We start from the raw sequence: 72,089 nt of genomic DNA on the forward strand, positions 1-72,089 counted from the left end.
GAAGAGATAAGAAAGCCTTCTTCAGCGATCAATGCAAAGAAATAGAGGAAAAGAACAGAATGGGAAAGACTAGAGATCTCTTCAAGAAAATTAGAGATTCCAAGGGAAAATTTCATGCAAAGATGGGCTTGATAAAGGTCAGAAATGGTATGGACCTAACAGAAGCAGAAGATATTAAGAAGAGATGGCAAGAATAGATAGAAGAACTGTACAAAAAAAATCTTCATGACCCAGATAATCATGAAGGTGTGATCACTCACCTACGGCCAGACATCCTGGAATGTGAAGTCAAGTGGGCCTTAGAAAGCATCACTACGAAGAAAGCTAGTGGAGGTCATGGAATTCCAGTTGAGCTGTTTCAAATCCTGAAAGATGATACTGTGAAAGTGCTACACTCAATATGCCAGCAAATTTGGAAAACTCAGCAGTGGCCACAGGACCGGAAAAGGTCAGTTTTCATTTCAATCCCAAAGAAAGGCAATGGCAAAGAATGCTCAAACTGCCACACAATGGCAGTTATCTCATATGCTAGTAAAGTAATGCTCAAAATTCTCCAAGCCAGGCTTCAGCAATACGTGAACCGTGAACTTCCTGATGTTCAAGCTGGTTTTAGAAAAGGCAGAGGAACCAGAGATCAAATTGCCAACATCCGCTGGATCATGGAAAAAGCAAGAGAGTTCCAGAAAAACATCTATTTCTGCTTTATTGACTATGCCAAAGCCCTTGGCTGTGTGTATCACAATAAACTGTGGAAAATTCTGAAAGAGATGGGAATACCAGACCACCTGACCTGCCTCTTGAGAAATCTGTTTGCAGGTCAGGAAGCAACAGTTAGAACTGGACATGGAACAACAGACTGGTTTCAAATAGGAAAAGGAGTGTGTCAAGGCTGTATACTGTCACCCTGCTTATTAACTTCTATGCAGAGTACATCATGAGAAACGCTGGGCTGGAAGGAGCACAAGCTGGAATCAAGCTTGCCGGGAGAAATATCAATAACCTCAGATATGCAGATGACACCACCCTTATGGCAGAAAGTGAAGAGGACCTGAAAAGCCTCTTGATGAAAGTGAAAGAGGCAAGTGAAAAAGTTGGCTTAAAGCTCAACATGCAGAAAATATCATGGCACCCGGTCCCATCACTTCATGGGAAATAGATGGGATAACAGTGGAAACAGTGTCAGACTTTATTTTTTGGAGCTCCAAAATCTCTGCAGATAGTGATTGCAGCCATGAAATTAAAAGATGCTTACTCCTTGGAAGGAAAGTTATGACCAACCTAGATAGCATATTCAAAAGCAGAGACATTACTTTGCCGACTAAGGTCCATCTTGTCAAGGCTATGGTTTTTCCAGTTGTCATGTATGGATGTGAGGGATGGACTGAAGAAAGCTGAGCACCCAAGAATTGATGCTTTTGAACTGTAGTGTTGGAGAAGACTCTTGAGAGTCCCTTGGACTGCAAGGAGATCCAACCAGTCCATTCTAAAGGAGATCAGCCCTGGGATTTCTTTGGAAGGAATGATGCTAAAGCTGAAACTCTAGTACTTTGGCCACCTCATACAAAGAGTTGACTCATTGGAAAAGACCCTGACGCTGGGAGGGATTGGGGGCAGGAGGAGAAGGGAACAACCGAGGATGAGATGGCTGGATGGCATCACTGACTTGATGGACGTGAGTCTGAGTGAACTCTACGAGTTGGTGATGGACAGGGAGACCTGGCGTGTTGCAGTTCATGGGGTTGCAAAGAGTTGGACATGACTGAGCAACTGAACTGAACTGATAGCTATATCTATCATTTATCTATCATGATACAGCCCCATATACTTAGAAACTATGGCTAAATAATTCATGGAGTAATGTTTAGAAATGAGGAATTATACAATCTATGTATCACCGTTTGGGGATGTTGGTAAAGAAGTACTTACAGTTAAATTTCTATCTCATAAAGCAAGATCTGATGTTGAATCTTCTCCACGTTTGGCTAACTTGTCTGTGCTATTGTCACCATTCTTTAACACTTTTCCTGTATTTTACCAGTTCTGTATCATTCTTTGATTTTTGAAGCAACTGTCATTCTGTTGAAAACCTCCACTGGGGACTTCCCTGGTGACCCAATAGCTGAGACTTGACGTTCCCAATGCAGGGGGTCCAGGTTCAATCCTCTGTCAATGAACTAGATCTCTCATGCCGCAAGTAAGAGTTTGCATGCCCCAACTAATCATGTGCCACAACAAAGGCTGAAAGTCCCCAACTGCCAAAACTACTACCTGGTGCAGGCAAATAAATTAAAAAAAAAAAAAAGATACTATTAGCGTTGGAAACAATAGTTTCATCCTCTATGTCTGCCTCTGGCACTGACTTTATGCTGGTTTCTGTACCCTAACATTTGTAACCCCCGCCTTGCCTTTTTTCACCATTTCCATGTTTGCAACTGTGTATTAGACATAGCATACATTTTTCAGAATATCAAATTTGACTAAATTCATCATCTTGCTCCTCACCCTCTAGAATTTGCTGTTTTAATCCTCTCTCTGACCCTGTCACTTTCCCAAACAGCCATCCTTGAAAACTCAGACACCTTCCAAGCAGACACTGCGTCTCTTTCACAGTAATATCTTTTGTTCCAAGCAAAGAGCCTGACGTGGAATGAGTATGCAGTCAATATATTTTGAATCATCAGAAGACTCCACCCTCTTTCTAATTCCATATCCCTGCTTTGTATATCTTGGTAATGCCCTCTCATAATTATTCTCTTTATGTTTTCTATTTTCATTGTGACTAGTTTTCTTGCCCACTCACCTGGAGAGAGGCACAAGATAGGCTGAAATTCTGAGAGTTAAATTATAGCTCACCTGAAACCCTGAGAGTGAAATTATAGCTCATCTCATAATAGTGTTCAACAAAAGCCATGTTAAAAGCAAAATGCTTCTAAGTCAGTTAGGGTAAGACCTGACTGGGGGTTCTAAATGCTGATAACATATTGGAGAAAGAATGTGTTGATCCAGTGGAGAGTTGAGCCCCCAGCAGAGTCCCTTCAAATTCTTTCAGGGTATTTCCCTGTCCCAGGACTCAGCTCCCCCCAGGAATGCATGTAGCCCAGTTGGTTCGAGTTTTTGGCATAGCTGGATTTAGCTTCTCTCGAAGCACATCTAACCACCCCCTACATTTCTGGCAGTCCCAAAGCTATTCCTTCAATTGACCAGGCTCAGAATGTAAAAATTATTTCTGGCTCTTAGCCCCGTTTAGTCCTCACATCGGCCTGATTGATCTTTTTTCATTCTTAGTCTTTCTTTCTCTTATTTCACTCCTTCCTTCACTCTGCCACCCATAATTTATAAGGCACTAATTAAAATAAACCTGTAATAGTCCTTCAGTTAGATCTCTATGCCTCTTTCCACCCATCCTAAGAGTCCTGCCCTTGGCACCAGATTTCTCATCCTCTTTTTTTTTTTTTCTTCTTTAAAAAACTATTTATTTTTATTTATTTGGCTGAGCTGGATCTTAATTGTGGCATGCAGGATCTTTGATCTTTATTGCACCATGCAGAATCTTTCATCGCAACATGTGAACTCTTAGTTGCAGCATGTGGGATCTAGTTCCCTGATCAGGGATTGAACCTGGGACCCCAGCATTGGAAACACAGAGTCTTAGTCTTTGGACACCAGGGAAGTCCTGATTTCTCATCTTTTTGATGCTTTTCACTGTGTAATGCTGTAAGACTGAGGAATGTATGAACATTCCCAGCAGACTTTCCATGTTGGCATTTAAATTAGGCACTGCCTTCCTCAGCAAACACAGTGGTTCCCCTCTGGCCAGTGTCACTGTGGGTTTCAGGCAGGTGGTATTTTCTGTCCTTCCCTGAACAGACAGTGTTCACACTCCCCGCACTGCCTTTTTCACTCGGTGCCCAATCACAGTTCAGTTCAGTTCAGTTGCTCAGTCGTATCCAACTCTTTGCGACCCCATGAATTGCAGCACGCCAGGCCTCCCTATCCATCACCGACTCCCAGAGTTCACCCAAACTCATGTCCATCGAGTCCGTGATGCCATCCAGCCATCTCATCCTTGGTTGTCCCCTTTTCCTCCTGCCCCCAATCCCTCCCAGCATCAAAGTCTTTTCCAGTGAGTCAACTCTTCACATGAGGTGGCCAAAGTATTGGAGTTTCAGCTTTAGCATCATTCCTTCCAAAAAACACCCAGGACTGATCTCCTTTAGAATGAACTGGTTGGATCTCCTTGCAGTCCAAGGGACTCTCAAGAATCTTCTCCAACCCCACAGTTCAAAAACATCAATCACAGCCACATTTCAAAGTCCCAGCTTCTCCTAAAAATCTCTGCTGATATTCCTTGCTGACACTGATTCATTCCTTGTCTGGCCTTCTTCAGGTGCAAGGACATTTAGATGAGATGGATTTGCCATGAAGCTAATGGGGCTTCCAGGCTTCCCAGGTGGCGCTAGTGGTAAAGAACCTGCCTGCCATACAGGAGATGTAAGAGATGCAGGTTCAGCCCCTGGGTCAGGAAGATCCCCTGGAGGAGGGCATGGCAACCCACTCCAGTGTTCTTGTCTGGAGAATTCCATGAGCAGAGGAGCCTGACATGCTACAGTCCATAGAGTAGCAAAGAGTTGGACATGACTGATGGGCCTAAGCACACACACACACACACACACACACACACAAAATGAGGCTTCCATTTGAAGGCTCCCTTCTTGGGACAGTTCCCTCCAAAAACTATAGGCCTAACATTTATTTATACTTTACTATTTTTTCTGAAAGAAGATCTTTCAAGTTGTAAAAGCCTGAGGTCCTACATAGTGTGGATCTGTCCCTGAATTTGGGCAGTTAATTATATTCTTTCCTTTTCCTGAAGTATTTTCTAATTGACTAGTGTTAAACAAATTTGTTTTCCAAATTTAGTGTGAGCTTCTTGCTACATAATATTGTCTAATGTATAGTGTAGTAATTAAAAGGGTCATCACTAGAGTCCCTCAGAGCTATATCCAAAATTATCTCTACCATTTCTTGCTCTGTCACATGTTTTATTTCTCCACTTGATTGAGCCTCGGTTTCTTTATTTGTTAAGTGGGAATGATTATAGCAAGGGCTACATTATGACTTTCTGAGGCCCAAAGGCATTTTGCCCTCATGGATGCTTACTCCATAAAAAATATTATAAATTACCTTCTATGGTTGTGAGAAAAACTAATATCCAGGGACTATTATATCTCTTTATTTTCCCTTCTGATTCTAAAAGAAACTTAAACATTTTCATGGACCTCTAAAAGCATTGTGGGTCCTAGGCATTGTACCTAATAAGCATAATGGATAGGTTGGTCCTGATTAGTCTCCACAGAAGGTAAGTCTGGTAAATAATAAATGAAACAGTGCATGTAGAGCATTTAATAAAGCACATGACACGTATTAAGTACTCAGTAGATGGTAGATATTATTACTGGGTTGGCCAAAAATTTCATTTGGGTTCTTTGGGTTTTTCCACAAGATGGTGTGGAAAAACCCGAACGAACTTTTTGGCTAACCCAACGTTTTTGTTTGTCATTATTTCATTCCTCTTTTATATCCTTCACGATGAATAACAGAAGATAAAAGCTTCCTTGGGCTTCCCTGGTGGCTCCGGGGTAAGGAATCCCTCTGCCAATGCAGAAAAGGTGGTTTCCATCCCTAGGTGGAAAAGATCCCCTGGAGAAGGAAACAGCAACCCACTCCAGTATTGTTGCCTGGGACATCCCATGGACAGAGGAGTCTGGCAGCTACAGTTCATGGGGTCCCAAACAGTTGGACATGACTTAGGAACTAAACAATAACAACAAAATCAGTTTGACTACAGCATATTTTACACTAAGCTATCTGTAGTCTTATATGATAAACTGAGGCATACTAAAATTTTTAAAAGTTTGAGCAAAAATTGACTGGAACTTGGCCACATCAAACCAGAAATGGTTAGGAGCCACTTCATAGACAGAAGTTAAGGGAAAGACTTTTATAGGGAAAAGGAGTAGCCATCATGGTCAACAAAAGAGTCCAAAATGCAGTACTTGGGTGCAATCTCAAAAACGACAGAATGATCTCTGTTCAATTCCAAGGCAAACCATTCAGTATCATGGTAACCCAAGTCTATGCCCCAACCAGTAACGCTGAACAAGCTGAAGTTGAACGGTTCTATGAAGACCTACAAGACCTTTTAGAACTAACACTCAAACCTGGAGTAACAGGCAGATGTGGCCTTGGAATGCGGAATGAAGCAGGGCAAAGGCTAAGAGTTTTGCCAAGAAAATGCACTGGTCTTAGCAAACACCCTCTTCCAATAACACAAGAGAAGACTCTACACATGGACATCACCAGATGGTCAACACCGAAATCAGATTGATTATATTCTTTGCAGCCAAAGATGGAGAAGCTCTATACAGTCAACAAAAACAAGACTGGGAGCTGACTGTGGGTCAGATCATGAAATCCTTATTGCCAAATTCAGACTTAAATTGAAGAAAGTAGGGAAAACTGCTAGACCATTCAAGTATGACCTAAATCAAATCCCTTATGATTATACAGTGGAAGTGAGAAATAGATTTAAGGGACTAGATCTGATAGATAGAGTGCCTGATGAACTATGGATGGAGGTTCATGACATTGTACAGGAGACAGTGATCAAGACCATCCCTATGGAAAAGAAATGCAAAAAAGCAAAATGGCTGTCTGGGGAGGCCTTACAAATAGCTGTGAAAAGAAAAGAAGCAAAAAGCAAAGGAGAAAAGGAAAGATATAAGCATCTGAATGCAGAGTTCCAAAGAATAGCAAGAAGAGATAAGAAAGCCTTCTTCAGCGATCAATGCAAAGAAATAGAGGAAAAGAACAGAATGGGAAAGACTAGAGATCTCTTCAAGAAAATTAGAGATACTAAGGGAACATTTCATGCAAAGATGGGCTCGATAAAGGACAGAAATGGTATGGACCTAACAGAAGCAGAAGATATTAAGAAGAGGTGGCAAGAATACACAGAAGAACTGTACAAAAAGGATCTTCATGACCCGGATAATCACGATGGTGTGATCACTCATCTAGAGCCAGACGTCCTGGAATGTGAAGTCAAGTGGGCCTTAGAAAGCATCACTATGAACAAAGCTAGTAGAAGTGATGGAATTCCAGCTGAGCTGTTTCAAATCCTGAAAGATGATGCTGTGAAAGTGCTACACTCAATATGCCAGCAAATTTGGAAAACTCAGCAGTGGCCACAGGACCGGAAAAGGTCAGTTTTCATTCCAATCCCAAAGAAAGGCAATGCCAAAGAATTCTCAAACTGCCGCACAATTGCACTCATCTCACATGCTAGTATAGTAATGCTTAAAATTCTCCAAGCCAGGCTTCAGCAATACCTGAACCTTGAACTTCCTGATGTTCAAGCTGGTTTTAGAAAAGGCAGAGGAACCAGAGATCAAATTGCCAACATCCTCTGGATCATGGAAAAAGCAAGAGAGTTCCAGAAAAACATCTATTTCTGCTTTATTGATAATGCCAAAGCCTTTGACTGTGTGGATCACAATAAACTGTGGAAAATTCTGAAAGAGATGGGGATACCAGACCACCTGACCTGCCTCTTGAGAAATCTGTATGCAGGTCAGGAAGCAACAGTTAGTACTGGACACGGAACAACAGACTGATTTCAAATAGGAAAAGGAGTGCATCAAGGCTGTATACTGTCACCCTGCTTATTTAACTTATATGCAGAGTACATCATGAGAAACGCTGGACTGGAAGAAACACAAGCTGGAAACAAGCTTGCCGGGAGAAATATCAATAACCTCAGAGATGCAGATGACACCACCCTTATGGCAGAAAGTGAAGAGGAACTGGAAAGCCTCTTGATGATAGTGAAAGAGGCGAGTGAAAAAGTTGGCTTAAAGCTCCACATTCAGAAAACGAAGATCATGGCCTCCGGTCCCATCACTTCATGGGAAATAGATGGGGGAACAGTGGAAACAGTGTCAGACTTTATTTTTTGGAGCTCCAAAATCACTGCTGATGGTGATGAAATTAAAAGACACTTACTCCTTGGAAGAAAAGTTAACGACCAACCTAGATGGCATATTCAAAAGCAGAGACATTACTTTACCGACTAAGGTCCATCTAGTCAAGGCTATGGTTTTTCCTGTGGTCATGTATGGATGTGAGAGTTGGACTGTGAAGAAGGCTGAGCGCCGAAGAATTGATGCTTTTGAACTGTAGTGTTGAAGAAGACTCTTGAGAGTCCCTTGGACTGCAAGGAGATCCAACCAGTCCATTCTGAAGGAGATCAACCCTGGGATTTCTTTGGAAGGAATGATGCTAAAGCTGAAACTCTAGTACTTTGGCCACCTCACGCAAAGAGTTGACTCATTGGAAAAGACTTTGATGCTGGGAGGGATTGGGGGCAGGAGGAAAAGGGGATGACAGAGGACGAGATGGCTGGATGGCATCACTGACTCGATGGACATGAATCTGAGCAAACTCCGGGAGTTGGTGATGGACAGAGAGGCCTTGTGTGCTGCAATTCATGGGGTCACAAAGAGTCAGACACGACTGAGCGACTAAACTGAAGTGTACTGAAGCAAGGAGATGATTTGATTGGTTAGAGTGTTAGGTGGTTGCCATATACAGGGAAGCCTAGTTGGCTGTTTGTGATAGATTGTCCTTAGGTTTTGATTTTTTCAGCTCGATGCATTTCAGCCTTAGGTTTTGGTTTGCTTACATAGGCTACTAGGGTGTGATATGAAAGCCGCCTCAGTCTGATGGTCTTCTTATTTAATTAATCTAACTGTAGCGATAGATTTTGGGAAACAGAATTATCACTTAATTTTATGCAGTAATATACAGTAGCAATTAAAGCATTTATTATGTGTTTGCTTATGTTTCCAGATTGGATGCACACCCTGTATTTACAAGAAGTTACTACTTGCCAAGAAGGTGTAAGATACCTTCAGCTTGAATTTCCCAGCAGAGACTCTTAAACACTAGAATCTCGGACCCTACCCGAGAGATTCTAGCTCAGTGGCTCTGGAGTAGGACCTGAAAATACGTATTTTTTAAAAACCTGAGTCTCATGGTAATTTTGATTTGTTGGAAATCACCATCATAGGCAAGGACAGTGGTGGCTTAAAGGATGGTATGTGGGGCTATAGCTAACCTCTTCCCAACTCTGTAATACCCACCCTCCCAATCACTGCAAATAAAAATAGTGTGTCTGCTATGCAAATTCAAGTTCCAGTTAAGTCCCCTAGGCACTCTCTTCCTGACCAGATTGAATCTTTAAGCCTCCTTAGTAAAGTAATTTTGGAGTCACCAGCAGAAGATATATAATCTTGATGACAAGTTGAAGAAAACTGAGTGCTAAAGAATTGATGCTTTTGAACTGTGGTGTTGGAGAAGATTCTTGAGAGTCCCTTAGACTCCAAGGAGATCCAACCAGTCCATCCTAAAGGAGATCAGTCCTGGGTGTTCATTGGAAGGACTGATGTTGAAGCTGAAACTCCAATACTTTGGCCACCTGATGCGAAGAGCTGACTCATTGGAAAAGACCCTGATGCTGGGAAAGATTGAGGGCAGGAAGAGAAGGGGATGACAGAGGATGAGATGGTTGGAGGACATCATCAATTAAATGGACATGGGTTTGGGTGGACTCTGGGAGTTGGTGATGGACAGGGAGGCCTAGCGTGCTGCAGTTCATGGGGTTGCAAAGAGTTGGACACAACTGAGCAACTGAACTGAACTGATGACAAATTGAAATTATAATGGATTAACCACACTTGCAGACATACGAAAATGGAGTCAGGTGGCCATTGAGGATATGATCTCAGACACATCTCTACACCATGAGAACTGGAGCTCTATTTGAACTGTACCAGACCCAAAGACACTACCAGTTGTATTCAAAACAACACTTGCCAGCTGCAACCTTGTGGTCTCAAGGTCTCCCTTTGTAACTAGACAACCTTTTTAGACTCCAGCCAATTCTTACTTAATAAGCACCCTTACTTCTTGCCAGCTCCAATTATAATTCTTGAAAAACAATTCAAGTAACTCATAGTAATCTTCAGTTTTCTTCCCTTATAAGCCATTTTGTGGTCTGGCAGAACACAAATTCAACTGCTTCTTGAATCTGTGTATCCTGCAGTCCTGCTGCTGCTGCTGCTAAGTCACTTCAGTCGTGTCCGACTTTGTGTGACCCCATAGATGGCAGCCCACCAGGCTCCCCCGTCCGTTGGATTCTCCAGGCAAGAACACTGGAGTGGGTTGCCATTTCCTTCTCCAATGTGTGAAAGTGAAGTTGCTCATTGTGTCTGACTCTTAGTGACCCCATGGACTGCAGCCTACAAGGCTCCTCCATCCATGGGATTTTTCAGGCAAGAGTACTGGAGTGGGGTGCCATTGCCTTCTCCACCTGCAGTCCTAACAAACCCCAAGTTAGCACTTTTTAATTTCAATCAGTTCTTTGTTTCTAAAACTTGATAACAACCCCTATTCTAGGAACTTCCCTGTTGGTTCAGTGGTTAAGAATCCACCTTTCAATGCAGGGAACATCAGTTTGATCCCTGGTCTCAGAAGATCCCACATACCATGGAGTCACTAATTCCGAAAGCCACAGCTACTGAACCCACGCACCGCAACTACTGAGCCACACACCCTAGGGCCTGTGCTCCAAGGGAAGCCACCCCAGTGAGAAGGCTGAGCACCACAACTAGAGAATAGCCCCACTTGCCACAACTAGAGAAAGCCTGCATGCAGTGATGAAGACCCACCATAGCCAAAAAAAACAAAACCCTATTCTAGCTTTTAAGGAACTTCCAGGATAGATGCATATACAGCACTAGAAGAGAACATTTTCAGGACTGAATAAGTACTGCTGGCGTTGAGCATTCAGAGGAGGAAGCAGTCACTATAGGCTGAGGTTTTGGGAGAGGCCTCACAGTGATGAGTGACAGCTGATTCATGAAAGAAGGTAGACCTAGGATGTGTCATGGCCAGGGAAAAAGAACACAGGACTAGGTCTAGGAATAAAACTGGTTTTGCCATTAACTAGCTTGGTTTCTTTGAAAATGAAGATACAGAAAAAAAAATCTGTCAACATCTACTCTAAACAAAACAAATTTGGTATAAGAATATTAATATTTGCAAAAATATAATTTAATGCAAAAAGAGGGATATGATACTAAGATAAGCAATTGTCTACCAGGAGGATAGAATCATCATGTACTTGTATGTATTGCCCCCTTAACCCCCCAAAAAACAACCTTGAAATATGTTAATCCCCAAACTGGGAGAATTTAAGACATCTCTCAGATAATGATGGATCAAGCATTTAAAACATTAATAAGGATAATGAATAATTGATTTGAACAACAAGAAGGGGAAACTGAAGCACAGAGCTTCAGTGAAATAGCTTGTCCAATATACTAGTGACAGCAGAGATTCAAACCCAGGAAATCTTTTGTTGCCAGCCTGTGGCTAAAGTGGAATTATGAAAATGTATTTACATAAAAGTATTAAAAACAAGTCAACTAAGCATTCAATATTCAACTCAACAAGTTTGAAAATAGATAAACCCCCCAAAGAGGAAGCAAACAAAAACTCTAAACACCCAAAGCTGATTCTTTGAAAAGCCTATAAAAATAGGTTTCTTTAAATATTGACACAGAAACTCACAGAGAATGAAAATATGAGAGAAAGAGATGTGAGTAAAGAAAGGGACATAACTAGAGAAATATCAGAGACTTTTAAAATTAGGGATGAATAGTATAAAGAATTTTTTACCAATAAACTGAAAAGTTAAAGTGTATTTTTTTCTAGAACACGAAAGTTAACAAAGTTAAAAAAAAAAAAAAAAAAGATGAACCAATACCCAATAAAGAAATGGAAAGTACTCAGGACTCTTCCAACACTCCTTTTTTCACTTACAAAAAGAGAAGGTACAGAAAATTTTATGGTGCATTTAAAAAAACCTTTAAAGAAATGATAATCCAAAGTTTTAAGAGATTTACAATTACAAGCAGAAAAAGGAAGGGAAGGAAAGCCATGAACTTTATTTTATGAAGGTATAACTACCTTTACACCAAAATGGGACAAGAGCAATACAAGAAAAGGAAAGATGAAATTTTTCGAGGTAAAATTAACAAAGTGGTCTTTAGTCTAAGATCCAGTGAAATGTGTTTGCTATGTGGAAGTAGAAGGCAGAGAGAATCTTAACTCAATGAAACTGCTGGGTTCTCCTCACTGACTAGTTTCCCAGATTATGAAGAATGAGGCATCATCATCCTGCATCATCATCCAATGCAAAGGTAATTTTTTAAATTGGATCCTTCTATGACCCAAAGAAATGAGTTTTTATTTCCCAGTGCCATTACTATCGACACTTTGCTGTTCTTCTTGACCTTAGGTAGAGTGGAACATGCCTGAGCACCATTATAACCTCACTGGGATACCACACAGTCAGTACTCTACAGGTAATCTAGTATTAGAAACTGTAAGAGTTTTGTGGGACCCAGTGCCTCCAAGCTCTTTCTACAGCAAAGCTTCAGCTAGATCAGCTATTGCACAACAGGACTGCTTTTGATTTCAGCTGCTTTTGTTCCTCCTCTTTGGTCACATGCCTTATTTTTTCTATTTTTATAGTCAACAGTTTGCTAAGTAGCAAGTTCACAAAAGGTACTTGCAGGGTGTCATTTGTCAAAAGCTCTTTTAGTTTTAATTAATTAGTTAATTTAGTCTCCTTTATGCTGTGGATAAAAAGGCTCTTTGTATCAGAGAGATGGTACTTAATATGTTTTAGCTTTTCCTGCTTTTCAACAATAATCCAACTGATAAGAGTTTTAAGAGCCATTTCATTTTATAGCATATGTATATAATTATATAATTTTCTATTTGCCTATGGAAGACAGCATTGAATATTCATTAGGAATAAAGGCTTTGGAGTCAGAAAAGATGGGATTTAAGTCTTGGCTCTAATAGAAAATGGTGTGGAAATAAACACACCCAGTTGTTAATAGAGGTTACCTCTGGAGGCTGACAGGCACTCCACTTTTACTTTACCCCTTCTGGATTTAATGAGCATATGAACTTTTTTAACTTGAAAAGAAGAGAAGGGAAGGAAAGGAATAGGAAGAGAGCTAATTTTGTGACTAGAGGCACACAATTCTGCCTCTCTGTACTGCAGGTTACTCACGCATTATATAGAGAATACTGAAGGAGTATTATGAGGAATACAGGAGGTAAATGCATATAAAACATTTTGCGCTTCACTTGGCACAAATTCAGCATCCAATAACTGTTCACTGTTCAGTTCAGTTCAGTCGCTCAGTCATGTCCGACTCTGCAACGGCATGAATCGCAGCACGCCAGGCCTCCCTGTCCATCACCAACTCCCGGAGTTCACTCAGACTCATCCATCGAGTCAGTGATGCCATCCAGCCATCTCATCCTCTGTCGTCCCCTTCTCCTCCTGCCCCCAATCCCTCCCAGCATCAAAGTCTTTTCCAATGAGTCAACTCTTCGCATGAGGTGGCCAAAGTACTGGAGTTTCAGCTTTAGCATCATTCCTTCCAAAGAAATCCCAGGGCTGATCTTCAGAATGGACTGGTTGGATCTCCTTGCAGTCCAAGGGACTCTCAAGAGTCTTCTCCAACACTACAGTTCAAAAGCATCAATTCTTTGGCGCTCAGCCTTCTTCACAGTCCAACTCTCACATCCATACATGATCACAGGAAAAACCATAGCCTTGACTAGATGGACCTTAGTCGGCAAAGTAATGTCTCTGCTTTTGAATATGCTATCTAAGTTGGTCATAACTTTTCTTCCAAGGAGTAAGCGTCTAAAATTTCATGGCTTCAATCACCATCTGCAGTGATTTTGGGGCCCTAAAAAATAAAGCCTGACACTGTTTCCACTGTTTCCCCATCTATTTCCCATGAAGTGATGGGACCAGGTGCCATGATCTTCGTTTTCTGAATGTTGAGCTTTCACTTTCATCAAGAGGATTTTTAGTTCCACTTCGCTTTCTGCCATAAGGGTGGTGTCATCTGCATATCTGAGGTTATTGATATTTCTCCCAGCAATTTTGATTCCAGCTTGTGTTTGTTTCTTCCAGTCCAGCGTTTCTCATGATGTACTCTGCATGTAAGTTAAATCAGCAGGGTGACAATATACAGCCTTGACGCACTCCTTTTCCTATCTGAAACCAGTCTGTTGTTCCGTGTCCAGTTCTAACTGTTGCTTCCTGACCTACATACAGATTTCTCAAGAGGCTGGTCAGCTGGTCTGGTATTCCCATCTCTTTCAAAATTTTCCACAGTTTATTGTGATCCACACAGTCAAAGGCTTGGCATAGTCAATAAAGCAGAAATAGATGTTTTTCTGGAACTCTCTTGCTTGTTCCATGATCCAGAGGATGTTGGCAATTTGATCTCTGGTTCTTCTGCCTTTTCTAAAACCAGCTTGAACATCAGGAAGTTCATGGTTCACGTATTGCTGAAACCTGGCTTGGAGAATTTTGAGCATTACTTTACTAGCATGTGAGATGAGTGCAATTGTGCGGCAGTTTGAGAATTCTTTGGCATTGCCTTTCTTTGGGATTGGAATGAAAACTGACCTTTTCCGGTCCTGTGGCCACTGCTGAGTTTTCCAAATTTGCTGGCATGTTGAGTGCAGCACTTTCACAGCATCATCTTTCAGGATTTGAAACAGCTCAGCTGGAATTCCATCACCTCCACTAGCTTTCTTTGTAGTGATGCTTTCTAAGGCCCACTTGACTTCACATTCCAGGATGTCTGGCTCTAGATGCGTGATCACACCATCATGATTATCTGGGTCATGAAGATCTTTTTTGTACAGTTCTTCTGTGTGTTCTTGCCATCTCTTCTTAATATCTTCTGCTTCTGTTAGGTCCATACCGTTTCTGACCTTTATCGAGCCCATCTTTGCATGAAATGTTCCCTTGGTATCTCTAATTTTCTTGAAGAGATCTCTAGTCTTTCCCATTCTGTTGTTTTCCTCTATTTCTTTGCATTGATCGCTGAAGAAGGCTTTCTTATCTCTTCTTGGTATTCTTTGGAACTCTGCATTCAGATGCTTATATCTTTCCTTTTCTCCTTTGTTTTTCGCCTCTCTTGTTTTCACTGTTACCCCTAGGCAAAATACTTAACTCAATATTTGCCATATAATAAGTGCTCAAAAAATGGTAAGTAGTCAAGCAAACAAAATATGATAAGCATTCCTTCTTTTTTTCCCAGTTTTATTGAGATATAACTGTATAAGTTTAAGGCATACAGTATAATGATTTGACTTACAGTCATCATGAAATTACGACCACAGTAAGTTTAGTGAACACGCATCATCTCATATAGATAGAAAATTTAAAAAATCGAAAAAAAATTTATTTGTGATGAGAACTCTTAGGATTTACTCTCTTATAAGTTTGTATATGTAACTTACCAGAGTTAGTTTTACGTTATATCACAGTGTTAATTGTACATTATAAGATAAGTACTTACTTATCGTATAACTGGACGTTTGTACCTTTTAAGTAACTTTCATCCAATTCCTCCTTTCTCTTCCCTCCTCTGGTAACCACAATCTGATCTCTTTTTCTATGAGTTTGTTTTTGAAATAAACTGGAGCTACAACATTGTTAGTACATGACACAGTAATTCAGTATCTCTATATATTTCAAAATTGTCACTACAATAAGTAATTACCATCTGTCACAATACAAGATATTACATAGTTATTGACTATTTCCATACACTATACATTTCATACCCATGATTCATTTATTTTGTAACTGGAAGTTTGTTCCTCTTAATTTTCCTCACTTATTTCTCTCCTCTTATCCCCACCCCCGCAAAGGATAGGTATTCTTACTAAGTACGTTTTAAATTTTATTTTTCTTGTTCTTGTCTATATCTGGAAAGTTTTCCTTGTATTTTGCTTTGTTATTTGCAGTTGGTTCTTTGTTTTTAAAAAAATAAAGTCCCAAATTGAAGGACAGTTTTTGAATTGGCTTAAACTCTTCAAAAGTGTTAATGTCATAAAAATAAAGATTGAGAAGCTATTGATGCTAATTTTCTGATACCTATCATTGAATATTCATTAATATCTGAAGTCATGTTAAAATAATTAGTTACTAAATAAATGTAGAAACCCTGTGATCCATTGTTAATATAATATAAACTGATGTGACTGTCCTGAAGGATAATTTGGCCAAATCTTTCAAAACAGAAATGAATATATCCCTTGACTCAAAAATTCCACTTCTAAGAAATTATCCTATAAAGATGCTTCCATTTGTGTGAAATGAAATGATACAAATAAAACAATGTATTCTTTGTGTGAACAAAGTTTAGAAACTTGCTGGACCATCAGTAATGTGATACTTAAATAAATTATAATACACTCAAACAATACAATAAAATGGACTTACTATACGGCTTTAAGTGTACTTTTCTGGAAGGAATTCCAAGAGATAGGAAGCTAAGAGAATAAGGCAAAGTAAAGAACATTGGGTAGAATATGCCCCCATTTGTGTGTGGGGGAAATGTATGTATGTATGCATATGTATGCATTGATTTTTATATGCATCTATTTATAGTTTATATTAAAATATATTACTATATATATTTGTGGGTCTTCCCAGCACTAGTGATAAGGAATCTGCCTGCTGATGCAGGGGATGCTAGAGATGCAGGTTTGATCCCTGGGTTGGGAAGATCCCTTGCAGTAGAAAATGGCAACCTGCTCCAGTGTTCTTGCCTGGAAAATTCCACGGACAGAGGAGCCTGGTGGGCTGCAGTCCATGGGGTTGCAAAGACTCAGACACGGCTGACCAACTGAGTACATGTGCATACCTATAGTTGTATACTTGTATATGTCTACATACTTTTTAATACATTGATATATGTATGTATGTGTAAATACATAGCATACCTCTAATGATGCTTTTTTAAAAAATTGAGGATACTGTTAGCTCTGGAAAGGAAACTGATTTACTGGGAGTTAGAGAGTGGGTGTGACTTATTTATCTTGGTATGTACCATTTTGTATTTTGTGCAATGTACAGGTATTATGTGTTAAAAAAACACTAAAGAATGGAGACAATGGAGAATGTTGGAGAGGCAATATGAAATCAGTTGAAAGAAGTGAACATTTGTTAATAACATGAGTACAAGCAGATGGAAAGAGAACTGCACTGAACAATTCTCCAAATATAGAAACCATCTACTGGAGAAAGTCAGACAAACATGGCATGTCCAAAAATCTGTTTCCAGTTTAAAGCTTATCTTTTCATGGAGTAAGGATGTTCGCATGATTCATTTCTTCATTTAAAAAAAAAAAAAAAACCTAAGGTAAAGGGGTTAATTTTATTGTACATGAATTAAACTTCAATTAAAAATATAATGAATTTTTAAGAGATTAATAATGATGACTCATTCATACCATGGAATACTGCTCAGCAATAGATAGAAAGGAAGTATTGATACATATACAAGTTGGATGAATCATCCATGCATTGTGCTCATTGAAAAAAGCTTGTCTCAAGAGGTTCCATGCTTTAAGATTCCATTTATATGGCTTTCTCAGAGACAAACTGTAAAAAAGAAGAAAGATAAATGGTTTTCAGGGGCTGCGAGTGAGTGACTATAGAGAGATGATAGGAGAGAGTCTTTTTTGGAGGGTGGATGATGGGATGGTTCTATATCCTGGTCATGGAGGTAATTGCAGGAATCTATACATGTGTTAAAATTCATAGAACTTTACCTCAAAAGCAAAAAATCAAAATAGTTACATAATAATATATAAACTAAAAATGTTTTAGGTTAAAATGCACACACACACTTAAATGTGGGAGTTCTTGCAAGAGCTATCTCCAAGCTAGAGTTCATAACTTTAGCATTTAAATTTTGCTTCTATACCAAGAGTCAGCAGGGTTTGGCTGGTGATTTGATATTGTGACAATATTGTCCTACTCAACATGACAACCCTAACCCTCTCCATGATTCTCTTAGAGTCAGGGAGTATATAATAATTCCAGAGTCTCATCATTACAGGAACATGGTGGCTACACATTATAATTTCCCTCCCATGTGAATGCACCAGCAAAGTTGACATTGGTGGGTGGTCATGACACACCCTGTAACACAGTTTTATGGTTCATTGTTACAACACACCTTAGGTGCCAGTATGAAGATGACTCAACGGAAGTAAGGATTCCAGGGCAGTGTCAGATCTGAAAAAGCAATCCCAGCACCAGTTCCTTGTCTCACAGTGGCTTGGCAACTTCACCTGTCTCCAAAGTAGAGAGGAAAATCAAGTCAAACAGGCCTTCCTGAAACATGGCGTGAAACACCACATGTCACCTTTGTTCCTGGAGGAGACACTAAACAAGTACTTGTTGAGGTAAATTATTACATATTCTCCCCATTTCTCACCTAAGCAGTCGGAAGTTAACTATCTTCCTGAAGACATGGAAAGAGCAAAACAGCTACCTGGCATTCTTATATTTCCCCTGCTGGTAATTCTTTCATAGCCTACTTATTTTACACATTTCTTCTAGACTTCAACTTAAATAGCTCTAGGAAAAGCCACTTGTTGTAGAGCAAAATGGGCTGATGGTTCGAATTATCCATCCACAGAAGAAGTGATCCTGAAGAGAAAGCTGCATAAAGGATTTCCTAGTTGAAAAGGCTCTGGAATCAATGTCTAGAATTTGGATCTCAACTCTGAAGTGCATCAGCTGTGTGACCTTAGGTAAGTAACTAAACTTCTCTGGCCTCAGTTTTCTCTCTGTTCATTATAGGTGCTAAAGGAGCCTACTGAACTGGGGGTAAGATTAAATCACATAATGGCTATAATGCGTCTAGTAGGAGGTTTGTGTGTGTGCTAAGTTGCTCAGTTGTATCTGACTGTGTAACCCCAGGGATTGTAACCCACCAGGCTCCTCTGTCCATAGAATTCTCCAGGCAGAAATATTGGAGTGGGTTGCCATTTCTTCTCCAGGATATCTTCCTGACCCAGGGATCAAACCTGCATTTCCTACATCTGCATTGGCAGGCGGATTCTTTACCAGTGCACCACCTGAGAAGCCCAATAAACAGCTTAGAGAGGCTTAATGCATATTCAGGATGTGTGAACTGTTTTCACATGATAAGTCATTAACGTGACCAGGAAAGGGTGGGACTTTCCAGGAAGGTGTTTAAATTCCTTTTGCTGCCCAGTTCATCTAATGTGTTTAGGGTGACCTACAACACTCCCAGGGTCTGCTGCCTGCTTCCCTGTTGGCATGGTGTCCTGTTCCCTCATGTTCTTTGCTGATCTGCCAATCAATCTGGGAATCTTATCGTCCCAGAGTTATTAGTGACTTTGACTTCTCCACTTAGAGAATGATGGCTTAAAAAGTTATCTTAGGCTGGGAGCAGCTGGGGCCAATCAGCAGTCTTCAGGTAGCAGTTCTTAACACACAAGTCAGCCCCACAGCCTGGGCTATGACCCCACCGTGAACTGGCCACCACCTTGTGCTCCCTTCTCATGATCCAGTGTCCTTGTACACATTGATGATACTCATCTTTCTGCTTGCCTTCCTTTTCTCTCCTTTCTTCCCAGATCAGAGTGGAATCAGTTCAGTCACTCAGTTGTGTCCGACATTTGCAACCCCATGAACTTCAACATGCCAGGCCACCCTGTCCATCACCAACTCCCAGAGTCCACCCAAACCCAATCCAACCATCTCATCCTCTGTCATCCCTTCTCCTCCTGCCCTCAATCTTTCCCAGGATCAGGGTCTTTTCCAGTGAGTCAGCTCTTCACATCAGGTGGCCAAAGTATTGGAGTTTCAGCTTCAACATCAGTCCTTCCAATGAACACCCAGGACTGATCTTTAGGATGGACTGGTTGGATCTCCTTGCAGTCCAAGGGACTCTCAAGAGTCTTCTCCAACACCACAGTTCAAAAGCATCAGTTCTTTGGTGCTCAGCTTTCTTTATAGTCCAACTCTCACATCCATACATGACCACAGGAAAAACCATAGCCTTGACTACTTATGTTGGCAAAGTAATGTCTCTGCTTTTCAATATGCTATCTAGGTTGGTCATAACTTTCCTTCCAAGGTGTAATCGTCTTTTAATTTCATGGCTGCACTCACCATCTGCAGTGATTTTGGAGCCCAGAAAAATTAAGTCTAACACTGTTTCCACTGTTTCCACTGTTTCCCCATCTATTTCCCATGAAGTGATGGGACTGGATACCATGATCTTAGTTTTCTGAATGTTGAGCTTTAAGCCAACTATTTTACTCTCTTTCACTTTCATCAAGAGGCTTTTCAGTTCCTCTTCACTTTCTGCCAAAAGGGTGGTGTCATCTGCATATCTGAGGTTATTGATATTTCTCCTAGCAATCTTGATTCCAGCTTGTGTTTCTTCCAGCCCAGCATTTCTCATGATGTACTCTGCATATAAGTTAAATCAACAGGGTGACAATATACAGCCTTGATGTACTCCTTTTCCTATTTGGAACCAGTCTGTTGTTCCATGTCCAGTTCTAACTGTTGCTTTCTGATTTCTCGAGAGGCAGGTCAGGTGGTCTGGTATTCCCATCTCTTTCAGGATTTTCCACAGTCTATTGTGATCCACACAGTCAAAAGCTTTGGCATAATCAATAAAGCAGAAATAGATGTTTTTCTGGAACTCTCTTGCTTTTTCAATGATCCAGCAGATATTGGCAATTTGATCTCTGATTCCTCTGCCTTTTCTAAAACCAGCTTGAACATCTGGAAGTTCATGGTTCATGTATTGCTGAAGCCTGCCTTGGAGAATTTTAAGCATTACTAGTGTGTGAAATGAGGGCATTTGAGCATTCTTTGGCATTGCCTTTCTTTGGGATTGGAATGAAAACTGACCTTTTCCAGTCCTGTGGCCACTGCTGAGTTTTCCAAATTTGCTGGCATGTTGAGTGCAGCACTTTCACAGCATCATCTTTCAGGATTTGAAATAGCTCAACTGGAATTCCATCACCTCCACTAGCTTTGTTTGTAGTGATGTTTCCTAATAATAGAGTGGAATAGTGCTAATTAAAGCCTTATAGGAATAGTGCCAATGAGGAACTTTCCAGATCTGGGCTTAGTCCAGAGAAGACTCACTAATAAAGATCTACTGGGAACTTCCCTGGAAGTTCAGTGGCCAAGATTTCACCTTCCAATGCAAGGAGTGTGGGGCTCAATGCCTAGTCAGGAAGCTAAGATCCCACATGCCTTGCAACCAAAAAACCAAAATGTAAAACAGAAGCAATATTGAACAAATTCAATAAGAACTTTAAGAAGGGTCCACATAAAAATAAATCTTAAAAAGATTGACTGTACACTCTGGGAGCCTGTAGGTAACTGCTGCTTCCATTGATGTTTGCTATTTATTGCTTCCTCATAATCTTTGGGAGAAGGCAGTGGCACCCCACTCCAATACTCTTGCCTGGAAAATCCCATGGACAGAGAATCCTGGTAGGCTGCAGTCCATGGGGTTGCGAAGTCAGACACGACTGAGTGACTTCACTTTCACTTTTTACTTTTATGCATTGGAGAAGGAAATGGCAACCCACTCCAATACTCTAGCCTGGAGAATCCCAGGGATGGCAGAGCCTGGTGAGCTGCTGTCCATGGGGTCACACAGAGTTGGACATGACTGAAGCAACTTAGCAGCAGCAGCAGCATAATCTTTGAGTGGCTGTCTTGCCAGTTTAGGAAGGCTAAGGAAAAATTACTTTGCCAACAATGGTCCATCTAGTCAAGGCTATGGTTTTTCCAGTGGCCATATATGGATGTGAGAGTTGGACTGTGAAGAAAGCTGATCACTGAAGAATTGATGCTTTTGAACTGTGGTGTTGGAGAAGACTCTTGAGAGTCCCTTGGACTGCAAGGAGATCCAACCAGTTCATTCTAAAGGAGATCAGTCCTGGGTGTTCTTTGGAAGGAATGATGCTAAAGCTGAAACTCCAGTATTTTGGCCACCTCATGCGAAGAGTTGACTCATTGGAAAAAACTCTGATGCTGGCAGGGATTGGGGCCAGGAGAAAGGAACAACAGAGGATGAGATGGCTGGATGGCATCACTGACTCGATGGACGTGAGTTTGAGTGAACTCCGGGAGTTGGTGATGGACAGGGAGGCCTGGGGTGCTGCAATTCATGGAGTCGCAAAGAGTCAGACACGACTAAGTGACTGAACTAAACTGAAGGAAAAATTCCTATAAATGTTATTTTCTACCACATGATATATTTACTATTTTGCTTGAAATTTTTATTTTTATATTTCTTATAAAAATATAAATAAAATCACTACTGTTTTCAGGCCAAACAGATTATTGTGCAACAGTCTACTGTTTATAAGAGTATCACACAAGTTGGAAGGGTTAATCCTAGAAAAATTTGACACAACACTATAATAACACAGTATTAATAATGGAACTAGGAATGAAAAAAGAATCCATTAAGTCTTCGGAATCTGAATATGTGATGGTGCACAGCAAGGGGGAATGAAGGATGCAGATGGAATGAAAATTGCCAAGGGGCTGACTTCAAAGAACTGATATTTTCCTGATTATCTGGTTCAGTTGCATGAAATCACAAATCCAGGGAGGCAGAAAAGGAAGTTAGGCAGAAATTTGAAGGAGCTTTACAGGAAACCCCGCTCCTCTTCTCAGCAGATTTCTCTAGCTATTGTTCTATTAGTCTCTCTCCCTTCATTGCTTAACTTATTGAAAGAATTGTCTATGTTCTCTGCCCAGCCTTTCCTCACTTCTCATTCATGACTTAATCTATGATGTTTTTGCCTTCACGTTGAAGGCAAACACAATTGAAACTGTGTTTCCCAAGGTCACCAATTACCTCTTTGTCGCTAAATCCAGTGAGTATTTTTTGCCTTCTTCTCTTAGAGATCTCTGATAGCTCCTCTGTCCCAAGATAATTGTACTTACTTTGATTTGTGTGGTTTTACACTTCCCCACTTCTCCTTCAGCCTCTATGGATGTTCCTCCTGGAGTTCAGTGCTTCCCTTGCCTTTCCCCTGAATAATACTTATGATTGGCCTTCCACTTCTTCTACAGACTATTAAAAATCATCTACATCCACTATCTCAATGAGAAGGCATATGTTGATGACTCCTAAATATTAAATATCTTCCAGCCCAAAGTTTCCACCTGAATTTCCAATCTTCATATCCATGTGCCTTCTGAAACCTCCACTTGGTTGTTTCAAAAACAGCTTCATTTTAGACTCTGATACTCCAGTATGGGTGTAAATGGCTAATTTGGGGGGGAGGTGATCTCTGGAGGCTTTCTAAGGGAATGAGAAATGAGACAGGAAAAGAAAGAGAATCAGCAGAGGATGTGTCAACGAACAGCTATTGTGGTTGATACCTGAGGCTTAGTCTCATGGGACCCTCTAAACACTGGATGGAAGATGCCTCAGAAATGGTATGTAGAAAGACAAGAAAAATTTCCTTGCAGTCCAGTGGTTAGGACTCTGCAATTTCATTGCCGAGGGCCCAAGTTCCATCTCTGATGGGGGAACTGAGATCACAAAAGCTGTGAGGTGGAGGCAAAAAGAGAAAGATAGCTGAGACTGTGATTCATCAGTCCCTGTACCTCACTGTGGTTGGTCACTCTTGGGACATCAACTCCCTGAAACTTTGTAGCTGACTACATGTACCCTAAAGCAAAACTCACTTTAGTGAGCAAGGAATAACCTCAGGCAGAGAGATGCAGATGCTTTCTTCACATACAGGAACTTGTTCAGTCACTAAGTCATATCTGACTCTTTGTGACCCCGTGAACGTCAGGCTTTCCTTTCCTACACTATCTCGCAGAATTTGCTCAAATTCATGTCCTTGAATAGTAGGCCTCAGGGACACAACTAGGTCATTGCCAGTGTCCACTACACACCTCAAGTCAACATGTCCCAAACTGAATTCCAGATCTTAGACTCAATTTTGCTCTTCCTTCTGGGTCCCCCATTTCAATAGATGACCTCACTATCAACCTAGTGTCCAAGCCAGAGACTTGAGCAATCTCAGTATCAGGCTAAAGTCCCCCCTCTCCTTTCCTACACCATCCACATATCATGTCCTGTCAATTCTACCTTCTAGAATTTTCTTGAATCTGCCCTCTTGTACATTCCACAGCCAGTACGTGATCTCAGAGGACCATTGTCTCTTTCTTGGATAGCTACATAGATCCTGCTTTGGAGTTTTAATCTCCTATCTCCAGACTTTGTCTTTCTCAATCTGTTTTCAACATAGCAACCAGAGTGGCCTCCAGAAACAAATTCAGTCATGCCACTTTCCTGCTAAAGATTATTCAATGACTATTTCCATAAAGATAGAGGTCACACTTCGTAACATGGTTTACTAGACTTTCCATGATGTTGCATTTGCTTACCCCTTTAACCTCAAGCCACATACCTTTCCTCTTCATTTATTCCCTAAAAAACACAAAAACAAAAACACTTCTCTCCTTCACCCCTGCATGTAACTTTATATTCTCAGTGCTTTCAAATATGCCATATGCTCTCTAGCCCCTGGGACTTTGCTCATTCCATCATCCACTGATTAAGTCCTGTTTTTCCTGAGATCACAATTCCAGGTTGATTCTTTTAGGAAGTCTTCCCTGATTTCCTCCAGTGTAAGATTAGTTAGGGCTTCCTGGGTAGCTCAGCTGGTAAAGAATCCACCTGCAATGCAGGAGACCCTGATTTGATTCCTGGGTTGAGAATTTCCCCTGGAGAAGGGATAGGCTACCCACTCCAGTATTCTTGGGTTTCCGTGGTGGTAAAGAATGGTAAAGAATCCATCTATAATGCCAGAGACCTGGGTTCGATCCCTGAGTTGGGAAGATTCCCCTGGAGGAGGGCATGGCAACCCATTCTAGTATTCTTGCCTGGAGAATCCCCAGGGACAGAAGAACCTGGTAGGCTATAGTCCACCAGGGGTCGCAGAGTCAGACACGACTGAGCGACTAAGCACACACGCACATAAGCTTAGTACCCTATGTGTCCTCAGTTTGGTATTTCTCACACTGAATTGTAGGCTGTTTACCTGCTAGATTCAGCTGTCTCCTCCAATAACAAAAGCTCTATTAAATAGGTCTTTTAAGTGGATCAAATAAGTAGATTAGGTGTCATCAGCACATTGCATGGTGTGGCACATAGTAGAAAATGATACATATTTGTTGAAAAACATCTCTCCATGCTATGGCAAAGCAATAAATTTGTAAACTTGGCTGGCTGTTGACTCTTTTCCAAATGCCTGAAATCTGAGAACCAATGCAGTTTTTGTATCTAAATGTCACATAGCAAAGAGAGGCCTCTCTTTGAAGCCAATGGGCCCAAAGAGAATCTGCTATCAATAGACATACCTCCCACCTGCTGCTGGAGGAATTTATCACAACTCTGAAGAGTATCCAAGAAGATATGTTTCCCAGAAAAATCAAACCACTGATCTTTCCAGAGCCCCTCCTTTTAGGAACCCAGTACAAAATCAGTCTATTCATCTTTCTGGTAATGATTTTTTTCCCTCCTCAAAGCACTCAATTCACTTTCCATCATTGGCATGTAATCCAGAAATAAAAAAGGTCAGTCTAGTACAACTCATTTCCAAAAAGGGAAAGTGTGGACACCCCGAAAGAAAAGCTCTGAATTAAGTATTCCCCAAAATAAATCGGGGTATATGAAAAGACCTATTCAGCAGATCATACCTCTTTTTATTGTTTATTATAAACATATCTCCCCAATAGAAAGAGTTAGATTTGAAAACAGCGTTCTGGGACAGTCTTTATAATTATATCGCTGGTTTCAAATCTGAACATTTCTTCTTATTCTGTTTTTTAATAAAATTCTACTCAGGGGTGCTAATATTTAAGCCATTTTTTAAACCCCAAAACTCCCACTGTGTGGTGTGTATAGTCAAAAACAACAACCAGAGACCCTGTGAACAAGTAACATAAGTGAGAAATAAACCTTTGTTACTTTAGCCACTAGGTTGGAAGGCTTTTATGTGTGTGTGATTTCTTTAATTAATTTTTTTTTGGCTGCTCTGGGTCTCTGTTGCCACCTGCGGGCTTAGTTATCCCATGGCATGTGGGATCTTAGTTCCCCAAGCAGGGATCAAACCCGCGTCCCCTGCAAGGCAGATTCTTAACTGCTGGACCACCAGGGAAGTCCCTTGAGGGGGTTTTTGTTCCTATAGAAGTGATTATTCCCTTTCAGCCCTCTGAATTCAAACCTCACTGAGAAGTGGACACAAGAATCAGACAGCTGAAAAACAAAATAATCAAAGGGACTGTTTGGAGAATGGGTATTAACCAAAATTCAGTTCCCTGATGACTTTCCCTACAGATTGACTAAACTTCAAGTCTCCTCATTCCAGCCAGATCCTGACATAGAAAGCTTATGCCATGGAGAAATAGAATGAGAGATGCTCGAGGAGAGGTGGGGCAGAGAAGCAACAATGAGGTACAGGGGCTAAGCTGAGCATACCGAATGCCTGCTCCCTATCACCAGTCTGGGAAGGCACCCCTCCAAGGGAAGAATTTCCATCCTTTCCCTTTCTAAGGTGGAAAAACCAACAGTTGAAATAATGGAATGTTGATCCAATTAAGCAGAAAAGCTAAAGAAACTCAAAGGGCTTTCTTTCACCTAGTTTTGCAAATGACCAGTAATGGGACTTCCATGATGGTCCAGTGGTGATGAATCTGCCTTCCAATTTCGGGGACATGGGTTTGATCCCTAGTCAGGGGACTAAGATCCCACATGCTGCAGGGCAACTACGCCTGCACACCAAAACTAGAGAAGCCCATGTACCTCAATTAGAGAAACCCCTGTACTGTGACAAAGAGCTGTGCAGTGCAATGACTACCCAGCACAGCTAAATAATAATAGTAAAAAATAAAAATTATAAAACAAAGTTTCACAGTAAGGTAATTTATTATAAATAAATAAAATTTTATTGTAGGTTGTAGATGCTAAATTCATGCAATGTGGACTCTGGGAGATAGGGTGCAAGGCCATCTATCTTCAGGGAAAGCAGGACCTTGTACGTACGTTTTGGGTTTCATGGGAAGCTGGGTTAAAAACAAAACAAAACTCTATCTGGTTAATAATGGGTGGATCTGAGCTCTAAGACCAGCTCTGAGGGAGAAAACATCCCAACAGACAGCCTGGATTCCTAGTTGGAGGAATGTGAAAGAAAAAGAGACAGTCCTATTATTTTGGCTCAGTATAGAGAAAGGGCTCTGGGTCCGATTAGAGGCACATCAGCCTCAGAGATTGTAGAAGCTCATGATAAAAGCACGTCTTTTACCCAACATTCGCCTTCCTCAATTGTTACTTCCCTCTTTTACCAAGTGAACAGTGTTTATTCATTTAAATCTGGGCTTTGATGGACTTTAGCTTTAAGTTCATAACAAAATAATAAATTGCTGAGGACAAGGGCCATCCAGTTTGGAGCAGGAGGAGAAGCATGATGCAGTGATACCTTGGAAAAAACAACCAGCTTATCCTATGATTGTCATGTGGGATGTATCAGCTGAGTAACAAACGTGTTTGACTTCCAAAGCAACAAAATGCCTTCGGCCTCTGCCAAGTTGTAAAACATACAACATACACACACACTTGTAGAGAAGAGTCAAGATAGTTAGAGGTAGGTAGATAGAAAGAAGGAAGGAAGGGGGAATGTTTCTCTCCTTTTTTTTAACATTCTATAAACTGTATAACAAATTGAGTCAGTTTGGGTCAAATACCTTTTTTATGTGTCACAACTAAGAAACCACGAGGTCATCATATGAAAAGGAAGAGTCTGGCGTTACATCTGAAACTGTAATTATCTTCCTTGCATGAACATTGGGAAAAGGTTTTCATGTTAGTTTATTTTTGTCAAACATTCTGCTTCAGCTGATCCTAAGACATCTGAATGAACTACACAGAAGTTAAGGACCTGCCAGGAGAGTAAGCATACATCATTGAGATTGCCATTGAAACTCTTTCTTTTACATAAAACTTTTCTACTGTTTGTTCATTTCCTTCACAGTTTCTTGTTTACTATATGGAAGCATGACTAAAATTACTGGAAAAGTATTCTTGGGACCTATTTTTCCCTTCTGAGGTTACCCAGTTAGTAGCTGATTATGAATGAATGTTATTTTTTCCCTGGAAAATATAAATAGTTTAGATGGATTAAATAATAATCCTTTAATGTTATATTACCTTATTCTGATATGGCAGATTTCAGTTTAGGTATGGTTTATAAATTTTATTAAATAGATGTTTCGGAGAGCTATGATTAGCTTTCAGGAAATTTTTAGACAGAGACCTATATATGTGCTTGAAAAGCTCCTTCATTAATGAACACCTGTTACGAATAGTTTTAATTTCAGGTCAAAATTTATGATTTGTGGTTTCTGCCTGTCGTCAAGCAGTCTATCTATGCTATAAAGTTCGCTGTGACTTTCCAGCATGGCTCTAATATATGAGTGAGACAGAATCCCACTGCCAAGATGTGTTTTCTGATGGTATTAAATCTGATAAATGGCTTACTGTCTTGGGTTATTTTTTAAGCTCCAGTCATTCTTCCACAGTAGGAAAGAGCAGCAGTGAGCCTCAGGACTCCAGAGGAAAAGATGTGAGTCTATTTTCTGTAGCAAAGGATAATTGTAATAATTTCTGCCCGCTGTAGCTTGTTGATCATAAGAACAAATACAGACAGCTGCTCACCATAGGCTATGCTCTATCTAGTCGTCTGAGAATAATTAATTATCCCAATTTTCCTGTCACGAAGGGGGTTATTTGGGTCTTTCAGTGTGAAACTGGTAAACTTCTGGGTAAACCAGGACAAGCTGATCACCCTAGGTAGCTCTATATTCTGAAAGATTGCAATCCCTGATTTGAAGACTTCAGAGGTCTGACTGACATAATGGAATTGCAGTGGATCTGTGAATATAGCTCACTAGCTCCAGGTTTGCCTTCAGAGGAGACAGGGAGACCATATCTGTCCCTGGCCCTTAAAGGGTTAGGGCCTCCTCTCAAAAGTACAACTGCTTAACTGCTGCCACACTACTAAGGGATTCCTTCCTGGTATGGACTTCAGCCCTCCAGACCATGTGGGGTACTTTTTCCTCTTTAAGGTTTTGACAGGTTTGCTGAAAAACAAAAATAATATTCCTGGCTTTTGACTATTTATCAATAGATAAGAGCTGTCTTTTCTATTTCTTAATGACTTATTGAAACATAGTTCACACACCATATGATTCACTCATTTAAAGAGCACAAATGAATGACCTTTTAATGTTTTCAGAGAATTTGCACCATCTCCACAATCTAGGGGCTTCCTAGGTGGCAGTAGTGGTAAAAAAAAATCTGCCTGCCGATGCAGGAGACACAAAAGATGTGGGTTCAATCCCTGGGTGGGGAAGATCCTCTGGAGTAGGAAATGGCACCCCACTCCAGTATTCTTGCCTGGAATACCCCCTGCACAGAAGAACCTGGCAGGCTACTGTCTATTGGGCCACAAAGAGTCTGACATGGCTGAGCAACTGAGCATAGCACAATCCACAATCTAAGATAAGAAAATTTTCATCATTCTGCAAAGGCACATCATACCTATTAGCAGTTACTTCCTATCCCTCTCTCCCTCCAGCCCTTGACAATGACTAATCTATTTTCTTTTTATTATTTTTTAAATTTACTTTTTGGCCTTGCTGCACCAAAAATAAATCCTAGTTTCCCAACCAAGGTCTAACCCTCACCCCCTGCATTGGAACCACTTAACCACTCATCGGTCAGGGAAGTCCCTAACCTGTTTTCTATCTCTATCAATTTGCCTGTTCTGTACATTGCATATAAATAGACTCATACAATACGTAATTTTTTTGAGCCTAACTTCTTTCAATCGGCATATATTTTCAGTGGTCATTCATATATTAGTAGTTTATTCCTTTTTGTAGCTGAATAATATTCGATTCGGAGAAGGCAATGGCACCCCACTCCAGTACGCTTACCTGGAAAATCCCATGGATGGAGGAGCATGGTAGGCTGCAGTCCATGGGGTCGCTAAGTCGGAGATGACTGAGCAACTTCACTTTCACCTTTCACTTTCATGCATTGGAGAAGGAAATGGCAACCCACTCCAGTGTTCTTGCCTGGGAAATCCCAGGGACAGGGGAGCCTGGTGGGCTGCCGTCTATGGGGTCGCACAGAGTCGGATACGACTGAAGTAACTTAGCAAAAAAAAAATAGCAATATTCGATTATATGCATATACCAGGGCTTCCCTGGTGGGTCAGATGGTAAAGAGCCTGCCTGCAATGTGGGAGACCCAGGTTCGATACCTGGGTTGGCAATGCCCTGGAAAAGGAAATGGCAACCCGCTCCAGTGTTCTTGCCTGGAGAATTCATGGACAGAGGAGCCTAGTGGATGGTCCATGGGGTCACAAAGAGCTGGACACTACTGAGTGACCAACAGTTTCACATGCATATGGCCACATTTTTTCCTCCATTCGTTCACTGGTGAGTATTTTGGTTGTATCCATTTTGAGGCTATTATGAATAATGGTACTAATGCACATTCAGGTAAAAATTTTTTTTATTTTTTTTTAATTTTAAAATCTTTAATTCTTACATGCGTTCCCAAACATGAACCCCCCTCCCACCTCCCTCCGCATAACATCTCTCTGGGTCATCCCCATGCACCAGCCCCAAGCATGCTGTATCCTGCGTCAGACATAGACTGGCGATTCAATTCTTACATGATAGTATACATGTTAGAATGCCATTCTCCCAAATCATCCCACCTTCTCCCTCTCCCTCTGAGTCCAAAAGTCCGTTATACACATCTGTGTCTTTTTTCCTATCTTGCATACAGGGTCGTCATTGCCATCTTTCTAAATTCCATATATATGTGTTAGTATACTGTATTGGCGTTTTTCTTTCTGGCTTACTTCATTCTGTATAATCAGCTCCAGTTTCATCCATCTCATCAGAACTGATTCAAATGAATTCTTTTTAATGGCTGAGTAATACTCCATTGTGTATATGTACCACAGCTTTCTTATCTGTTCATCTGCTGATGGACATCTAGGTTGTTTCCATGTTCAAGTAAAAATTTTTGTGTGAACTAATTTTTTTAATTCTTTTGACTACATAGTTATGAGATAAATTTCTGGCTTATATCATAACTCCATATTTAGACTTTTGAGGAACTTTCAGACTAATTTCCAAAGTGGCTACCCCACTTTAAATTCCTACCAGCAGTGTATGAGGGTTCTAATTTCTCCATATCCTCAACAAGATAATGTTATTTTCTCTATTTTTTTATTTTATGAATCTTAGAAGGTTTAAATGGAGAAGGCAATGGCACCCCACTCCAATACTCTTGCCTGGAAAATCCCATGGGTGGAGAAGCCTGGTAGGCTGCAGTCCATGGGGTCACTAAGAGTTGGACACGACTGAGTGACTTCCCTTTCCCTTTTCACTTTCATGCATTGGAGAAGGAAATGGCAACCCACTCCAGTGTTCTTGCCTGGAGAATCCCAGGGACGAGGGAACCTGGGGGGCTGCGGTCTATGGGCACAGAATCGGACATGACTAAAGCGACTTAGCAGCAGCAGCAGCAGCAGAAGGTTTAAAATGGTACCTATTTTTTATTTGTGTATCCCTATTGGGCTTCCATGGTGGCTCAGATGGTAAAGAATCTGCCTTACAATGCAAGAGACCTGGGTTCTGTCCCTGGGTTGGGAAGATCCCCTGGAGGAGGGCATGGCAATCCACTCCAGTATTTGGGATTTCCTCATAGCTTATTTGGTAAAGAATCTGCCTGTGATGCAGGAGACCTGGATTTGATTCCCGGGTGGGAAAGATCGCCCGGAGAAGGAAATGGCAACCCACTCCAGTATTCTTGCCTGGAGAATCCTACAAACAGAGAAGCCTGGTGAACTACACAGTACAAGAGTTGGACATGACTTAGTGACTAAACCACTGCTAACTATCACCACCACCAATCACTAATGATTCTGAGAATCCTTTCACATGTTAATTGATCATTTGTATATCTTCTTTGGAAAAATGTCAATTGGAGCTGTTTTCTATTTGACTAAGTCAAATAGAAACTGGAATTCCAGTTGAGCTATTTCAAATCCTTGAAAGACGATGCTGTGAAAGTGCTGCACTCAATATGCGAGCAAATTTGGGACACTCAGCAGTGGCCACAGGACTGGAAAAGGTCAGTTTTCATTACAATCCCAGAGAAAGACAATGCCAAAGAATGCTCAAACTACCACACAATTGCACTCATCTCACATGCTAGTAAAGTAATGCTCAAAATTCTCCAAGGCAGGCTTCAGCAATATGTGAACTGTGAACTTCCAGATGTTCAAGCTGGTTTTAGAAAAGGCAGAGGAACCAGAGATCAAATTGCCAACATCCGCTGGATCATGGAAAAAGCAGGAGAGTTCCAGAAAAACATCTATTTCTGCTTTACTGACTATGCCAAAGCCTTTGACTGTATGGATCACAATAAACTGGAAAATTCTGAAGGAGATGGGAATACCAGACCACCTAACCTGCCTCTTGAGAAACCTGTATGCAGGTCAGGAAACGACAGTTAGAACAGGACATGCAACAACAGACTGGTTCCAAATAAGAAAAGGAGTACGTCAAGGCTATATATTGTCACCCTGCTTATTTAACTTACATGCAGAGTACATCATGAGAAACCCTGGGCTGGAAGAAGCACAAGCTGGAATCAAGATTGCCGAGAGAAATATCAATAACCTCAGATATGCAGATGACACCACCCTTATGGCAGAAAGTGAAGAGGAACTGAAAAGCCTCTTGATGAAAGTGAAAGAGGAAAGCGAAAAAGTTGGCTTAAAGCTCAACATTCAGAAAACGAAGATCATGGCATCCGGTCCCATCACTTCATGCGAAATAGATGGGGAAACAGTGGAAACATTGTTAGACTTTATTTTTGGGGGCTCCAAAATCACTGCAGATGGTGATTGAAGCCATGAAATTAAAAGACGCTTACTCCTTGGAAGGAAAGTTATGACCAACCTAGATAGCATATTAAAAAGCAGAGACATTACTTTGCCAACAAAGGTCTGTCTAGTCAAGCCTATGGTTTTTCCTGTGGTCATGTATGGATGTGAGAGTTGGACTATAAAGAAAGCTGAGCACTGAAGAATTAATGCTTTTGAACTGTGGTGTTGGAGAAGACTCTTGAGAGTCCCTTGGACTGCAAGGAGATCCAACCAGTCCATCCTAAAGGAGATCAGTCCTGGGTGTTCATTGGAAGGACTGATGTTGAAGCTGAAACTCCAATATTTTGGCCACCTGATGCGAAGAGGTGACTCATTGAAAAAGACCCTGATGCTGGGAAGGATTGGGGACAGGAGGAGAAGGGGACGACAGAGGATGAGATGATTGGATGGCATCACCGACTCGATGGACATGAGTCTGGGTAAACTCCAGGAGTTGTTGATGGACAGAGAGGCCTGGCATGCTGCGATTCATGGGGTTGCAAAGAGTCAGACACGACTGAATGACTGAACTGAACTGACTGAACTGAAGTCAAATAAAAAACAAACAAAAATAGTTTACATAAAGTGAACTAAGTTTTCAGCTTCAGGGTAGATAGGCTTTTAGGTCTCCTACCATGACCTTTTCTGTCACTTCTGAGAAAAATCATGTTCTGACAACAGCATAGTTGTCACAGATCTGATGACCTGTAGAGCCCAGGTGCTCTATAGTGAGGTAATAAATGTGCAGACTCCTTCACCTAGCAACTCACTCAATTTTTGTGACAGGTTAAATTTAGAGTTCTGGGAGAACTGGTAGGATGCCAGTCAAGCTGGTCCTTAACACCTCACTCATCAGTCAGTTCAAGCATGCAATTTTTCTTCCAGTGGCAAGTCAGCAAGAAGCAATTGGTGACTTCAGCTATGGATGGACATTAGAAAGCAGGAGAGACTTATTATCCATCATTGCAACATTACTTGGTTGCTTTTGATACTGGCAGGAATAGGGACAACTTTGTCATCTAGGTGAGGCAGTGTTTTAAGAACTACCTGTCCCTCAGCTATATTTTAAGATCTTCTTGTCCCTCAGCTCTTGTCCGTCAGCTCCTTCTTTTCCCTTGGCAATATTTTAAGACCTTCTTTTCCCTCAAATTTCATTGTTCAATTCAGTTAGAAAATATTACAGAGCATTTTAAAAGTTTGGATGTGTAGTAAGAAAGTTAAAAAGTTCTGGAATGTTCAGTGGTGGATGAGCCCTATTGTGGAAAACTTTAAGGTGCCTTGAGGTGGCATAGAAGTGGTTTTTTTTTTAGTTACTGTGTCTGACTCTTTTGTGACCCTGTGGACTGTAGCTTGCCAGACTCCTCTGTCCATGGGATTTCCCAGGCAAGAATATGGGAGTGGCTTGACATTTCTTTCTCCAGGTGATGTTCCTGACCCAGGGATCGAACTCACATCTACATTGGCAGGTGGATTCTTTACCACTGAGCCACCAGGGAAGCCTGACATAAAAGTATCATGGCTCATTTCAAAGGAAACAGAGGATGTAGGGAATTGTGTCCATTGTTGATTCTGTCACACACCCAGATTGCAGACCAATAAAGGTCTTGTCAGGTGATCTTTACTATTCCACGGTAACTCAGAAAAAGGGTAGAATAGAAACAAAATGCTTTTAGAGGGAGGGATATTATAGCCCTCAGATATTTATAGCTACTTTATTTGTAATTGCGAAAACTTGGAAGAACCAAGATGACCCTTCACTGTAGGTGAATAAATAAGTAACTGTGATGCACCCAGACCATAGTGTATACTTCAGTGCTGAAAAGAAATGGACAATCAAGCCATGAAAAGGCCTGGAGGAACTGTAAACTTACTAAGTGAATGAAGCCAATCCGAAAAGTTTACATACTACATGATTCCAACAATAAGTCATTCTGGAAAAAGCAAAGCTATGATGACAGTAAAATGAGTATTTATTGTTAGGAGTAGAAGGAACGAATAGGGCAGTGGACTTTAGGGCAGTGAAACTACTGGCTTTGATACCATAGTTTTAGATACCTGTCATTAGTTTGCTCAGATACACAGAACGTACACCAAGACTGAATCTGAAGGTAAGCTATGGACTCTGGGTGATATGTACCACTGATGTGTTGTTGATAGTGGAGGAGGCTACACTCATGCGGGGGCTCAATTTCACTATGAACATTCAACTGCTCTAAAAAGACTAAAGTCAAAGCTTTGCCCTTGTGAAGCTGTCAGGAACTTAGCTAAGAAAGGAAAAAACTGTTGTAATAGCTTTTTAAAACAAGATGCTTTAAGAAAGTCTAAAACTGGGAAAAGTGCAGGCTCCCTCCTGTTTTATTTCCCCCACAAAATGGCATTCCGGTGAGGGTGGATCAGTACAGACCTGGGGGTCTCCTGCAGTTTTATGGAGAAGAGGGGAGGATGGCAAAGTGAGGCGGGGCATGCTAAGACTGCATAAGTAGGTGATACTGAGTCAGAGGAAAGAAAAAATTGTCAAGGCTCTCCCCACTAAACCCATAAGGAGGTCACATTGGAGGTGCCTGCAGATCTCTGCCCAAGGCCTTAGATAAAGAAACCTAGGAATGAAGCCTCCAGGGTTAGGAGTGAAAGAGCATAACTTCCCCCAGGGGTTCTGAGTCCCTGAGGCTGTGTGGGGAAGGGGAAGCTCCCCGCTCCCAACCCCAGGCCTTCTAGCTTAAAGCCTTTGAATTGCCTTTGGTCAGGCCTGAAATGTCACATACAGGTTTTGAATCAGGAGAGGGACTCCTTACTAGCACTGCAGACAATAAATAGAATAAGCAAGTAAAATATATGCTGTATTAGATAGTGATAAGTGCTGACAAAAAAAAATTAAATAATAAAGCAGGGAGGATGACTCAGGACTCTCTCTCTCTGAGCCTGCCCATGTGTCCACAGGTACTATACTCTTTTTTTCCTTCTAATAAATACTTGTTTCACTAAAAAAAAAAATTATTTTTTTTCAATAAAGCAGGGAGGTAAAGAGCGAGTCAATGAGAATTTGCAGGTAAGTGTATGACAGCAATTTTATTTATTTTTTAAAATTAATTTTAAATTTTTATTTACTTATTTTTTTTGCTGCACTGTGCACAAGTTTAGTTGTTCCATGGCATATGGGATCTTCCCAGACCAGTAATCAAACCCGTGTCCCCTGCATTGGCAGGCAAGTTCTTAACCACTGGACCACTAGGGAAGTCACTTAAAATAATTTTTATGAGAGTAGAGTTGATTTACAATGTTGTGTGAGTTACTGCTATATAGCAAAGTGAATCAGTTATATATATGCAGTCTTTTTAATGTTTATTTATTTTAAAAATTATATATGTTTATTTATTTGGCTGGGTCAATTGTCAGTTGTGACATGTAGGATCTTTCCTTGCAGCATGCCAGCTTCTCTAGGTGTGGCTCTGGAGGGCTCTAAATTGCCCGGGCTCAGTAACTGAGGTGCAGGGCTTAGTTGCCCCAAGGCATGTGGGCTCTTAGTTCCCTGACCAGGGATCAAACCCACATCCCCTGCATTGGAAGACGGATTCTTAATCACTGGAACACCAGGAAAGTGCCAATCCACTCTTTTTTAGATACTGTTCCCACATAGGTCATTAGAGTGTTGAATCGAGTTTCCTGTGCTATACAGTAAGTTCTTACTAGTTATTTATTTTATATATAGTAGTGTGTATATGTTTGGTTGCTAAGTTGTGTCTGACTCTAAGTTGTGACCCTATGAACTGTAGTCCACCAGACTCCTCTCTCTATGGGACTTCCCAAGCAAGAATACTGGAATGGGTTCCCAATCCTTCTCCAGGGGATTTTCCCACCCCAGGGATCGAACCCATGTCTCCTGCATTGGCAGCAGATTCTTTACCACTGACCCACCAGGGAGGCCCATACTTCCCAGTCTTCCAGTTTATCCCTTCCCTACCAAAACAATATCAGACAAAGGAAGTTAAAGGAGGCCTCCCTGAAAAGGTGATGTTGGTGAAAGACTTTATCAGTTGAGCCTTGAAGATACCTGGAAGAAGAGTGGGTCTTGCAGAGGGATCAGGAAGTACAAGTTGCCTGAGGTGGCAGTGGAAGTGTTGGAGGATACCCGTTTCTCTGGAGGGAGAGGAGCAGGAGATTGGGTCATGTAACCTGAGCTAATGCAGAGTCCTAGTAGCCTCCATAAGGATTTGATTTTTTGTCTGAGTGGAACAAGAAGCCACTAGGGATTGTGAACAGAGGAATGACATGATTTGACTCTCTTGAGGATAAATTTAAGAGGAGAGGAGGGGCCATTAAGGGCAAAACTAGTGAAACCTGTTAGGTGGCTGCTATAATAATTTAGGGAAGAGATGATGTTCACTTGGACCAGGATGATGAACTGGAAAGAGAGAGAAGTGGTTGGATTTTGTATTTAACCCAGAGCTCCCATTTTATCAACTCTAAACACACCAGTTCTTCTTCACATTTTAATATATCTGAAATCAGAATGCAACTGATCCTGGGGTGGCATATTATGATTGCTATTAGCCAGCTGGCAGTTACGATATCATTGTCAGTTAGCCAGAAACTCTCCAGTGATACTGTCTGATAATTGTCAGCATCAGTTCACAGATACAGGTATGTTGTGACAAATTCTCACTTTAGGTAAGGAAGTTTTGAAGTTTAAGGTCTTTGCTCAGAAGCATATCATAAATGTGGCTGCTTACTTAACAATACCTTATTTGTGGTCCTCATCCTTTTGTACCTGGACATTAACTGGGTCCAAGCTTCTCCAAGCTTTGAGGGTGTTGCCTCCCATGAGTACAGCAGGCTGGTGTCTGTTATCTTCCCTAAAATTGAAACTGACCATTTCATTCAGTGCATGTTAGTTTCTGATGCTATGGTGGTTACAGAATCCATTCCACACTCTTCAGCTTCACACAAGACCCTAATAATCTGCCTCCCATCTAAGTTTCCCAGCTTTATTTCTCAGTCCCTAGTTAGTACTTCCTCCCCAAGCTATATTTAACTCTCAGTTTTCTGTGTGATCAGAACCTGTGCCAACTGCACACCTCTACTCATGTTTCCTCTGCCTTTTATCCAACAGATGTTTATTCTACAAGCTCATATGTCACCTCCTTTCCAAAACTTTTACAATTTACAGTACTGTTAATTTACAGTAGTATAAATTTACAGTAGTATATTGCATTTTATCACATTGACTTTGCCTCACAAGAGTCTATTCATGTCCAGTCTGCTCTCGGTCATGAGAAGTGCATTATCCAATTACTTATTCAGTCTCTTTTAAAATATGGAAATAGCAAATTTATAAAATTGGTTAAGTCACTATAACAGACATCACTCAGACTCTGTTAATTCTGACACTCCAGCAAACTTAATTATTCATCTTTTCACAAAGCATGCTGCATTAAAATGCAGGCTATCTGTTTACTCATTTATCTTTTCTGGAAGGCTATGAGTTGGGCGTATTATTCATTTTTGTTGTTGTTATTGTTCAGTCACTAAGTCATGTCTGACTCTTCGTGACCCCATGGACTGCAGCATGCCAGGCTTACCTGTCCTTCACTACCTCCTGACTGGCTCAAACTCTTGTCAATGGAGTTGGTGATGCCATCCAACCATCTCATAATCTGTCCCCTCCATCTTCTCCTGCCCTCAATCTTTCCCAGCATCAGGGTCTTTTCCAGTGAGTCAGCTCTTCGCATCAGGTGGCGAAAGTATTAGAGCTTCAGCTTCAGCATCAGTCCTTCCAATGAATATTCAGGGTTACTATCCTTTCAATTCAGTTCAGTTCACTTACTCAGTAGTGTCCAACTCTTTGAAACCCCATGGACTGCAGCACGCCAGGCCTCCCTGTCCATCACCAACTCCCGGAGTTTACTCAAACTCATGTCCGTTGAATCGGTGATGCCATCCAAATCTCATCCTCTGCCACGCCCTTCTCCCACCTTCTAGCTTTCCCAGCATCAGGATCTTTTCAGATGAGTCAGTTCTTTGCATCAGGTGGCCAAAGTATTGGAGTTTCAGCTTCAACACCAGTCCTTCCAGTGAATATTCAGGACTGATTTCCTTTAGAATGGACTGGTTGGATCTCCTTGCAGTCCAAGGGACTCTCAAGAGTCTTCTCCAAAACCACAGTTTAAAAGCATCAATTGTTCAGTGCTCAGCTTTCTTTACAGTCCAACTCTCACATCCGTACATGACTACTGGAAACACCATAGCTTTGACTAGACAGACCTTTGTTGGCAAAGGAATGTCTCTGCTTTTTAATATGCTGTCTAGGTTGGTCACAACTTTCCTTCCAAGGAGTAAGTGTCTTTTAATTTCATGGCTTCAATCACCATCTGCAGTAATTTTGGAGCCCCCCAAAATAGTCTGCCACTGTTTCCACTGTTTCCCCATCTATTTGCCATGAAGTGATGGGACTGGATGCCATGATCTTCATTTTCTGAATGTTGAGCTTTAAGCCAACTTTTTCACTCTCCTCTTTAACTTTCATCAAAAAGCTCTTTAGTTCCTCTTCACTTTCTGCCGTAAGGGTGGTGTCATCTTTATGTCTGAGATTATTGATATTTCTCCAGGCAATCTTGATTACATCTAGAGCTTCATCCAGCCCAGTGTTTCTCATGATGTACTCTGCATGTAAGTTAAGTAAGCAGGGTGACAATATACAGCCTTGACATACTCCTTTTCTTATTTGGAACCAGTCTGTTGTTGCATGTCCAGTTCTAACTGTCGTTTCCTGACCTGCATACAGGTTTCTCAAGAGGCAGGTCAGGCAGTCTGGTTTTCCTGTCTAAGAATTTTCCAGTTTGTTGTGATCCACACAGTCAAAGGCTTGGCATAGTTAATAAAGCTGAAGTAGATGTTTTTCTGGAACTCTCTTGCTTTTTTGATGATCCAGCTGATGTTGGCAATTTGATCTCTGGTTCCTCTGCCTTTTCTAAAACCAGCTTGAACATCTGGAAGTGTACGATTCATGTATTGCTGAAGCCTGACTTGGAGAATTTTGAGCATTACTTTACTAGCATGTGAGATGAGCACAATTGTGTGGTAGTTTGAGCATTCTTTTGCATTGCCTTTCTTTGGGATTGGAACAAAACTGACATTTTCCAGTCCTGTGACCATTGCTGCGTTTTCTAAATTTGCTGGCATATTGAATGCAGCACTTTCACAGCATCATCTTTTAGAACTTGAAACAGCTCAACTGGAATTCTATCACCTCCCCTAGCTTTGTTCATAGTGATGCTTCCTAAGGCCCATTGACTACGCATTCCAAAATGTCTGTCTCTAGGTGAGTGATCACACCACTGTGATGATCTAGATCATGAAGATCGTTTTTGTACAATTCTTCTGTGTATTCTTGCCACCTGTTCTTAATATCTTCTGCTTCTGTTAGGTCCATATCATTTCTGTCCTTTATTGTGCCCATCTTTGCATGAAATGTTCCCTTGGTATTTCTAATTTTCTTGAAGAGATCTCTAGTCATTCCTATTCTATTTTTTCATCTGTTTCTTTGCATTGATCACTGAGAAAAGCTTTCTTATCTCTCCTTGCTATTCTTTGGAACTCTACATGCAAATGGGTATATCTTTCCTTTTCTCCTTTGCTTTTCACTTCTCTTCTTTTCACAGCTATTTGTAAGGCCTCCTCAGACAGCCATTTTGCTTTTTTGCATTTCTTTCTTGGGGATGGTCTTGCTCCCCATCTCCCTGTGAATGTAAAGAGAGGTACAATGCATATAAGTTAAAGTACAGGGAGGTACAATGTCATGAACCTCTGTCCATAGTTCATTAGGCACTCTATCAGATCTAGTCCCTTAAATCTTTTTTTTTCTTCAAAACCAACTTTTTATTGTGTTAAATAAACACAAAATTTTCCACCAACCATTTTAAAGTGTATGATATAGTTATTGTTAATTACATGCACATTGTTGTATAACAGAGCTAGGATTTTTTTTTTTTTCCTTTTGTAAAACCGAAACTCTTTTTCTAAAAACTTTTAAATTTATTTATTCATTTTTGACTGTACTGGGTCTTTCTTCTGTGAGGGCTTTCTCTAGTTGTGGTGAGTAGGGGCTATTCTTCCTTGCAGTGTGGAGGCTTCTAATTGCAGTGGCTTCTCTTGTTTTGGAGGGCAGGCTCTAGGTACGCAGGCTTCTGTAGTTTTGGGTCATGGGCTCTGTAGTTGTGATGCATGGGCTTGGTTGCTCCACGGCATACATGTGGGATCTTCCTGGACCTGGACCAGGGACCAAACTCATGCCCCCTACATTGGCAGGTGGATTTTTTTTTTTAATTGGAGGCTAATTACTTTACAATATTGTAGTGGTTTTTTTGCCATAAATTCACATGAAACAGCCATGGATGTACATGTGTTCTTCAACCTGAACCCCGCTGCCTCCTCCCTCCCCATCCCATCCATCAGGGTCATCCCAGTGCACCAGCCCTGAGCACCTTGTCTCATGCATCAAACCTGGACTGGTGATCTGTTTCACATATGATAATATACATGTTTCAATGCTATTTTCTCAAATCATCCCACCCCTGCCTTTTCCCACAGAGTCCATAAGACTGTTCTATACATTTGTGTCTGTTTTGCTGTCTCTCATATAGGGTCATCGTTACCATCTTTCTAAATTCAGTATATATGCATTAGTATACTCTATTGGTGTTTTTCTTTCTGACTTACCTTACTCTGTATAACAGGCTCCAGTTTCATCCACCTCATTAGAACCAATGCAAATGTATTCTTTTTAATGGCTGAGTAATATTCCATTGTGTATATTTACCACAGCTTTCTTATCCATTCATCTGCCGATGGACATCTTGGTTGCTTCCATCTCCTGGCTATTATAAACAGTGCTGCGATAAACATTGGGTTACACATGTCTCTTTCAATTCTGGTTTCCTTGGTGTGTATCCAAAGCAGTGGGATTGCTGGGTCGTATGGCAATTCTATTTCCAGTTTTTTAAGGACTCTCCACACTGTTCTCCATAGTGGCTGTACTAGTTTGCATTCCCACCAACAGTGTAAGAGGGTTCCCTATTCTTCTGACCCTGTCCACCATTTATTGTTTGTAGACTTTTGGATAGCAGCCATTGTGACCAGTGTGAGATGGTACCTCATTGTGGTTTTGATTTGCATTTGTCTGATAATGAATGATGTTGAGCATCTTTTCGTGTGTTTGTTAGCCATCTATATGTCTTCTTTGGAGAAATGTCTTTTTAGTTCTTTGGCCCATTTTTTGATTGGGTCATTTATTTTTCTGGAATTGAGCTGCAGGAGCTGCTTGTATATTTTTGAGATTAATTCTTTGTCAGTTGCTTATTTGTTATTATTTTCTCCCATTTTCTATTATTTTCTCCTGTTTGTTATTATTTTCTCCCATTCTGAAGGCTGTATTTTCACCTTGCCTATAGTTGCCTTCATTGTGCAAAAGCTTTTAAGTTTAATTAGGTCCCATTTGTTTATTTTTGCTTTTATTCCCATTACTCTGGGAGGTGGGTCATAGAGGATCCTGCTGTTATTTATGTCAGAGAGTGTTTTGGCTATGTTTACCTCCAGGAGTTTTATAGTTTCTGGTCTTATGTTTAGATTTTTAATCCATTTTGAGTTTATTTTTGTTATGGTATTAGAAAGTGTTCTAGTTTCATTCTTTTTCAAGTGGTTGACCAGTTTCCCCAGCACCACTTGTTAAAGAGATTGGTTTTTCACCATTGTATATTCTTGCCTCCTTTGTCAAATATAAGGTGTCCATAGATGCATGGATTTATCTTTGAGCTTTCTATTTTGTTCCATTGATCTTTATTTCTGTCTTTGTGCCAGTACCATACTGTCTTGATGACTGTAGTTTTGTAGTATAGCCTGCAGGCAGGTTGATTCCTCCAGTTCCATTCTTCTTTCTCAAGACTGCTTTGTCTAGTCAACGTTTTTTGTATTTCCATACAAATTGTGAAATTATTTGCTCTAGTTCTCTGAAAAATACTATTGGTAGCTTGATAGGGATTGCATTGAATCTGTAGATTGCTTTGGGTAGTATGCTCATTTTTGCTATATTGATTCTTCCAGTCCATGAACACAGTATATTTCTCCACCTATTTGTGTCCTCTGATTTCTTTCATCAGTGTTTTATAGTTTTCTACATATAGGTCTTTTGTTTATTTAGGTAGATTTATTCCTACATATTTTATTCTTTTCATTGCAGTGGTGAATGGAATTGTTTCCTTAACTTCTCTTTCTGTTTTCTCATTGTTACTATATAGAAATGCAATGGATTTCTCTGTGTTAATTTTATATCCTGCAACTTTACTATATTCATTGATTAGCTCTAGTAATTTTCTGGTGGAGTCTTTAGGGTTTTCTATGTAAAGGATCATGTCATCTGCAAACAGTGAGGGTTTTACTTCTTCTTTTCCAATTTGGATTCCTTTTATTTCTTTTTCTGCTCTGATTGCTGTGGCCAGAACTTCCAAAACTATGTCAAATAGTAGTGGTGAGAGTGGGCACCCTTGTCTTGTTCCTGACTTTAGGGGAAATGCTTTCAATTTTTCACCATTGAGGATAATGTTTGCTGTGGGTTTGTCATATATAGCTTTTATTATGTTGAGGTATGTTCCTTCTATTCCTGCTTTCTGGAGGGTTTTTATCATAAATGGATGTTGAATTTTGTCAAAGGCTTTCTTTGCATCTATTGAGATAATCATATGGTTTTTATCGTTCAGTTTGTTAATGTGGTGTGTTACATTGATTGATTTGTAGACATTAAAGAATACTTTCATCCCTGGGATAAAAGACACTTGGTCATGATGTATGATTTTTTTAATATGTTGTTGAATTCTGTTTGCTAGGATTTTGTTAAGGATTTTTGCTTCTATGTTCATCAGTGATATTAGCCGGTAATTTTCTTTTTTTGTGGCATCTTTGTCTACTTTTGGTATTAGGGTGATGGTGGCCTCATAGAATGAGTTTGGAAGTTTACCTTTCTCTGCAATTTTCTGGAAGAGTTTGAGAAGGATAGGTGTTAGCTCTTCGCAAAATTTTTGGTAGAATTCAGCTGTGAAGCCGTCTGGTCCTGGGCTTTTGTTTGCTGGAAGATTTCTGATTACAGTTTTGATTTCTGTGTTTGTGATGGGTCTGTTAAAATTTTCTATTTCTTCCTGGTTCAATTCTGGAAGTTATACTTTTCCAAGATATTGTCCATTTCTTCCAACTTGCCCATTTTATTGGCATATAGTTGCTGATAGTACTTTCTTATGATCCTTTGTATTTCTGTGTTATCTGTTGTGATTTCTCCATTTTCATTTCTAATTTTTCTCCATTTTCATTTCTAATTTTGATAATTTGATTCTTCTCCCATTGTTTCTTGATCAGTCTGGCTAATGGTTTGTCTATTTTATTTATCTTCTCAAAGAACCAGCTTTTAGCTTTGTTGATTTTTGCTATGGTCTCCTTTGTTTCTTTTTCATTTATTTCTGCCTTAATTTTTATGATTTATTTCCTTCTACTAACCATGGGGTTCTTCATTTCTTCCTTTTCTAGTTGCTTTAGGCATAGAGTTAGGTTATTTATTTGACTTCTCTCTTGTTTCTTGAGGTAAGCTTGTATTGCTATGAACCTTCCCCTTAGCACTGATCTTACAATGTCCCATAGGTTTTGGGTTGTTGTGTTTTCATTTTCATTCATTTCTATGCATATTTTGATTTCTTTTTTGATTTCTTCTGTGATTTGTTGGTTATTCAGAAGCTTGTTGTTTAACCTCTATATGTTGGAATTTTTAATTTTTTTTTTTTTTTTCCTGTAGTTGACATCTAATCTTACAGCATTGTGATCAGAAAAGATGCTTGGAATGATTTCAACTTTTTTTAATTTACATAAGCTAGATTTATGGCCCAGGACGTGATCTATCCTGGAGAAAGTTCTGTGTGCACTTGAGAAAAAGGTGAAATTCATTGTTTTGGGGTGAAATGTCTTATAGATATCAATTAGGTCTAACTGGTCCATTGCATCATTTAAAGTTTGTGTTTCCTTGCTAATTTTCAGTTTAGTTGATCTATCCATAGGTGTGAGTGGTGTATCAAAGTCTCCCACTATTGTTATGTTATTGTTAATTTCTCCTTTCATCAGTTCAGTTCAGTTCAGTTGCTCAGTCATGTCCGACTCTTTGCGACCCCATGAATCGCTGCACGCCAGGCCTCCCTGTCCATCACCATCTCCTGGAGTTCACTCAGACTCACGTCCATCTAGTCAGTGATGCCATCCAGCCATCTCATCCTCGGTTGTCCCCTTCTCCTCCTGCCCCCAATCCCGCCCAGCATCAGGGTCTTTTCCAATGAGTCAACTCTTCGAATGAGGTGGCCAAAGTACTGGAGTTTCAGCTTCAGCATCATTCCTTCCAAAGAAATCCCGGGGCTGATCTCCTTCAGAATGGACTGGTTGGATCTCCTTGCAGACCAAGGGACTCTCAAGAGTCTTCTCCAACACCACACTTCAAAAGCATCAATTCTTTGGCGTTCAGCCTTCTTCACAGTCCAACTCTCACATCCATACATGACCACAGGAAAAACCATAGCCTTGACTAGACGGACATTAGTCAGCAAAGTAATGTCTCTACTTTTGAATATGCTATCTAGGTTGGTCATAACTTTTCTTCCAAGGAGTAATCGTCTTTTAATTTCATGGCTGCAATCACCATCTGCAGTGATTTTGGAGCCCCCACAAAATAAAGTCTGACAATGTTTCCACTGTTACCCCATCTATTTCCCATGAAGTGATGGGACCGGATGCCATGATCTTCGTTTTCTGAATGTTGAGCTTTAAGCCAACTTTTTCACTCTCCTCTTTCACTTTCATCAAGAGGCTTTTTAGCTCCTCTTCACTTTCTGCCATAAGGATGGTGTCATCTGCATATCTGAGGTTATTGATACTTCTCCCGGCAATCTTGATTCCAGCTTGTGTTTCTTCCAGTCCAGCGTTTCTCATGACGTACTCTGCATGTAAGTTAAATAAGCAGGGTGACAATATACAGCCTTGACGTACTCCTTTTCCTATTTGGAACCAGTCTGTTGTTTCATGTCCAGTTCTAACTGTTCCTTCCTGACCTGCATACAGATTTCTCAAGAGGCAGGTCAGGTGGTCTGGTATTCCCATCTCTTTCAGAATTTTCCACAGTTTATTGTGATCCAAACAGTGAAAGGCTTTGGCATAGTCAATAAAGCAGAAATAGATGTTTTTCTGGAACTCTCATGCTTTTTCCATGATCCAGTGGATGTTGGCAATTTGATCTCTGGTTCTTCTACCTTTTCTAAAACCAGCTTGAACATCAGAGAATTCACTGTTCACGTATTGCTGAAGCCTGCCTTGGAGAATTTTGAGCATTACTTTACTAGCATGTGAGATGAGTGCAATTGTGCAGTAGTTTGAGCATTCTTTTGCATTGCCTTTCTTAGGAATTGGAATGAAAACTGACATTTTCCAGTCCTGTGGCCACTGCTGAGTTTTCCAAATTTGCTGGCATATTGAGTGTAGCACTTTCACAGCATCATCTTTCAGGATTTGAAACAGCTCAACTGGAATTCCATCACCTCCACTAGCTTTGTTCATAGTGATGCTTTCTAAGGCCCACTTGACTTCACATTCTAAGATGTCTGGCTCTAGATTAGTGATCACATCATCATGATTATCTGGGTCATGAAGATCTTTTTTGTACAGTTCTTCCATGTATTCCTGCCACCTCTTCTTAATATCTTCTGCTTTTGTTAGGTCCATACCATTTCTGTCCTTTATCAAGCCCATCTTTGCATGAAATGTTCCCTTAGTATCTCTAATTTTCTTGAAGAGATCTCTAGTCTTCCCCATTCTGTTATTTTCCTCTATTTCTTTGCAATGGTTGCTGAAGAAGGCTTTCTTATCTCTTCTTGCTCTTCTTTGGAACTCTGCATTCGGATGCTTATATCTTTCTTTTTCTCCTTTGCTTTTCACCTATCTTCTTTTTTTTAGCATTTGCCTTGTAAGGCAGTGCTCCTACGTTGAGTGCCTATATATTTATAATTGTTATATCTTCTTCTTGGATTGATCCTTTGATCATTGCGTACTGTTCTTCTTCTCTTTTCACAGCCTTTATTTCAAAGTCTATTTTATCTGATATGAGTATTGCTACTCCTGCTTTCTTTTGGTCTCCATTTGTATGAAATATACTTTTCCAGCCCTTCATTTTCAGTCTGTATGTGTCCCTTGTTTTGAGGTGGGTCTCTTGTAGACAGCATATATAGGGGTCTTGTTTTTGTATCCATTCAGCCTGTCTTTGTCTTTTGGTTGGGGCATTCAATCCATTTATGTTTAAGGTAATTATTGTTAAGTATGATCCTGTTGCCATTTACTTTGTTGTTTTGGATTCGAGTTTATACACCTTTTCTATGTTTCCTGTCTAGAGAAGATCCTTTAGCATTTGTTGAAGAGCTGGTTTGGTGGTGCTGAATTCTCTCAGCTTTTGCTTGTCTGTAAAGCTTTTGATTTCTCCTTCATATTTGAATGAGATCCTTGCTGGGTGCAGTAATCTGGGTTGTAGGTTTTTCTCCTCCACCACTTTAAGTATGTCCTGCCATTCCATTCTGGCCTGAAGAGTTTCTATTGAAAGATCAGCTGTTATCCTTTTGGGAATCCCGTTGCTGTTTTCCCTGTGCTGCTTTTAATATTTGTTCTTTGTGTTTGATCTTTGTTAATTTGATTAATGTATGTCATGGGGTGTTTTGCCTTGGGTTCATCCTGTTTGGGACTCTCTGGGTTTCTTGGACTTGGGTGATTATTTCCTTCCCCATTTTAGGGAAGTTTTCAACTATCATCTCCTCAAGTATTTTCTCATGGCCTTTCTTTTTGCCTTTTTCCAGGACTCCTATGATTTGAATGTTGGAGTGTGTGACATTGTCCCAGAGGTCTCTGTGGTTTTCCTCATTTCTTTTAATTCTTTTTTCTTTTTTCCTCTCTGCTTCATTTATTTCCACCATTCTATCATCTACCTCATTTATCCTACTTCTGCCTCAATTATTCTACTATTTGTTCCTTCCAGAGTGTTTTTATCTCATTTATTGCATTATTCATTATTGATTGACTCTTTTTTATTTCTTCTAGGTCTTTGTTAAACATTTCTTGCATCTTCTCAATCCTTGTCTCCAGACTATTTATCTGTAACTCTATTTTGTTTTCAAGATTTTGGATCATTTTTACTATCATTATTGTAAATTCTTTTTCAGGTAGACTCCCTATCTCCTCCTTTTTTGTTTGGTTTAGTGGGCATTTATCATGTTCCTTTACCTGCTGAATATTTTCTGCCTTTTCATCTTGTTTAGATTGCTGTGTTTGGGGTGGCCTTTCTGTATTCTGGCAGTTTGTGGTTCCTCTTTATTGTGGAGGTTCCTCCTTGTAGGTGGGGTTGGAAGAGTGGCTTGTCAAGGTATCCTAGTTAGGGAAGCTTGTATTGGTGTTCTGGTGGGTGGAGCTGGATCTCTTCTCTCTGGAGTGCAATGAAGTGTCCAGTAGTGACTTTTGAGATGTCTTTGGGTTTGGTGTGACTTTGGGCACCCTGTATTTTAAAGTTCAGGGCTATGTTCCTGCATTGCTGGAGAATTTGCATGCTATGGCTTGCTCTGTAATGTCTGTTGGCTCTTGGATGCAGGTTGGTTTTAGTGTAAGTCTGGAGGCTTTTGGATGAGCTCTTGTCAAATAATGTTCCCTGAAGTCAGGAGTTTTCTGGTTTTCTCAAGTTTTGTACTTAAGCCTCCTGCCTCTGGTTTTCAGTCTCATTTTTACAGTAGCCTCAAGACTTCTCCATCCATACAGCACCGATGATAAAACATCTCAGTTAATAGAGAATAGATTCTCCACAATGAGGGACACCCAGAAAGATTTGCAGAGTTATATGGAGAAGAGAAGAGGAAGGAGGGAGATAGAAGTGACCAGGAGGAGAAGAGGGGGAGTCAAAAGGAAAGAGACAGATCTAGCCAGTAATCTGTTCCCTAAGTGTTCTCCACAGTCCAGAAACCCAAAGAGATTCACAGAGTTGTATAGAGAATATAAGGGTGAGGAAGGAGATAGAGTTGACCTACGGGAGAAAAAGTAGAGTCAAAAGGGGGAGATGGCAATCAAGCCAGTAACTACACTCCTAAATAAAAATGGGTATCGAAGATTGGATTTTTCAAGGTTCAAAATTGATAACAAATACCAAAAAGCAAAGATTAAAAATCTAGAGTAGAGGTGAGACTCAAAAATACAGTATTAAAACAACAAAACAAAATCACAAAAATTATAAAAAATGTATATGCACTTTGCTTTAAAAGTAGGGTCTTTTTTTTGCAAGTTAATAGTAGGTTATAAAAATGAAAATTAAAGGGGTAATAGCAGACTTTAAAATTAAAAAAAATTTTTTTAATTAAAAAAATGGTAATAGTGAAAATATATCTAGGAATTTCTCTGGAGCTGTTGTGGGCAGTGTGGCTTCAGTTCAGTTTCAGATAGTTCCTTTTTCCAGCTTATACTTTTCAAGATCTATAGGCCCCTTTTAATGTAGTCGGTACTAACTACAGGGTTTTAATCTGTTGCACCTGTCATTTCCAAAGCGGTTCCCTCTGTTTATTTTGGCTTCTTCTGTTTGCAAGTCTCTTCAGTGTCTAATTTATGCCCTGACACAAGGTGTTGAAAGTGGCCACTTATTTAGGCTCACTTGTTCAGTCGTGCTGTGGGGAGGGAGGAAAACCACAAACAAATATCACTGGCATGTGTTGGGAGTGCTTGCAGTGTCTTGGCCACACTGGATCTGCCCCTGCTCATGGCATGTGTGCTTTCCCAGTCTACACTGCTCAAGCTCCAGGTTGCTCTGCAGGGGAACTGTCTATAGTAGGCCCTGGGTTGTGGGGTTCAGGTTCTTGGATACTCCACAAAGGCACAGACTCACTGGGTCCTGTGTTTTGTGCCCTTCCTAGGTCCGAGCAGCTCACATGACCAGGTGCTTAACAAGAACACACTCCCCAGGTGTGGTGCACCTTATTGCCTCCAGCGTCCCAGCCACTTAATTTCCTGGGTGTGCAGCAGGAGCGCCATCTCAGGTATGCAGTGTGTCTCTCTGGGGAGCTGATCTCTGGCTGCGACCCTCCTAGTGGATGTCAACTGTCCAGGGCCCAGTAAGACTTGGTTAGCAACTGGGAGCCTGCTCGCAATTTGGTAGAGGATGCTGTCTCTGAGACCGAGATTGCTCCTTTCTGGCTCTGGCTGTTGCCCACCTGCCTCCCTGCCTCCCTGCCTCCGGCAAGGGATGGGCCAGTCCACAGCCAGCTATCTCTCCTCTGGTATTTGCTCAGTCCTTTGTTCTATGAGCAGGCCTGGCAGTGCCTTGCTGCTGCTGCTAAGTCACTTCAGTCGTGTCCGACTCTGTGCGACCCCATAGATGGCAGCCCGCCAGGCTCCCCCGTCCCTGGGACTCTCCAGACAAGAACACTGGAGTGGGTTGCCATTTCCTTCTCCAATGCAGGAAAGTGAAAAGTCAAAGTGAAGTCGCTCAGTCATGTTCAACACTAAGCGACCCCATGGACTGCAGCCCACCAGGCTCCTCCATCCATGGGATTTGCCAGGCAAGAATACTGGAGTGGGGTGCCATTGCCTGCCTTAGGTTAGGGCTTTTCACAGGAAAGTTCTCTCTCTCTCTCTCTTTTTTTTTTCTCTCTCTGGTTATCCCACAGTTTGGGTTGCTATCTCACGTTAGCTCCCTCAGATTGCCCTCAGGGCATTCAGGCCCCATCCTTACACTTAGCAATGCAGCCCGTGCCTCCCTGTTTAGCCCCTGCTTGCTGGTGGTGGACCTAGCATCTGGGCTACTTCTCCGCTGGGAGTTGCCGTTAGGCACGTGGGTTTTGTTTATTAATTTATTTATTTATTTATCCTCCCAGTAATGTTGAGGTTCCAACACTGAGGTTCCACTCTGAGATTCCAACACTCCCCACAGATCCACTGATGAGAGGGTTTCCTTGTGTTTGGAAACTTCTCTTTTACGACTCCCTTGTGGGATGGGTCTCCATTCCTAACTCTTTTGTGTCTCTTTTTACCTTTTATATTTTGTCCTACCTCCTTTTGAAGACAATGGGCTGCCTTTCTGGGTGCCTGGTGTCCTCTGCCAGCGTTCAGAATTTGTTTTGTGGAATTTGCTCAGCGTTCAAGTGTTCTTTTGATGAATTTGTGAGGGAGAAAGTGGTCTCCCCATCCTATTCCTCTGCCATCTTAGGACTGCCCCTAGTCCTTTAAATCTATTTCTCACTTCCTGTGTATAATTGTAAGGGATTTGATTTAGTTCATACCTGAATGGTCTAGTGGTTTTCCCTACTTTCTTCCATTTAAGTCTTAATTTGGCAATAAGGAATTCATGATCTGAGCAACAGTCAGCTCCTGGTCTTGTTTTTGCTGAAAGAATAGCATTTCTTCATCTTCAGCTGCAAAGAATATAATCAATCTGATTTCAGTATTGACCATCTGGTGATGTCCACGTGTAGAATCTTCTTGTATGTTGTTGGAAGAGGGTGTTTGCTATGACCATTGCGTTCTCTTGGCAAAACTCTGTTAGCCTTTGCCCTGCTTCATTCTGTACTCCAAGGCTAAATTTGCCTGTTACTCCAGGTGTTTCTTGACTTCCTACTTTTGCATTCCAGTCTTCTATAATGAAAAGGACATCTTTTATGGGTGTTAGTTCTAGAAGGTCTTGTAGGTCTTCATAGAACCATTCAACTTCAGCTTCTTCAGCATTACTGATCGAGGCATAGACTTGGATTACTGTGATATTGAATGGTTTGTCTTGGAAACGAACAGAGATCATTCTGTCATTTTTGAGATTGCATCCAAATACTGCATTTTGGACTCTTTGTTTGCCTATGATGGCTATTCCATTTTCTCTAAGGGATTCTTGCCCACAGTAGTAGATATAATGGTCATCTGAGTTAAATTCACCCACTCCAGTCCATTTTAGTTCGCTGATTCCTAAAATGTCAGCGTCCACTCTGGCCATCTCCTGTTTGACCGCTTCCAATTTACCTTGATTCGTGGACCTAACATTCCAGATTCCTATGCAATATTGCTCTTTGCAGCATTGGACCTTGCTTCCATCACCAGTTACATCCACAACTGGGTGTTGTTTTTGCTTTGGCTCCGTTTCTTTATTCTTTCTGGAGTTATTTCTCTTCTGATCTCCAGTAGCATATTGGGCACCTACTGACCTGGGGAGTTCATCTTTCAGTATCCTATCATTTTGCCTTTTCATACTGTTCATGGGGTTCTCAAGGCAAGAATACTGAAGTGGTTTGCCATTCCCTTCTCCAGTGGACCACGTTTTGTCAGAACTCTCCACCATGACCCGTCTGTCTTGGGTGGCCTTACACTCCATGGATCATAATTTCATTGAGTTTGACAAGGCTGTGGTTCATGTGATTAGATTGGTTAGTTTTCTGTGCTTGTGGTTTTCAGTCTGTCTGCCCTGTAATGGAGAAGGATAAGACGCTTATGGAAGCTTCCTGATGGGAGAGTCTGACTGAGGGGAAAACTGGGTCTTGTTCTGATGGGCCTATCATGCTCAGTAAATTTTGAATCCAATTTTCTGTTGATGAGTGGAGCTGTGTTCCCTCCCTGTTATTTAAGTGGCACCAAATTATGGTGGAGGTGATGAAGATAATGGTGACCTCCTTCAAAAGTGTAGCATGTACTGCTACACTCAGGGCCCCCAACCCTGCAGCAGACCACCACTGACCCACTCCTCAGCTGGAGACTCCCTGGACACTTACAGGCAAGTCTGAGTCAGTCTCTTCTGGTGTTACTGCTCCTTTCTCCTGGGTCCTGGTGCACAAGGTTCTGTTTGTGTCCTCCAAGAGTTTATTTCCCAGTTCTGTGTAAGTTCTGGCAGCTCTATGTTGGGGTTAATGGTAACCTCCTCCTCCTAATTTCCTTTACGATTGACTTGTTTGATCTCCTTGCAGTTCAAAGGACTCTCAAGAGTTTTCTCCAGCACCACAGTTTGAAAGAATCAATTCTTCGGCACTGGGCCTTCTTTTTTTACTGTACAAAATCCCCTGAATGCAGTAATATACTTGACATGGAAGAGGTATACAATATTTGTAACAGTGTATCTTAGTACACTGGATTAGATGAACCAAGTTTCTGTCTTTTGCAAAATGTAGGTAGTAATAGAAGCTACCTCATAAAGGTGTTTTAGAAGTTTTGAAGTTTATGTAAGATAATACATATACCAGGTACAAAGAACAGTGCTTGGTACCTAAGTCCTCAATGAATGGTTGCTCTTTAAAAATTTGTATTGCAATGTAATGTTACTATTACATGTTAAATTGTCATAATGTATTTTTAATTTCATGTGAAAATTATAACATCTGTTTTTAAGATTTAGAGTGGGATCTGTCCCATCACAAATTCTTCAGTGTGTTCAACAAGAAAGAAAACCAATGAAAAGGTGATGTAACCCCATTCTATGTCTCCCTTGTTGACAAAGTGCTGAGATCTATGATTATTTGAAGATTTTAAATATAGGGCATCGATGACCCAAAAGTTCTTCTCAGATTTCATTTTTTCTAATAGCTACTGAAAAAATACTCCCAGGAGTGTCAACTCTTAGTGTCAAATTAGCTAATTTTTCATTTACAGTAGTGTATTGCATTTTATCACTTTGACTTTATCTCACGAGTTTATTCATGTCCAGTCTGCCTTGGTCATAAGAAATGTGTTATCCAATTACTTATTCAGTCTCTTTGCTAATATGGAAATAAGCAATTTACTTCATTGGCTAAGTCACTAAAACAGACATCATTGTGTGCGCATGTATCGCTTTAGTCATGTCCAACTCTGTGTGACCCCATGGACTGTATCTTGCCAGGCTCCTCTGTCCATGGGATTCTTCAGCAAGAATGCTGGAGTGGGTTGCCATGCTCTCCTTCCAGGGACCCAGGGATCAAACCCACATTTCTTACATCTCCTGCATTGGCAGGGAGGTTCTTTACCATTAGCACCACCTGGGAAGCCCATCACTGGATCTCCGTTAATTCTGGCTAAGATGCAGAACTGAACAATACTTTCATGTGTACTTCCTTCTATGACTTCAGAATTTTCCTGTTGCTGAATTGACACTGGTGAATTTTAATATATGATTGTAAAACTCCTTTAAGGTTTTTAAATAAAATTCCTCAATAAATCCATCTTGATTTTTACACTGTTGTTCTTGGGACTGAGCCTATTCACTTTTTTCTTGTTTGAGATCTTGAGAAACTTCAAAGTTTATTGGGTAAGTGAGAGTCTATATGTGCATTAATTTTCAAATTAGCAGGATCAACATGAGATGTATAGTATACTCAGAGAACCTGTTCTAATTTCCCCCTCCCTTCTTTCCCTTCTTACTGGTGGATTTGATTCATGCTTCATGAGAAATAGAAGTAAATGGACACTTTCTCATTTTCCTTTCACCGTGTCTCTGCAGCCTCTTGAATCAGCACCCAGTGTCTTTCATCCGCTATCATAGGAGGAAACATACCTGTTCCTAGATAAAGCCAACCCTTCCCTTGTGCTCTGTACATCATCCCCTTTCACTTTCTCAAAGACTTTACTCCCACAAATAGACGTCTCTCTCCTGAATTATCAGTTTCCCTCTTTCTAGGGGGTTGTGTCCTTCAGCCAACAAACCTGCTCTTGACCTCCCATTCCTGTCAAGTTGCTACCCCATTTTCCTGCTCTCTCACAGAAAAACTTCTCAAATGAATGCCTTTCCCCACTGCATCGCCTATTTTCAGTCCATTTCATATAGGCCTTTGTCCTCCCCAGTACATCTGAACCTTCTAAAAGATTCATCAGTGACCTCCATGTTACCACTCAGTGGTCACATTTTGCCTTCATCTATGTAACAGCTCAGTGGCTTTTCTCCCAAGTGACCATGATCTCTTCGAAACTTTTCTTGGCTTCTGTGATACCCTGCATGCATGTGTACGTCCTAAGCCATGGTATGTTTCTTCAGTCATGTTCAACTCTTTGCCATTCTATGGACGGTAGCCCTCCAGGCTCCTCTGTCCATGGGTTTCTCTAAGCAAGAATACTGAAATGAGTTTCCATGGCCTCCTCCAGGGGATCTTCCCCACCTAGGGATCAAACCCATGTCTCTTATGACTCCTGCATTGGCAGGCAGGTTCTCTACCACTAGCACCATGTGGGAAGCCACTTTGTGATACCCTACTCCCATGATTTTCCTATATCACTGCCTAGTGACTATTATAGACTGGTAACTTCAAAGTATATATATCCAGATCTAACCTTCCCCAGGATCCCAACTTGTATATCTAAATGCAATTCGGCATCTCCACTTAGATGTCTCATGATCATCTCATATCCATTTATTATGATCATCTTTACATGTAAATAAGTATATATTTAGAATCCTTTTGCTCTTCACTCTGCTTAGTGCTCTCTTCCCTCATCTTTTCTCTTTATTTCCTTCTCCTTCTCCTAAATCAGTCCCCAATAGTTTAGATCCCGTGGTGATTCCATAGCACCCAGTAGTTTTCCTTTGTGGTAATTAGCACACTTACAGTCAATTAGTCAAATATATGATTATCTGTTTAATGTCAACCTTGTGCCTTTAGCCTTTAAAATTTCTGAGACCACAGGTTTTCCATGTTGTCCACTATCTCTTCAGGGCTCAACTCAGTGCTTGAGCATATTAGGGCCACTATAAATATACTTATTTCTTATCTTTGTACATCTAGGTTGTTCCTATTTTTCACCACTACAAACAGTTCTACAATGAACTTTCATGTAGCTAAATCTTTGACACATCTTTAATCATGTGTTTTTAAAAATCCCTAGAAATAGAATAATTGGTTTTATAATGAGATGCACATTTTCAAGGTTTTTGGCTAAGGGTGATAGTCTGAAAAATAGCCATCATTAACTTCTTCTCTCCTTGTACAAGCAATGCCACTCATCCGTCAATAAGTGGTGTCTCTAGAGGACAGACTTATGGTTGCCAAGGAGGAGAAAGGATGAGGGGGGAATGGAGTGGGAGGCTGGGGTTAGCAGATGCAAGCTGTTGTATACAGAATGGATAATCAACAAGGTCCTACAGGATAGCATGAGGATCTGTATTCAATGCCATGTAATAAGCCATTATGGAAAAGAACATAAAAAAGACTGTATGTATGTGTGTAACTGAATCACTTTGCTGTACAGCAGAAATTAATACAACATTGTACATAAACTATAGTTCAATAATAAATAAATTAAAAATTTTAAAAGTGATGTCTCAGGACTTCCCTCATCATCCAGTGGTTAAGAAACCGCCTTTCAATGCAGGGGATGTGGGTTCAATCCCTGGTCAGGGAACTAAGATCCCATAAGCCTCAAAGCAGTCAAACTCATGTGCTGCAACTACTGAAGCGTGCTTGCTCTGGAGCCCATGTGCCACAACAAGAGAGCCCACGCTGCAACGAAAGATCCCACATGATGCAACTAAGACATGACACAACAAAAAAAAGTGATGTCTCCTTTCCTTATCCTTGAGTGACTTACTTTGACCTTCTGAATGTGGTGAAAATAGAATTGCCAGGTAAAATACAAAATGCTCAGTAAAATTAGAATATCAAACAAACAGAAAAATGGGACATACTTATACTAAAATATTATTTGTGACTTATCTGACATTCAGATTTAACTGGATATTCTGTACCATTTTATTGATGTATAGCTGATTTATAAGATATGATCTTCATGTGTACAGCATAATGACTATTTTTGCATATTATGCTCAATTGTAAGTTATTATAAGATAATGGCTATAATTCCCTGTGCTATACAATATATTCTTGTTGCTTATCTATTTTATACACAGTAGTTTGTATATGTTAATCCCATATTCCTAATTTGTCTCTCCCCCTCTACCTCCCCGCTTTGGTAACCACAAGTTTGTATCTGTTTGTGTTTCTGTTTTGCACATACATTAATTTGTATTATTTTTTAGATTCCACATGTAAATGATATCCTATAGTATTTATCTTTTCCTGTCTGATTTATGTCACTAACATAATATATTCTCTAGGTCTATCCACATTGCTACAAATGGCAGAATTTCATTCTTCTTATGACTGAGTCAATCTTCTTAATCCATTTGTCTGTTGATGGACACCTGGGTTGCATCCATGTCCTGGCTGCTATAAATAGTGTTCAATGAACATTGGGGTGCCTGTATATTTTGAATTAGTATTTTCATTTTTTAGAGATATATACTCAAGAGTAGAATTGCTGGATCATATGGTAGTCCTATTTTTGGGTTTTTGAGGATGCTCCATACTGTTTTCCACAGTAGCTGCACCAATTTACTTTCCCACCAATAGTTTACAAAGGTTCCCATTTTCCCATTTCCTTACTAATATGTCATTTGTAGACTTTTTGATGATAGCCATTCTGACAGGTGTAAAGTTATATCCCATTGTGATTTGCTTTTAAGAATCAGTGATGTTGAGCATCTTTTCATGAGGCATTTGGTATTTTTATTTGCTAAATATAGAAACACTAGTATGAAGACACTATTGCTATTCCAGGCCTAGCCTTTTTTTTTTTTTAATTATTTTTTAATTGGAAGAAAATTGCCTTACAGTGTTGTGTTGGTTTTTGCTATACAACAATGCGAATCAGCAGACCTAGCCTTTGAGAGACATAGCAGTTTCTCCTGTTGCTCTCTAGAAACCAGCTAGCATTCTGTAAAGAACTTTGCCGTAGACTCCTGAGTGAATAGAGGTCAGCTAGAGAAGCCAGGGGGATGAGAAGTCACTTGACATATTTCAGCCCTAGCAGAGCTCCCAGGACCAGAGCTGGGGGGTGGGATATAGAGGATTTCTCATCTAATATCCAGGTAAATTTCAGAATTGCTATAAACCTGTTCTCAGTGTTGTTGAATAGGAGCATCCATGGTGACTTTCCTGTCCAGTTCTCACCATTGAATGCCTGGTAGGGGTGGAAGAGTGGAGGCAAGTTGGGAAAGTTCACAGTTCACAGCCTTCTAGACCCAGAGGAGCTGTAGTCACATCTTAGCATGATTCAGGTCATGAAATATTGAGATTTTTGCAAATTTAATTCCAAAGTGGGTATTTATTTTATTATTTAAAACATTTTTTAAATTTTTTAATTTTATACCAGGGTATAGTTGATTATGGGGCTTCGCAGGTGATTCAGTGGTAAAGAACCAGGTTTGATCCTTGGGTAGGGAAGATCCCCTGGAGAAGGAAACAGAAACCCACTCCAGTATTCTTGCCTGAGAAGTCCCATGGGCAGAGGGGCCTGGCAGTCTACAGTCCATGGGGTCACAAAGTCAGATACAACTTAGGGACTAAACAACAACAATAGTTGATTAATAATGTTGTGTTAACTTTAGATGTACAGCAAAATGATTCAGATATACATATACACCTATCTATTCTTTTTCAAATTCTTTTTTCCCATTTAGGTTGTTACAGAATATTGAGCAGAATTCCCTGGGCTATATAGTAGGTTTTCGTTAGTTAGAAATATTGAACTTTGAGGCTGATGCTTTCTTGGAATGAGACTTTGAGGTGTCTTGGGAGGTGGTCTGTTTTGTTTTGTTTTGCATGAGAAAGAATATAAATAATTTGTGGCCAGAGAGAAGACTCTGTTGGATTAAATATGGTCACAAATTCTTTGTCATTCCTCAGATCAAGAGGTAAAATTTGTTTCTTCTCCCACAGGAACTCTCGGCTGGATTTGTGACTTGCTTGAAGAAACAGAATGTGATGGATGTGAAGCTGTGTGACTTTCAGCTTTTTGAAAAATAATTAAAAGTCCTGATTTAGAGCATTTGCCAATTTCTAAGAATCCACCTGAAATGCAGAAGACACGGGAGATGTAGGTTTGATCCGTAGGACAGGAAGATCCCCTGTAGAGGAAATGGCAACACACTCCGGTGTGCCTGCCTGAAAAATCCTGTGGACAATGGAGCCTGGTGGGCTATGGTCCAAAGGGTTGCAAAGAGTTGGACATGACTAAATAACTGAGCACGTGGTGTAAGTGCTGCCAGCATGGCTGATTTCAAGCTACCAATGTGGTATCACAGAGCATGTGGTTGGAAAGAGATAGCATATATGATCAATGGGCTCCAGCATACCATCGCTTCCAGACTTACTCCTTAAGAGATCTGTCAGCTTCCATATTTGCTTTCTTGGAATCCAGTTGACATGAAGGATCCTTGGGCTAGGCTCTTGAATGATGAGAGGCCAAATGGAGAGAAAGGCCATATGGAAAAGAAACAAAGCCTTAGGCGATCCATCCCTGGCTGGGCTCCCAGCTGAGTGCAGCTGCATGCGTGGCCTCAGCCAACATTTCATGACATGAAAGACCACACAGCCAACTCACAGAAATGTGAGACATAATACATTGTTGTAGATTTAAGCCACTACATTTTGGACTATTTTAATTAGTCAGCAATAGGTAATTGGAAACATGTATTGCCAAGCCATTGTAAAATAATTTTCACATTTTACTCCTATATTAGCAATGTGGCTCAGCTGGTAAAGAATCCATCTGCAATGCGGGAGACCTGGGATCGGTCCCTGGGTTGGGAAGATGCCCTGGAGAAGGGAAAGGCTACTCACTCCAGTATTTTGGCCTGGAGAATTCCATGGACTGTATAGTCTGTGGGGTCTCACAGAGTCAGACATGTCTAAGCAACTTTCATTTTCACTAGCAATGTACAAGCGTACATTGTCCTTTGCACATTAGCCTGCACTTTGCATTATCGTCACCAGGTTGATAAGTTAAAAAATGTACTTTGCAGTTTAGCTTGTATTCTTTGAAAATGAACTTGAACAGTTTTTCAGATGCTTATTGGCTGTAAATTGTCTGTGCTCTCTGTCCGTTTTTCCCTTGATTTGTAAGGGCTCTTTATATTTTAATAGGGCTTCTCAGGTGGCTCAATGGTAAATTATCTGCCTGCAGTGTGGAAGACAGAGGTTTGATACCTGGGTCAGGAATATCCCCTGGAGAAGGAAATGGCAACCCACTATAGTATTGTTGCCTGGGAAATTCCAAGGCAGAGGAGCCTGGCAGGATGTAGCCTATGGGATCACAAACGAATCAGACATGACTTAGCAAGTAAACAAAAACAATATAGTTCGTTAACAATTTTGTGTATAGTAAAAACAAATGGACAGTATTTTGCAATGTATGTGGCTACCTAGTTTGCTTGTATGCTCTTCGCAGTAAAAAGCTTAAACTATTTGTACGAAAAAATGATGCCTATGGCAATTTTCTGCAAGTTTCTTAAAACATGATCATTTTCAATTTTGGCTTATTAGTTTTTTTAATATATCTCACTATATTCTAATATTTCCCCTGGATTTCTTATTAGTGATTTTATTCAAACCCAGTACAAAATACACTCTGTCCATTCCACTCCTCATTCCAATTTGAACAACACTGGCTTAGGCCACTGCGGTAGGTTAATTCTTCAGCCATCCTTGTATTAAACACTATGGAAAACCTTTGCATAAACAGCGTGCCAATTTTAATTTCATAAATTTGAAGGTGTGATTTTAAAATGTTATCAGTTTACACAAATTTTGAATAATATGAATCTTTCAAAACTAAAAAGTATTTAAATTGTATTGGATTCTAGAACAAAAATAGCATAATGGGAAAATTAATGAAATCTGAGTAAAATCTTAAATTCAGTGAATGTTACCCATGTTAGTTTATTAGTTTTGACAAATGTACTATAGTAATGTTAGGTGTTAATGATAGGGAAAACTGGGTAAGGGGTATAAGGAAAGTCAATGCTATCTTTCAAAACTTTTCTATAAATCTAAAATTATTTCCAAAGAAAAAGTTTAGTTTTGAAAAAAAAAAAACACTAAAAATTTACTCTAAGAAATGCTCTGTAGTATTGTAGGATTATTTATTATTATTATTATTCTGAGAATCCTATTTCTCACATTATATTGTTCTTTGAGTGGGATAATCTGTCTAGAATTATGCAAGTTTTGAATTATGTGATCTTTTTAAGATCTTTATCCCATGGATATAATTCACTGCCATATGAACTGTATAGTTAAATCCCATTTTGAAAATTGAAATAGGAAAAATTGAAGATGTAAGCCTTCAGTTTTTAAACTAAAAGAACTTCCTTCTCCCAATTAAGAGTCAAAAACAGAACTAAAACTCTCTCTCTTCCAGTTTCTAACATTAGAATTGTGGCAGCAAAACCTTATCATTCTATGTGATCTCTGGACAAGTATGTGATTAAAGACATGATTTTAAGTGTGGAATCTGGAAGCTAGGTCATCAGGTAAGGCTTGATCTATACTCTGAGGCAGAAATGTAAGCATGGAAATCCAAACCTTGCAGGCACAGTTTTTATTAAAAGTTTGGCTTTTGTCCATGCAATTGGTAGGATTTCCCACCTCCTCCCTCCCACATTTCTGTGTTCTCTTCCATCAGAGCAAGTGTCTTGGGAGTGGAGTGTTTTAGTTTGTCATCATTTCACATTCTTTTTTAGGTTTCTTTGTAGATTAAAAAAAAAAAAGTACCTTTTTATAGGTTTCACAGTTGTAAAAGAAATTTCAACAATTAAATTCTAGATGTTGCAGGATTTACATTTCCTATATAATACTCTATATTTAAAGTATATCCCTTGAAATCCTTTATACACTCCCCTGTGCCTCATTTTTTATAATACCCTCTCTCTGATACTGAATGGCCTTTGGATAAACAGTGTGTTTATATTTCACACTGATATGAATTAGCAAATTTGAAACAGTGAGCAGTGGAAAATATTATTAAGGTCTCACATTATGCATATACATTGAAATAATTTTAATTCCCCTCACTAGAAATTGTTGATTGTGCATTAAACAGTAAGTTGGATGTAAGAAATGTATTTCATTTGCCTAGGTTTACATGCACTCAGACTATTATTTCCCTCATTACATTTATTCTTAAGGGAAAAATCTCTTTATGTCTTATGCATGTTTTGAGTTATATGAGGTTTTCAGGAGTTGTTCCCACAGTGACTCTCCAGTGACTTAGATGATCCAGCTCCTCTGCTGTGAATCTGTTTATTATTTTTGCTGATTGTTAATGATAAAAGTTGCTGATTGCTTAATCCTGTACTAGGGACTATGTTGATTATCTGTGTACTCAACAATGTGTATTACTCCATTATCTAAGAAGCAGATATCATTATATCATCTCTATTTTGTAAATGAAAATTTTCATGCTTGGAAAATTTAAGTAACTTGCCTTAAGGGAATATCTTTGGATTCCAAAAGTCTGGAATAAGATTTCTTTGTCAATGCCAAGATTTTTGCTAACCACTTTAGTATGAACTATTTGCCACACTTCCCTCTGTTATTTCAGTCCTGTAGAAAGATAGGTAGATTTTGTTTCTGTGGTCATGGTCTTTCAACTTTTTAAAAAACTAAGTAATTTATTCATTTCTAGCTGCACTGGATCTTCATTGCTGTGGGCGGGCTTTCTCTAGTTGTGGTATTCAGGCTTCTCATTGCAGTGGCTTCTCTTGTTGAGGTACATGGACTACCAGCATGCAGGCTTCAGCAGTTGTGGTACACAGGATCAGTAGTTATGCACAGGCTTAGTTGCCTCCTGGCATATGCAATCTTCCCTGACCAAGGATTGAACCAGTGTCCCCTGCATTGCCAGGATGATTCTTATCCACTGCACCACCAGGGAAGTCCATTAAAAAACATTTTTTTAATTCAATTTTTTGGGGGAGAGGACTACAAAAACGTGGAATTTTAGTTCCCCAAACTGGGATCGAGCCACTGCTGACTGCATCAGAAGAATGGAGTCCCAACAACTGGACCACCAGAGAAGTCCCTGAAATTTTTTAAATGACTGTTTTCTAATCCCAAAAGGAGCACTGTGCTCCCAGGTTCTTGAAGATTATTATCAGTAGCAGTTATAGACATATAAAGTATCAGTTCAGTTCAGTTCAGTTGCTCAGTCGTGTCTGACTCTTTGCGACCCCATGAGCTGCAGCACACCAGGCCTCCCTGTCCATCACCAACTCCCAGAGTTCACTCAAACTCATGTCCATCGAGTCAGTGATGCCATCTAGCCATCTCATCCTCTGTGTCCCCTTCTTCTCCTGCCCCCAGTCCCTCCCAACACCAGGGTCTTTTCCAATGAGTCAACTCTTCGCATGAGGTGGCCAAAGTACTGAAGTTTCAGCTTTGGCATCATTCCTTCCAAAGAACATCCAGGACTGATCTCCTTCAGAATGGACTGATTGGATCTCCTTGCAGTCCAAGGTCCTCTCAAGAGTCTTCTCCAACACCACAGTTCAAAAGCATCAATTCTTCGGTGCTCAGCCTTCTTCACAGTCCAACTCTCACATCCATACATGACCACAGGAAAAACCATCGCCTTGACTAGAGGGACCTTTGTTGGCAAGATAATGTCTCTGCTTTTCAATATACTATCTAGGTTGGTCATAACTTTTCTTCCAAGGAGTAAGTGTCTTTTAATTTCATGGCTGCAATTACCATCTGCAGTGATCTTGGAGCCCCCCAAAATAAAGTCTGACACTGTTTCCACTGTTTCCCCATCTATTTCCCATGAAGTGATGGGACCGGATGCCATGATCTTCGTTTTCTGAATGTGGAGCGTTAAGTCAACCTTTTCACTCTCCTCTTTCACTTTCATCAAGAGGCTTTTTAGTTCCCCTTCACTTTCTGCCATAAGGGTGGTGTCATCTGCATATCTGAGGTTATTGATATAAAGTATAAGACATATACTCATTCTGGTTTTGTGGAAAGAGGCAACCACAAATCACTGGTATTTTTCAAAATTATTTTGCAAGTTTTGTGTTTCAAAATGAAACCTACATTTATTGCCTTTAGATAAGAGTTATATTAAGGAAAGGGCTTCCCTAGTGGCTCAGATGGTCAAGAATCCACCTGCAATATGGGAGACTTGGGTTCGGTCCCTGGATTGGGAAGATTCCCTGGACGAGGGCATGGCAACCCACTCCAGTATTGCTACCTGAAGAATCCCCATGGACAGAGGAGCCTGGCAGGCTACAGTCCATGTGGTTGCAGTCAGATATGACTGAGAGACTAAGCACAACACATATTAAGAAAGACCAACTAAAATTTTGGATGGGAAGAACTACCATTCTTATGCAGAAAATGTTAGATATCTGAGTCTTTTCCTGTGGTTCAAAGTGTGGCGAAAATCTTCAAAAAGGGCAGGTATCTAAGTGGGTGTGGGTAGCACCTATATACATATATATACCACATCTTCTTTATCCATTCATCTGTTGATGGACATTTAGGTGGTTTCCATGTCTTGACTATTATGAACAGTGCTGCTATGAACATAGAAATGCATCTATGTCTTTTAATTATAATTTTGTCTGGCTATATGCTCAGGAGTGGGATTGCAAGATCATATAGTAACTAGAAGAATTAAGGTGTCTGTTCTCACTACCATCACTATTATCTGGACCAAGTGACTACATATCTGTTGATCAGGTCACTTTCCCCAACACAGCATTTTATGGGCTCAGGAATTATTCCTGATCTATATTACTGTTCTTCCTGATGTTGCTCCAGCCTTTCCACCACTATTCTTTCTCTTTAAAAAAAATTTTTTTTATTGACATATAGTTGATTTACAGTGTTGTGTTAATTTCTGCCGTACAGAAAAGTGACTCAGCTATACATATACATACTTTTAAAAAAATATTATTTTCCATTATGGTTTATCTCAAGATGTTGAATATAGTTCCCTATGCTATGCAATAGGGCTGTGTTTTTTTATCTATCCTATATATAATAATTTACATGTGCAGTCTCAAACTTCCAATCCTTCTCTCCCCTACCCACCCTCCTTAGCAACCACAAGTCTGTTCTCTATGTCTGTGAGTCTGCTTCTGTTTCATAAATTGGTTTATTTGTGCCATATTTTAGATTCCATATATATAAGTGATATCATAAGGTATTTGTCTTTCTCTTTCTGATTTATTTCACTTGGTATCACAATCTCTAGTTGTATCCATATTGCTGGAAATGGCATTTTCATTCTTCTTTATGGCCAAGTAGTATTCGATTACATATATGTACCACATCTTCTTTATCCATTCATCTGTTGATGGACATTTAGGTGGTTTCCATGTCTTGAATATTATGAACAGTGCTGCTATGAACATAGAGGTGCATCTATGTCTTTTAATTATAATTTTGTCTGGCTATATGCTCAGGAGTGGGATTGCAAGATCATATAGTAATTCTATTTTTAGTTTTATGAGGAACCTCCATACTGTTTCCCGTAGTGGCTGCACCAACCTACACTCCTGCCAACAGTGTAGGAGGGTTTTCTTTTCACTACACCCTCTCCAGCATTTGTTATCTGTAAACTTTTTAATGTTATTTGTAAACATTCTGACTCATGTGGGGTAATAACATTGCAGCTTTGATTTGTACTTCTCTAATAATTAGAAACATTGAGCATCTTTTAATATGCCTGTTGACCATCTGTATGTCTTCTTTGGAGAAACATCTATGTAAGTCGTCTGCCCATTTTTCAGTTGTGTGTGTGGTTTTTTGTTGTTGTTGTTTTTTCCCAGTACTGTCCTTCTTGTACTTACACACTAGGAACAAGAATACTGGTTTCAGAATTTGCCATTTATTAAGTAATAATAATAATATAGCAGCTAACTATCAGGTTTTCGCCTATGCAAACCTCCTTATAAGCCTTATCTCATGCAGCCCTAGTAACTCATGAAGTAGGTGCAATTATTTTAATGTAATACTCACATTTTAGGAAACTGAAGTATAGACCTTGATCTTTGGTGAAATTTTTACCTTTCATTTTTTTCTTCTGTAAAATGGAGATTATATCTATTATTCATTTACTTCCTGTAAGTGAAGAAATGTAGTTGCATTGGATAAATAACCTTTTGCTGTAACCTTGATACACATGATGGAACTACTTTTCAGATGGATAAAAATAGTTTCCTTTCTAGGCTCCCAAGAATTTATCTTTTCATTGCTTACTTTATTCATTATTCACCCTGATTGCTTCCAAAAGGGCTTCTCTGCAATATTTTTTTCTTCTCATTGAAAGGAAAATTGTCATCAAGGAGAGCTCAGAGGACTTCTGTAGAATGAAATTACACCTAAACACACAAGTTATTTGACTTTGAGGAAACAAAAGAAGGGCTTCCCTGTTGGCTCAGACTGTAAAGAATATGCCTGCAATGCAGGAGACCTGGGTTCAATCCCTGGGTCAGGAAGATCCCCTGGAGAAGGGAATGGCTACTCACTCCAGTATTCTTGCCTGGTGAATTCCATGGACAGAGGAGCCTGGCAAGCAGGCTATAGTCCATGAGGTCACAAAGCAGACACAGCTAGGCGACTAACAACACTGAGCAACACATATAAACAAAAGAAACCCATTGCTACCAGGATTTCTGAATCCCTAAATCCTACCGTTTCTTCCCATTGGAGTCACACAGATGACATTTATACATAAGAATGCTAGATTTTTTTTTTTTTAAGTGGTGGCCAGAAGAAGATAAAAATGAGGAAAGACTGGACAAGAACTTCAGTGACACTAAACCTCACTAGAAGGGGAAGCCCAGAGGCCAACTCCCCAGGGCCAGAGTGGCTCAGGTTCCTAGTCTCCAGACCCACAATGGCAGGTGTGGGCGGGAGGGACTCTATGGTTGATGCAAAGGCATGTACACTAAGGCCCCTTTAATGAAAATATGAGTGGCTATCCATACAGGTCCCTGCCCACATTTGAACACCAGTAGCCAGACATCCTAAATGATTCATTTTCCTGAAGTTTACCAAGAAGGAAACTCCTCTTTCCCAGGTTTGTTCGTAATAGATAGTCCCGAGGAAGTTTGATTATGGGAATGTAATTGATAGATTTGGATAGTTGTCATTTTTCTCACTAATAAAGTGTTGGGAAGACAAGAGGGGAATTAACCTAGAAGTAATATTTTTAAAATATTAATAACTATACAAAAAGAAAAAAGAAAAGGAAAGGAAGTAAGGTAAAGAAAGAGGGAGGAATAAAAGAAGAGAAAAAGGAAGAACAAGAGAAAAATCCCTAGGCATTCATACAACTCTCTCAGGGTCCTTGATTGGGAACTAGATATTTTTTAGGGCTGGAAGAGAGGCGCTGGGAGAAAACCTTGAGTGAAGTTCAAGACCTATCTCTGGTGGTAATTCATTCCCACAAAATCTCTGTATGTTGGAGTAGGTGAGAACCATGGTTCAATTATTTCACTGAAGAAAGGGAAGGACAAGTGCCAACACACGCCAGTAACTTTCTCAAGATCACAGGTCCAAAATTTAAAAGAAGCTAGGCTTAGGGACCTCCCTAGTCCAGTGGCTAAGATTCCACACTCCTAATGCAGGGGATCTGGGCTCCATTCCTGGTCAGGGAACTATATTCCACATGCTACAACTAAAGATCCCACTTAAGATTCTGCATGCCACAACTAAAGGATCTCTGATGAAGACTGAAGATCCCACACGCTGCATCTGGTACAGCCAAATAAATAAAGAGGAAAGATAAACAAACAAAACAAGCTAGGCTTAGAAGTGTCCAAATCTTAAATGTCAGGAAAATTTTAGGCTTTGGGTGGTTAAGTATTGTTACAAAACAAGAGAAAGTATAAATAGAAGGACAAAGAAGCAGGAAGAAGGAGGGTGATGCTAAAAATACAAAGTGTATGTTTGCTTTGATGAGCTTTGGTCTTGGACAGGCATAAGTCTTGCAGTGTTGGGAAACAGGGATTAGGGTGGATATAGCACATGTGGATGTTAGGCCAGAATCACTGCATGAGTACCATGGGGATTCACTAATTTAAAAAAAAAATTGTAATAATTTACACGTTTCAATGCCATTCTCCCATATTATCCTGCCCTCACCCTCTCCCACAGAGTCCAAAAGACTGTTCTGTACATCTGTGTCTCTTTCACTGTCTCGCATACAGGGTTATCATTACCATCTTTCTAAATTCCATATATATGCATTAGTATACTGTATTGGTGTTTTTCTTTCTGGCTTACTTCACTCTGTATAATTGGCTCCAGTTTCATCCACCTCATTAGAACTGATTCAAATGCATTCTTTTTAATGGCTGAGTAATATTCCGTTGTATATATGTACCACAGCTTTCTTATCCATTCATCTGCTGATGGACATCTAGGTTGCTTCCATGTCCTGGCTATTATAAACAGTGCTGCAGCATTGGGGTACATGTGTCTCTTTCAATTCTGGTTTCCTTGGTGTGTATGCCCACCAGTGGGATTGCTGGGTCATATGGCAGTTCTATTTCCAGTTTTTTAAGGACTCTCCACACTGTTCTCCATAGTGGCTGTACTAGTTTGCATTCCCACCAACAATGTAAGAGGGTTTCCTTTTCTCCGCACCCTCTCCAGCATTTATTGCTTGGTTTGATGCATGATACAGGGTGCTTGGGGCTGGTGCACTGGGATGACTCACAGGGATGGGATGGGGAGGGAGGTGGGAGTGGGGTTCAGGATGGAGAACACCTGTACACCCATGCCAGATTCATGTCAATGTATGGCAAAACCAATACAATATTGTAAAGTAAAATAAATAAATAAATAACACTGAGATTAAAAAATAATAAATTTTTTAAAAAATTTTTTTAATTTAAAAATTGTAGTATAAAATACTCAGAATTTTAGTGCCCTCTGCAGTTCTTTTAAGAATCAACTTAATATGGAATGATTTCTGTCTGATGTGCCTTTCCTCATCTTCATGTCCTCAATGAACAACTTTTTCCTACATTTCTTTACCATCATCAGAGACCTCATTTTTTACTCTTGGGAAAAGCCTGTTCTGCAGCAAGATTACCTCTCTCCCTTCCTTCCAATTATATATATACACACATAATACATGTATATGTGTGTGTGAATATATATACAATTTATAACAAAAACGTGTATCCACTGAAAAATATTCCGAAAAAACAGAAATAAAAACGACAATTTAAAGTCACATTTAGTTCCACTGTTGCTGTTGTTTAGTTGCTAAGCCATGTCCAGCTCTTTGCAACCCTGTGGACTGCAGCACATCACACTTCACTGTCCTTGACTATCTCCCGCAGTTTGCTCAAACTCATGTCCTTTGAGTCAGTGATGCTATCCAGCCATCTCATCCTCTGTCTCCCCCTTCTCCTCCTGCCCTCAATCTTTCCCAGCATCAGGGTCTTTTCCAACGAATTGTCTCAGCTTCAGGTGGCCAAAGTATTGGAGCTTCAGCTTCAGTATCACTTCTTCTGATGAATATTCAGGGTTGATTTCCTTTAGGACTGACTGGTTTGATCTCCTTGCTGTGCAAGGGACTCTCAAGAGTCTTCTCCAACACCACAGATTGAAAGCATCAGTTCTTCGGTGCTCAACCTCCTTTATGGCCCAATTCTCACATCTGTACATGACTACTGGAAAAACCACAGATTTTACCATCTGGACCTTTATCAGCAAAGTGATGTCTCTGCTTTTTAATATGCTGTCTAGGTTGGTCATAGCTTTTTTTCCAAGGAGTAAGCGTCTTTTAATTTCGAAGTCACAGTGATTTTGGAATCAAAGAAAATAAAGTCTTTCACTGTTTCCATCGTTTCCCCATCTGCTTGCCATGAAGTGATGAGACCAGATGCCATGATCTTAGTGTTTTGAATATTGAGTTTTAAGTCAGCTTTTTCACTCTCCTCTTTCACCCTCATCAAGAGGCTCTTTGGTTCCTCTTTGCTTTCTTCCATAAGGGTGGTATCATCTGCATATCTGAGTTTATTAATATTTCTCCTGGCAATCTTGATTCCAGCTTGAGCTCATCTAGCTGCCATTTCACATGATGTACTCTAAATAAAAGTTAAATAAGCAGAGTGACAGTATACTGCCTTGACATACTTCTTTCCCAATTTGAAACAAGTCTGTTGTTCCGTGTCCAGTTCTAACTGTTGCTGACTATAGCTTCTTGACCTGAATACAGGTTTCTCAGGAGGCAAATAAGATGGTCGGGTTTTCCCATCTCTTGAAGAATTTTCCATAGTTTGTTGTAATCCACACAGTCAAAGGCTTTAGCATAGTCAATGAAGCAGAAATAGATGTTTCTCTGAATTTCTCTTGCTTTTTCTATGACCCAGCAGATGTTGGCAATTTGATCTCTGGTTCCACTGCCTTTCCTAAATCCAGCTTGTACATCTGGAAGTTCTCTGTTCACATAGTGTTGAAGCAGAGCTTAAAGGATTTTTGTAACCATAAATTTGTTTTCTATGTCTGGAAGTCTGTTTATGTTTTGAAATAAGTTCATATGAATCATATTTTTAGACTCCACATGTAAGTGATACCATATGATATTTTTATCTTTCTGAGTTGCTTCGCTTAGTATGGTAATCTCTAGGTAATTAATATTTTAATTGTCTAAAATATTGATTGTCTGAAGTGCCGCAATTTATTTAAATCATTCATTAGTATGGATTTTCTATGGCTACAGATTTTTGCCAATATAAAAAAATACCACACAATATCATTGAAACTAAATTTTTGCATACTATTTATTCAGGATAAGTGAAGTGAAGTGAAGTCACTCAGTTGTGTCCAACTCTTTGCAACCCCACGGACTGTAGCCTACAAGGCTCCTCTGTCCATGGAATTTTCCATGCAAGAGTACTGGAGTGGGTCACCATTTCCTTCTCCAGGGGATCTTCCCAAGCCAGGGATTGAACCCGGGTCGCCTGCAATGCAGGCAGACGCTTTACCATCTAAGCCACCAGGGAAGCCTGTGATTTATTCAGGATAGATTCCTAGAAATAGGGAAAGATAATCACATAATTAAGAATGAACAGGCAGAGTTTTAATAAAGACCATCAATTTTTATTCCAGAAAGATTGTGGAATTTTATACTCCCATCAGCAATAAAAAAAAGAGAGATGAAAACAGTATATGTATATGTGTACATATTTGCTTGTATTAGTGTGCATATGTGTTTCTTCTAATAAGGTGAAATATTACTTAACTTAGGTAACTATATTAGAGTGACTAGTTGCTGCAATAAAACCTAAAATTGTAATGGCTTAACATAATAAAAATATATTTTTTGCTGATATAACTGTTCAGTGAAGGGTTCCTGATTGAAGATGGCTTTCCTCCATGGGTTGATCTAGAGATTTGGACTCTTCCATCTTGTGGCTGGCAATTTTCTTGTGCCTTATTGATGTTATACCCATCTGGTGGGGATATAGGGAAAAGAGAAAGCATGATGGAGGTATAACTTCACAGTCCACTGTCTAGAATTCAGTCATGTGGTCTACAAGGGACTCTGGGAAATCTAGAGAGGGATTGGGGCCACAGAGACCAAAACGGATAGCCCCAGGTAGAACAATAGAGCAGGCTTACAAAATATGAAAAATTTCAGCTACACTGACAGAAGAGACCAATTGCAGTCATTAGCAATGGCATTCCCATGTACACACAGGGAGTTTTTCATCTTAATTATGCTGAAATATTTTTATTTAACTAGGGCAATTTAGATCATGGCATCTGGTCACATCACTTCATGGGAAATAGATGGGGTAACAGTGGAAACAGTGTCAGACTTATTTTGGGGGGCTCCAAAATCACTGCAGATGGTGACTGCAGCCATGAAACTAAAAGACGCTTACTCCTTGGAAGAAAAGTTATGACCAACCTAGATAGCATATTCAAAAGCAGAGACGTTACTTTGCCAACAAAGGTCTGTCTAGTCAAGGCTATGCTTTTTCCAGTGGTCATGTATGGATGTGAGAGTTGGAATGTGAAGAAAGCTGAGTGCCAAAGAATTGATGCTTTTGAACTGTGGTGTTGGAGAAGACTCTTGAGAGTCCCTTGGACTGCAAGGAGATCCAACCAGTCTATTCCAAA

The 72,089-nt window shown here is 40.2% G+C and overlaps 1 long non-coding RNA gene across 1 annotated transcript; it reads left to right on the top strand.

Moving 5' to 3' along the window:
- On the top strand, nt 11,044–60,468 carry LOC102176740. Its single transcript, XR_001296618.2, has 7 exons — nt 11,044–12,326; nt 12,425–12,491; nt 17,099–17,384; nt 18,212–18,435; nt 18,672–18,786; nt 50,076–50,198; nt 58,875–60,468. It is a non-coding gene; the product is annotated as an uncharacterized LOC102176740 (long non-coding RNA).

Source organism: Capra hircus, chromosome 2 (genome assembly GCF_001704415.2).
Source record: "Capra hircus breed San Clemente chromosome 2, ASM170441v1, whole genome shotgun sequence".
In the NCBI taxonomy this organism is placed as follows: Eukaryota; Metazoa; Chordata; class Mammalia; order Artiodactyla; family Bovidae; genus Capra; species Capra hircus.